General features: G+C 49.5%; 1 protein-coding gene across 2 annotated transcripts; it reads right to left on the bottom strand.

The window, feature by feature from the left end:
- Positions 1-8,148: 8,148 nt before the first annotated feature.
- TBX4 (T-box 4) lies at positions 8,149-39,163 on the bottom strand. 2 transcript variants are annotated; one of them, XM_012648412.1, is made up of 9 exons: positions 38,991-39,163; positions 34,936-35,121; positions 33,998-34,092; positions 25,773-25,892; positions 24,464-24,611; positions 13,722-13,874; positions 12,789-12,877; positions 12,443-12,672; positions 8,149-10,222 (listed from the first exon to the last, which is right to left on the bottom strand). In XM_012648412.1, the coding sequence occupies exons 2-9, from the start codon at positions 35,116-35,118 to the stop codon at positions 9,603-9,605; spliced, it is 1,638 nt and encodes a 545-aa protein (XP_012503866.1). In that variant the 5' UTR covers positions 35,119-35,121; positions 38,991-39,163; the 3' UTR covers positions 8,149-9,602. The 2 variants fall into 2 exon arrangements, with proteins under 2 accessions (XP_012503866.1, XP_012503867.1); XM_012648413.1 differs by lacking the exon at positions 38,991-39,163 and having other exon boundaries at positions 9,511-10,219; positions 34,936-35,157.
- Between the last annotated feature and the right edge of the window lie 28,205 nt (positions 39,164-67,368).

Here is a 67,368-nt window from a genome sequence, read left to right as displayed (position 1 = left end):
TGAGCCCAGGAGTTTGAGGTTGCTGTGAGCTAGGCTGACGCCACGGCACTCTAGCCCGGGCAACACAGTGAGACTCTGTCTCCAAAAAAAAAAAAACTTGAAAGCACAAACTACCAATGTATTGTTTATAAACTGATTGACAAATTATATTAAATATGTATGTACTACCCTAATAATATAGACATTAGATATTTTAAAAGGATGAGATTGCAATGAATAGAAAAAGAAGTTCTGATATCTCCTTCTCTTCCTTTACGGTGGAGAGTTCTGCTGTAGATTCAGACAGAGCCCCACTATAGCTACGAAATTCACCATCTGTGGACATTATTCGTGGAATCTCAGCCCTTTAGTGCTGCAGGGGGGAGGAGGAGCTGCGTGGAAGAAGGAAAGGGAGGTTCAGAAACAGGGCACGTCACACAGCCAGCATGTGACAGCTCTGGGACTTGGGCCGCACCTCCTGACCCCCTAGTCCCAAGCTCCTTTACCTGCTCTACACTGATACAAAGAGAAACCAAAAGTTCGTTTTCTTGGGCCAGAAAATTACATTTTGGTCTCCAGTGTGATGGGCTTGATGCCCGAGCCTGCCGTGCTGTGTCTGGAGTAAATTCACGTCCATCAGCTGCCCTGAGGAGACGGCCATTGGCTTTTCGGCCTGGGCCACAGAGGCGCGCGCGGCGCCGGGGAGGCAGGCTGCGCTGCGCTGCGCTGCATGTGGTGCTGTTAAAAGCAGCTCACATAGTTTCCATCATTCCTGACGGAGCCGTGTCATTTCACAGACCCGGCCCTTGCTACCGGCACCCTAGGTAGGAATTCTGGATGTTAAAGAAAAGTGACTCCCAAACAAGTCTCTTCCGGGTCATCCCAAGGAAGTCTGTTGTGACCAGGAGTTGGAAAGGCAGGGAGAGAACACCCGAGCTCTGCTACCCAAGCCAAGTGGGGCTTGGGGCCATCCTCAAAACATTTTATTTTTTCTTCCCAAAACATTTTAAACAGTTGTTTTAGAGACACCTGAATTATTTACTAACTCTACTAACGTGGGCCAAGCTGACTCATCTACATGGAGATGGGGAGACCTAATGCTAGGACAGTCCCCCCTTTGATAACCCCCCATCTCTGTGCAATGGAGGGCAACAGGTAGCCCAAGTTCACAGCCCAGCTGTGGTGGGTGGTTGGGGTGGGTGGGGGCGATTGTAAATTATCATCCTCTAGAAGGGTAACCCTCTGCCGTTTTGTATCCTTCAAGTCATAAAATTAGTTTTAAACGTGTTTGGTTTTTTTTGTTAATGAACTCAAAGTCACCTAAAATACATATCTGTTGGGTTCAGAACCCTCAGGGGAAAGGGAGCAAAGAGAGACAGGTGGCAGAATGCACAGGGCTGATAATGGTGATAGTGGCGGGCCGTAGCAGCATCTTAAAGAGCAGAGAGAGCTGGATTTGAAGCCAGTTCTGACCCTCAACCCATAGCCTTGAGCAAGTCTCTTCATCTCCTTGAACCTCAGTTTCCTCCTCTGTGAGGTAGTGGTGGTCACACCTCGCCTACCAAGTTGTTGGGAGGATTAAATATAATATATATTACAGTACCAAGCCCAACGTCTGATGGCTGATTAGTAACAAACTAAATATAAAATTTATTTTTCTTTTCTCATTTTACAGACAGGAAAACTAAAGTTCAGAGAGTTAAGATTCAACCTTCATTTTCTGAATCTGAACTCCAAGCAGTGCCCTCCCATCGAAGGAGGCAGGAAAGAGGGCGGGAACCAGCATTTGTTGAGCGCCTGTTTAGTGCTAGAACATCAGGGACCAAGAATGTGTCAGGCCCTTTCACATAGGTTATTTTAATCTCCACAATCCCAAGAAGCAGATGTCATTAAGCATTATTACCTGTGTTTCATCGACATAGACACAGAAGTGATATCTTTGCTTAAAGGCACAAACCGGAAGGTGTCAGGAACCCAGGATGTCTGCCTCAAGGTGCAGAGTCGGTGGCACTAACCTACAGGTGCTGGAGCACTACTTCAGCGAGCCGGCGTTCGCCCCAGAGGGGAAAAGAGAGCTCAGGAGTGTGAAATCCAGCACCTGTTCTTGATATAAGGATAGAAAAGAAGTGGCAGCAAGATGCGTCTTGGGCCATCGACTGTCGTGGCTGGAAGCTGGCTCAGAGAACACCGGGCCAGTCTCCGTCAGGTCTGAGCTGGAGGATCGTCTGCAGCATTGGCCAACCGACCCGCCAAGACCCCCTGGCAATGGGCTCCTTGTTTTTCATCAGCCCCAAATTCCAACCTGGGACTCTCATGCCTGGCCTGGAAAAGGGAGAGACACGCAAAGCTGCCTGGCGCCCTTGGAACAAGCAGTCTCAGACAGCTCTTCCCAAAAGAAGACAGTAGGACTGCTGAGAAGTGTCTGAAAGGAACCTCGCTTTGCCCAGTCATAAACTAGGAGTGGCACTTTCCACCTTCCAATTAGAGTGATGCTCTTTCAGTGCCACAAATTATGCACTAAATTTTATCTGGGGAAGTCTCTCAATCTCTTGGACCCAAAAGCCAAAGGTTTAAATCAGTGTATACTGAGGAACTGGCCTAGCTCGATAGCTCATCTGCAGGTAGGATGGCAAGTGGCTCACCTGCTGCTGCCCCATGGCCCGAATAGGCACCTGCCAGGGTTGGGAGAGAGGTCGGTTGTGAAGGGGTGAAGGATTCAGCACTGTCATTTGCTGACCGTGTGTCCTGTGCCAGGCCCTGCGCGAGGTGCTTTATATAGGAAGCCATGTTTGGGGCCTTCTTGGTCTTGGTTTGGTTTGGTTTGGTTGGTGGTTCTCTTCTTAAGAGAGAGACAAGGCCAAGACCAGTCCCATCTTGGCATAAGCTGAGTGGTCTCCCATAGGAGTGTTTGAAGGAGGAGACAACTTGGAATCTCTGAAGGAGGAAGAGGGGTTGGTGCCTGGGGATCGAATGCTGGAAACAGCCCTGATCCAGCAGTCCCGGCCCACCTGCCCCTAGGCGACAGTGGAATGAAGACCAGAGCTGTCAGTGCGAGCATCGCACTTTGGGTACAGGCTTGTCAGGGCAGGAGGGTGCTCGAGGTAGCCTGCAACCCTGCAGACGAGCTGTAGAACTGTCCTGCTTCCTCACTACACGTATGGTGGCAGCCAGAGCAGAGGACAGGTCACATGGAGGTGACAGCAGGGTTACCAGTGACGGCAGCACTCCCATCCTGAGCAGCCTGACGTCTGCTGCCTGGGCGGTGCCCTGGCTCCACATGTCTGAACAGCCATCACCCCATGAGCGACTCTAGTGCCCAGGAGAGCCGCTCACAGCAGCCCCAAACTCCACGGCCTCACCCAGCTCACACTAGGGAGTGGGCAGCCCAGACCCAAGGATTTGCCACCATGGCAGACACTGCTGGGCCTGATGGAGGAAAGGAAACATGCGCAGACATGAGAGATCTTCAGGAGGTAGAGTCGCATGATTTGGTGAGTGAGTGGGCTGGGCAGGTGGGAATAGCAGGCATCAGCACTGAAGCCCAGTTTTCTAGACGTCAGTGGGTGGTGCCAATTACCAAAGAGAGGATGTGAGGGAGGCCTGGAGGCAGGTTCTGTGCTCTGGTTTAAACAGGGTGAATTGGAGTCCTGACATCCCTAAGCAGAGATGTCCAGGAGACGCAGCCCAGACAGGGAGGTGAAATTAGACTTGAGGTTCATCAGTACGCGTTGGTGAGAGAGGCTGTGGGAACAGACGGCATCGCCTAGGGAGAGACCTAGTGAGAAGGGAGGATGCTTAAGTCCCACACCTTGAACAACAGCAGCGTTAAAGGCCTGGGCAAAAGAAGGGTGTCTGGGAAGGACAGCCAGCGAGTCAGGAGGACACAAACGGGGCAAGGTGGCCCAGGAGACAGTCTTTGTGCATTTGACCTGCCCTCAGCACTAGCCACTTCCTGCACTGACTGCCGTTAGCACAGTTTCTTTGTAGCCTTTCTTATGTTTTTTAATCTGTATTCTTTTTTTCTTTTTACTTCTACAATCACATTTTAGTTTTCTTTTTTCTTTAATGAAATCTTTTAATTATAGAAGTAATATATTTTCATTGTAACAAGTTAAAACAGAGACGTGTGAGGGACCCAACATAAACAGTTCCTTCCTTATTCATCTCTGGGCCCCTAACACACACACACCCCACCCCATACACACAGAAATATGCAAACACACACAGGTTTGTTTTTTGTTTTGTATTGCACACAAATGGGAGACAATATATCAGAAAATTTTTTCACATATTTCATGGAGATATATATTTCATTCTCTTGTTATTTAATGCTATTCTGTAGTTTAGCTACATCAATCTTTTTTTTTTTTTCTAAATGTTCTTGAGATCATGGCCTATATTGTGATCCTCTTTTTTCACTTAATTTTAAATGGATTCCCATGCCATTAAAGGCTCTTTGTAAACATAATTTCGGTGACTGCATTATATTCCAGAGTATAATTTACCAATTTACTTTCTACCAATTTGGGGCTATTAAAAATAATATCACAATGAACATTATAGAGCATGAAACTATGTCCACATTTCTGGTTATTTTCTTTAGGATATGAACACTTGGAATCTTTGTCCATGCTGCCAAATTGCTTTCTTCAGAAAAATTATAACAATCTGTACTCCCACCAGCAATGACTGAGAGAGGCTCCCAACGTCTTTTCTTGAATGTTTACTAAACTGTTAGACTTAGTGGTGCGTTCTTGCTTCAGCTGGCATTGTAGCTTATCCGTGGTGCTAGTTTTGTCCAGGTTAATAATCATCCATTTGCAATTCCTCTTCTAAGAATTATCTGAACCTGCACATTGCTCTAGTTTTCTAAAGTTAGCTTCCTCCCTCACCACCAGTCCGGCCCAGCCCTGAGCTCTCCTGCCCCGGATGTTTATTCGCCACCCTTGTCTCCACAGTGGTCCTTTCCCTCCTGGTCCTGCTCACAAGTCTTTCCCGTCCCCTCTGTCCCCTCCACAGCGGGTCTCTCTCATGGGTCCGCCTGTGGGTGCACCTTGCTCAGCATTCCCCAAGCGCCCGCGCCGTGGAACAGAGCTGCCAACCATGAGCCCAGAATGTCCAAGCAGGCTGTCGGGGTCTGTCACAGGACGGGGGTCCGTGCTGACAGGCCAGGAGACACAGCAGGGGCTCTGGCTGCCCTGACCCGGGCCCAGGGAGGGGTGAGATGCCACTGTCTGGGCCTAACCTGCTGGGACTTTGCATGACCCTCTCAGCTACCCGTTTTCCCGCCCTCCTCTTATCCTGACTCAGGCTTTAACTTTCACAAATGATACAATGTGCTGGTTTGGGGTTTCTGCAGGAGAATTTCTGTGCTCCTAGGGGCACGGGGCCTGTTTGCCCTCGTTAGAGAAGAGGGGCCCTGGATGCTCTGCAGACGCTGCCAGGCCACAGTAATACGCAGGGGCTGTTCGGGCTGCGGTGTGTAAACCTGGCTCTTCTTAGTGAGACTTCGCAGAAATCCCACTGGAGACTTCCCTGCCCCTGCCCTGTCTACTTTCCTTCATAATGATAAATGGCTGAAAAGAAAACTATCTAATCTCCAAACTGCTTGCTTTTTTCCTGCTCTTTCTTCAAGGAGAGAAGGAAGAACACGGTCACATAAAACAGAGTCCTTCATCGCCTGCTTCTCAGGAGACAGTTCTTTCTCTTTTCATCCCAGGCCTGTTTCTGATCTGTGATGGGCTCGCATTGAAAGCTCCAGCCCGGCCCTCTCTAATCAGCTGCGACAGCCGCTGCGGTCGCTTGGGTTGCCCATCGAAATTGAATTGATTACCCGGCCCCCTTGCCGTTTTGTTCGGCGCACAATTGCTTAATAGCTGTCACCTTGGCTTTGAGTCCCGGCCGGCTTCAGGCTGACTGGTTCCCATTACTCAGGATGGCCAGTGCAAGTTCATCACCTCTACAGGATGTCCCTGATTGATTCCGTATGCCTTGGAGACCTGCAATATATTTGCATAGGGGGGAGAAAGGGGTGGCTGGGAGACGGAATAGAGATCCCTTGGCTGCAGGAACTGCCAGGTTTCACTGCGGGGCTCGCCATATTTGAATCATTACCAGGACTTCTTGTCAGGAGTCTGGCCTCTGCTGACATAGCTGCTAATGAATTTGTAAATTTTTAAAAAATACAAAACAACCCAGCCTGTTCTAACCTTTGCTGTCGCCACCTGCCACGTGGGTGGGGGAGGCAAGCAGAAAGGGCGCTGTTCCGGCCTGAGCTTGTGCTGGCCTTTGAAATGACAGTCCCTCCCTCCCCACCCCTGCCCCTGCCCGCTGAGTGCTGAGCGGGAGAACCAGGCTGGGAGGGAGACATCTTTCAAGTGAAATCCCTTGCACTGGGAACTACTTCAATTAGACAGCAGGGGGAATGTTAACATGCCCTCCGGCCTTTTAAGTGGGTTTTAATTTTATGTTGTAAGATAAGACACTGCAAGGCCGGCTGCTGCTCCTCCAGCAGGCTCCATTAGTGGGGCGAGCCGAGGCCTCTTGACCCCCCGAGGCCCAGCCGAGGCTGGAAGTTGGTTTGGTTTTTTAACAATTTGTCAGTCTGACCCAGCTTCTCCTTTCCTCTCCCTTTTGTGATTCCAGGCTCTTCCATCTTGGAGGGCCGTGGGGCGGCTGGTGGAGCTGCTGAGAGGCCCAGCCTGGCTTCCCCACAGTGGCCGGGCCCTCGGCTGGGGAGCAGAGGCTGCCGGCCCACGGCCACGCAGCTGAACGTTAATCAGCTTTTGTCCCTTCCCAGGCAGGGCACAGCAGAAGCAGACCCTTTTCATGTGGCAGGTTTCTGGACCGATGATGTATGACCTGTTGGCGCTACTGAATGGTGCCCTTTGTTCCGGGATATCCCATGTGCACCCTTTTTATTGAGCTGTTGATTCAGAGGGGCAGGAAAGTTCCACAAATCCCACTACAGGCCTGGCTTTAGCCATGCCCAGATGGGGAAGCCAAGGGACCTCATGCTTCCCAGAAAGCGGGTAGGAAGCTGTGGGCTGCCTCAAGGCAAAAATACCCCTTAAGCAGCAGCTTGCTCTACCTCGGATTCAGCTGTGTGTCTGGAGAGAGCCTGGGAACGTACATAGCCCCAAGCCTGGGTTCTAGAAGGTGTGGAGTATCCCATATGTGTAGTCTTTGCCCAGAAGGAAAAGAACAGAGCAGGTGTGAGTTAGGAAGAGCCCCCCCCTTCCCCATCCCCTGAGCCAAGCCCAGTTAAGTTTTTCTCTGTGACCAGCAAGCCCGAGGTGGGAGCCAACAGCTAAGGGAGGAAGGAGCTGGCCTCCTGTTCTGCTGGAAGGCGGCCAGCCAGAGAGCAGCACTAGAGCCGCAAGGGCAGGGCTCTGGGGAAACAGGAGACAAGGCTGACTTTTTACCCAGCAGGAAATCTCATCTCAGCCCTGACAAGGACAACGATTCAAGGGCACTTCACTTGCCTTCTCTTCTGCTGGTTTCCCAGACCAGCCTGCAGTGGAGATGGCACATGAGGGTGAGTGGCTTTGGGGAGGGAGCCACGAGGGGTGGGGGCAAGTTGCAAGGTGTTGTGAGGAGGTACACCTGCCCCTCGTCCAATCTAGTGGGGCGAACCTGGGCTGGATGTCATCTCCTTTTTTTCCTCTCACCTCGTGGCCAAGCTTCAAGGATCTGGCAAAGGAGTGGGCAAGCGGGGGCCTTGCCCGGCCTTGAGTCACCCTCTCTGGGGTGACTGTGGTGATGAGCTCACACCTCTGACTGCTCCAGGAAGCCCCAGGCACTGACTTGAACCTGCTCTTCAGCTCCTTTTCTGAAGCAGCTGTACAGATCCCCCCAGGAATTTCCTACTTACGAGACCCTTTCCCCCAAATTGCCAGGTTAGGTGTTGACTTGCTGCCTGCCGCCCTTCTGGGATCTTTGTGGGCGCTGGAATCCAGACTCACATCCTGGGAGTCACAGGAGAGCGAAGGTACAGTTGCTCCATTGGTCCTAAATTACTTCACTCTGCGATCAGAGGCTTCATGGTGCAAATGCTCAGAGGCACTGAAGGCCTCACCTGGCACTTGAGAAAAAACACCAGCAATAGGGAGGCAGACACCATGGCTGAGCCGAGAAAGGACAAGTCAGGAATAAAGAGCATCCACACGCTTCACAGTTGTAAAATGGCTTTATGTTCCCATATGTAAAATAAAATGTCCATGCTATATAACACTTGACGTTCCATATCGCCTGTTAGTTAATGTGTTTTCTACAAAAGCTTTACCTGTGGAGTGTGTGTGTTTTCCTATATATATGTGTGTCATCTAAACCATTTTTAGTCTTTAACATCAAACATGTAATAAAAATTTAAATAGATGTCTTTCCAAATACCTCCAATGTTCATTTTTATTAAGTTTATTCATTTGTAAAAAGCAAAGCTGAATTTGACGTGTGGCCCGCATTTGTGAGATATATATATATATTTATTTATTTATTTATATAATATATAAATAGCTATTCGGCATGCAAAGAGTTTAGTGATTTCTCAAATTTGACTTAGAGTTCACACCAGCTACACCGATGGTCTGGTGACATTCAACAGTAAAGAGCAGGGCTAAGGACTGTGAGAGCACCTCACTGGAGAATTATCTTTGCTCCTCTGAGCTCACTGGCTGAATTCACACTCATCTTTCAATTCTCTTTATTTCCATTCGGCTTTCTTGCTCCAGGCAGAGGTGTGGATTTTCTGGGAGCAGAGCAGGCCCTGGAGATGCCTGCCATCGGCTCCAATGTGGTCTTCTGGGGATGCTGCCAGGGGAGATACGTTTTTATAATTGCCAGTCATAGGATGATGCAGATGGTGCCCGAGAGGCTGCATCTTGCGCACCAGAGTAACAGACTGCATGTTGGGGGCCTCGGGGGAAGGGCTTTGTACCTTATGACAAAATCTGAATGACAAAGATGCTATTGGTTACATTTTCCCTCCTCTTAAAAAATACTTTTAGCACATGATCCTTTCTGCAAGTCGGCCCTCAGCCCTCTGAGCTCCAGGAATCGATGTCTAGGCCACTAACTGAGCCAGCTCTACTCTCAAAGCACACTCTGGGGCTGAGCCGAACCCGCCTCTCAGGTACTCTCGCAGAAGCCAAAAGCGTGGGCCTCCTGCTACCAAAACGAGATTCTCAGCTCTCTTTGTAAACAGAAGGCCAGGAGCTCTAAGCTATGTGCAGAGCCCTCCCACCCCAGCAGTGAGACTCTCTCCTGTAGAAGGGACCTTACCCCCTTGGCCCCTGAGTAAATCAAAGATTATATTATAAAAACCTCTAAATACCTCATATGAACTCTCCACGCCCATCCCACCCATGGGCATCCCAAGAGATGTCAGGTAACAATGAACCCAGGTCCTGCAGCCAAAATCACTTCTCAGATAATTGTGGGTTTTTTTTCTTTCGTGGCCTCAGTTGTATGTCAGAAGATAGATGTTCTCCAAATGCAAACACACACGAGCTCGTACACACGCTCCCCCTCTGAAATACCTTCCTGTGTTTCTTGGTAGTGCAGGCCACCCACCGAGGTTGACACTGGAGCAACATGGTCCCGGGGCTGCCGAGGAGACGTGGAAGTCATCCGTCAGTCCAGTTCTCTACCGTCCCCATTCCTGAATGATACTGTAAGGAAGACTCTCGGGACAAGGAGAAGGTTTGAGAGTAGAGAAACTCGTTGGCAGCATTCAGGTGTGGAGAGGGCGGCTTCCTCTCACACACTGGGGGGAGGCCACGCTCTCTTGGGAATGAGGCGGCTGGCCCCCGCTCTCGGACCTGAGATTGTGAGAGCTGATTGTAGACACTGAAGTGGGTGTTTCCTGGTGGCTGGGAGCTCTGAGCAGAGAGGGTGGGCAGCCGAGGCATCATGGTGGTGGCAGTGAAGTGCGTGGGGAAGGGCTGGTAGGGCACAGTCTCCATGGTCTGGACGCTGTAGCTGGTGTACGGTGAGACTGAAGTCCACATGTTACAGCTCAGCGGAGGCGGGGGCAAGTCATCCACCCCAGACACCCCGGCAATCTCGGGCCCGGAACCTGAGTACATGCAGGCTTCTCTTGGGGTCACCTCACTGCAATAGGAGGGGCTCAGCATCTGTTGGTCGTAGGGAGGGGGAGAACGGAAATAGTGATCCTCCCCTACTGAAGAGGGAGCTTCCAGATAGGACCGCTTACAGGGTAAGTCCAGGTGGCGGGCACTGTCTGCTGAAAGACAAAGAAATATCAGGGAGAGCTATTTCCACTGGCCCAGGGCACCCTGCTGGATGCCAGGACAGCCTGCCCTTGTCACTGAGCACCCGCCCTTGCCTCATGTTACCATGGTACTCCCAGAGCCATTTTAATCAGCTACAGCTTTTATAAGGTGGCAGCAGCCAAAAAGCGGTCAGATTACGGACCCTACTCAAAGGCCACGGGGGACACCACATCGCTGGACACTGAGTGCGGTGCTCAGCCAGGCAGCACATGGCTTTGATCCTTTGCCAGCCTGACTCTTGCGATAGTAAGAGGCCTTGGTGTGCAGTGGCATTCTTGGGCTAGGCTGGCCACGGGAAGTGGAGGCTATTGCCAGGCCAGTCCAGGCTCAAAGGCCACATCTGTCTGAAGGAGCCAAAAAAGTAAGGCCATGAGGTTTCTGTCTCAATCCTCCGCTCCCAGGAAGGCTTAAGCAAGCCAAAGCTACTCACAGGCATGTTGCTGTTGCTCTTAGAAGAGGAAGTCACCCTACATGGGTTTTATTACACAGATTCTAACATAAAAGTGGCTGCAAAATTAAGACATGGAGCAAGTAGGCCAGGCGCGGTGGCTCACGCCTGTAATCCTAGCTCTCTGGGAGGCCGAGGCGGGCGGATCGTTCTGAGCTCGGGAGAGCGAGACCCCGTCTCTACCAAAAAATAGAAAGAAATTAATTGGACAGCTAAAAATATATATAGAAAAAATTAGCCAGCGCGTGCCTGTAGTCCTAGCTACTCGGGAGGCTGAGGCAGTAGGATCGCTTGAGCCCAGGAGTTTGAGGTTGCTGTGAGCTAGGATGACGCCACGGCACTCGCCCCAGGCAAGAGAGTGAGACTCTGTCTCAAAAAAAAAAAAAAAAAAGACATGGAGCAAGTGAAAAAGGTGACATAGTTTTCAGGCTGAGCTGATATGCTGGGGAAAGATGATATCAGATGCCATAAATCATGTGTGTGTGTCTTTCAACCTCCTCACCCATGAGGGCTTAACTGTCTCAAGTGATACAACCTCCCCTGGGCCAGGGCTGCTCCAGGCCTGAGGGCTTGGGGAGCAGCCCACTCAGCCAATTTAAGAACACTCACCCAAGGCTCATCTTGGCCTCCTGTTTGTCTAGGGATCCACTCTGGTAGCTGCGTGTGTACACACGGGGCTCCAGCAGCAGGGCTGACTGAGTTTGAAGACCTGTGTGCTCCTCCCCGAGAGGCACGTGCCCTGGTGGGGGATCCGTCCCTCTCCCTGACCGGTTCTTACTTGCCCCTCCCCTCCATCTTCTCTCCAAACCCCTCCTTTCTCCCTGTACCAAGTTCTTGGTCTTGGCAGGTGACCAGTCACTCTAGGTCAGGAGGGAGCAAACTTTTTTGGTCAAGGGCCAAATAGTAAATAGTTAAGACTTTGTGAGCCACACTATACTGTTGTCCCACGAAAGCAGCCACAGACAATATGTAAGTAAATGAGTATGGCTGTGTTCCAACAAAACTGTGTCTATGGAGGCAGACTAAGATTTGAATTTCATCAAATGTTCACATATCATGAAATAGTCTTTTGATTTTTTTCCAATGATTTTAAAATAGCAAAACCATTTTGTACAGGTGGCAGGCAGGATTTGGTCCAAGGGCCACAGTTTGTGGATCCCTGCTGTAGGCCATTGAGTTCTAGCAGGACTTGTGCAGGGGCCAGTTGGAGCTCGGCCTGGCTAGTCCCTGGAAGTGGGACTGAGAGAACATTCTGGATTGCAAGCAGAAGTCCCCAGACTCATTCCCAAGGGAATTCCAGTGGTCTGGTGAGGTCTTCTGGTGGAATAGCACTAATCATCCCAATTCTGGCCATGGAAAAAGCAAGACCTGGTATGATGAGGTAGAGAGCCCTGTACACAGGACTCTGGAAGTTGCTTTGATAAATGATAGCCCCAATCCAAAAACCTCTGCCTTGTGAAGCTTCAGTGTCCTCCTATGCCCTTTTAGGCAGAACCCAGTCTGGGGACAAGGCCACAAGCTGGCTGGGAGGTTTCCAAAGGCTGCATCAAAAGCGAGAACCATTATCCCTGCTCTGGAAAGGAGGGCCCGTTTCCAGCCATGGTCCCTAACCCTTGAGGCCCACTCTCCTAGGCCACACAAGCACCCAGATAAGTGTGTGTGTGGTGGGGAGGACCCCACCCCTCCTCTGACCCTCCAGGGCTGTAGACCAGGAGAGAGCTACCTCGTCTTTTCAGGCAGTGATAGAAGAGGCTTGAGTCCCTCTGGGTGGGGAAGGTGCTGAGGGGCAGGTCCTGCGGCTCAGCCAGCTGCGCGTGCGCCCCGTTCTCATGCTGGTAGTGCTGGAGCGCCTGGTGAGCGCCGAGCAGGGGGCCTACGTCCGGTGTGGCTGAGAGCTGGGGGGAGACGAGTCTCTGCCTCATGATGCTTTTGGAAATCACAGGGTATTCTTTGCTGAAGGGGCAGGGAGGACAGGCAAAGACAAGAGAGTAAAGATGCCTTGAGGGTTACGGAGTCCCCATGCCTGCACCCAGTCTGCCTACCCCACCCATAGGCCCAGGCAGCCCCACCTCTGCAGCCGGGCCACACGGAGGTCACTGTCATCACTGCCACGAAATCCCTTGGCAAAAGGGTTATTCTCAATTTTCAGCTGTGTGATCTGTCAGGAGAGGACACATGGTAGAGTCACTGGGAAGAGAGCTGACCTCGGGCCCTCCTCCCCCACCCCCGACATATCCAGAGCCGTGGCAGAGTCTGGAGACAGTGGCCTTGCCCTTCCATCTGGCTTGTCCCTGACTCTGATCTTTCTGCAGCTTTCCAGCCCAAGCACTGCCTGGCTGCAGTCCCCCATCAGTCTCTCTGGGGACCTGTAAGCTTTTCAGGGAGCTTCCTCTGTATGCTGCCCCTGTCTGTGCAACTGCCACATCCAGTTCTAAATGCAAATGTAACTCTTCTGCCTAAAATCCACCAGGGACCCTGCCTACATCACCAGTCCCAGTGGGTGTAACAAAAAGCAGCACACGGGCAAAGGCAGAGGAGAGCAGCCACTGGTGATGGGGGAGGGGGGGTGGGCAAGAAGCAGGAGGCAGGCTGGGACCTCCCAGGGCACAGCAACAGTGTCTGGGCTCCTCTGCCCACTTCCTGCCCCTCTGTCTGCAGGCCCAGAATCCTACCTTTGGATGCACCAGGAGAAAGATTGTAGAACAAAAGGGCCTAACACTCAAACCCCAAGGCAGGCTCCATGCTCCCTGTTTTTATAGTTGCCAACTTTGTCCGTTCCCCAGAACAGTGACCCTAATTACTTTGTGCTGCAGATGGACATGTCTAGTGTCCTTTTCTGCTCATCATTCAATTTTCTCACTGCTCTGAGGGACACTGCAGGTTCCTGATGCCCCTGCACTGGGCCTGCCTCAGCCTTGCTGCGTCTTGGGCTTCACTTCCTGCCTCTCTGCAGTGGCGGCAGGAATGCCGTGTGGTGTTAGTGGAGGGGGCTGTGGCTGTACCTTGTGATTCTGGTAGGAGGTCACAGAGATGAAGGAGGTCTCGGGAAACACGTGGGTACAGAAGGCTGTGTTTTTGGAGCCAAAAGCATTGTTCTCATCAGCCTTAACAATGTGTAGCCGTGGCTGATACTTGTGCATGGAGTTGAGGATGATCTGGAAGAGAAAGGTCTCATTCAGGTCCCCAGCCTCAAGCCCCAGGTCCTTGACCTTGTTCAGTCTCCTAAAAGCCAAGGATCCAGGGCCTGACTACCAGGACTGAACCCAGAAAGATCCTAAAGCTCCCAAGTGAAGAACCAGGGCCTTGAGCCCCAAACTCAGCCTCCCTGCTCCAATACTAATGCCTGGGGCCAGGCATTATGATATGACTGATTGTTTCACTGTGGTAATGGGGAACTCAGGCTAAGCCTCTAACAGCATAAAAGCCCTACCACATGTACTCACTGTTAAATTGGAACTTATCGATCAACACCCATGTGCACATATAGTAAAACTCAATGGTAAGTAAGTAAGGTGGGAGGAGGGGACAGGTAAATTCGCACGCTAACTGGGTGATGGGCACACATACAACTTTCACTCAAACTGCGCAAAAGCAAATCACATAACCAAAACGTTTATACCCCCATAATATTCTGAAATAAAAAATAAATAAAAGCTCTCAGTGAACTCAGCACAGTGTAGTAGGTGGAATTCTGAGTTGTCAGCAAAAGTCGAGGGTGTTGCCAATTCCCTGTGTGACCTCAGGCAAGTCACTTGACTTCTCTGAGCCTCAGTTTTCATATTTGTAAAATGGGATTGCAGCACATAACGTTCCTCCTTCAGGGGACTCCTCCAGGATGACCTCTTCCCACCCCCTCACATGTGACCTGCCTTCCCCAGACAAGCTGGCTGTGAGCCCTTGGCTGCCTCACCTCAAATTTGCAACAAAAGCAGCTTAACAGCCCAGGGCTCTGCAGGATGGGGGCGAGGGAAGAGGATGAGGAAATGCCCCACTCTAACTTTTATTCATTCATGCATTTCTCAGTGTTCGCAGAGGCCTGCTGAGGGGATGCTGGGGAGACCCAGATGCATCGCACCCTCAGGCCTGCCCAAGGCAGCTGCCAGGCTGGAGGGAAGTCCATTGTGGGCTAGAGTTCAAGGTGCCAAGACAGGAGACCAGCAAAGTTCCTAAAACAATACTAGAGAAGGCCAGAGGCCCCAGGCACCCAAGGGCCCTTGAGGTGCCACGGCTGGGGGAGGCAGGTCACCCCAGCTGGACAAAGCTTAGCAAAGAGCCCCCAGAGTCACTCACAGCAGTTGCTGCTCCAAACCTGCTCGGTTTGGCTGCGCCCCACGGTAGCAGCTGCATCATGTGCCCTTAAAGTGTATTTTTTATCGTTGACATTTGCCAGACACCCTCCCCATTGGAGGCAGGACCAGGAATTTGGGGCATTTTATCAGTCCTGTGGCTTTTGTTAACCCTTCGGTTTCTGTCCTGGCTGGGCCTCAGGTCCCATTCCCCTCAGAGGTCCTTTCTCTCTACCTGGGGGTGCCCCTTCTTTGGGCTGGCCCTCCCGGCTCCACCCTTCCAGGTTCCCAGGGACCAGACCTGGCACTGAAGCTTATAGTGAAAGGTTTAACCCTTTGGTGACCAAGAGAAAGGCCAGAGTCAGGCTCTCCCCTGAGTCTTAGTTTAGGAAGACTCTGCTCTCACCATGCCCTGGGGGACAGGGAGCCCACAGAGCAGGCTCAGCTGAGGAAGGGCGTGGGCCGGGAGCTGGGCTGTGGGCTCTGGCCTTCCCTGGGCTCCTCCATTTGGCCAGGCAGCTCCATCCAGCAAGAACCAGCCTTTCCGCCTCCTGCACTGGCCACTCCCTGTCACTCCCCCTCCCTCCCACCTTCAGTGACAAACCTTCCGACCTTCTTGGGGCAAGTACAGAACTTCCCAGACCCCAAACCACGTCCTATAGCTGGGGACCCACTGCCTAACTGGGGGTCTGCCAGATGAGAAACTCGAGAGAGACCAAAGAACACGAATCCTACCTTGGGATTCACAGTGTGTGTCCCTTTTCAGGAGATCCAGGAGCCTGGGAATATTCCATGGTGAGAGGGGTCTTAGAAAACACTCCATGGTCCCTTTATGTTACTCTGTCATCCTGCACTATTCACAAAGCTGCAGGAGCCCACAAAAGACCTAAGTTCCCCAAAGATCCAGTGATTTAATACCTGGGAGGTAGCTGAGATGATGTCTCCAGAAATGCCTGGATCGTACCTATGCACTTTGCACATACAGTTCCCTCCACCTCCTGATCTTCCTTTCTTATTCTCTCTCACCTTCTAGGCCTATCATCTCTTCCCGGAAGACCCAATGCTTCCTGGAAGCCTTCCCAGATACTAGGGCCTGCTCTGAACTGCCTGTTCTGAAACTTCCTCCTCGTACATTAGCCATTTGGCTTTTATGCTGCTTCCTAGTGGATTCCAGTTTCTTCTTGTCCCTGACCGGGACTCAAGTTAAACTATAATCTCCTCAGGAGAAAGGGCCATATCTTTTATTCCTTTAATACTTCCAGGCTCCTTTGCCCCAAAACAGGATTTATTAAGCACAGGGCCGGGTTACAGGAGTGGGAAGATCTGGGCTGTGACGACAAACTTTCTGTGGGAATGTAGGCAAGTCCCTTCCTCTTTGGTCTTTACTTTCCTACTAGAGACAAGATAATCTCCAAGGGATTTTTCAGGTCAAAAACTGTGATTGAACATGTGTGTGGACAGTCCTTCTGTGAGCTCCCAGCATGCAGGACCAACCCCTGGTCACTCGGGCTCTCCTAGGGTGGCAGCACAAAGGGAGGACAAAGACAGTGGACTAACAGAACCTGAGCCACAGCCATAGGCACCAATGCCCCAGGGAGGCTGTGCAGGACGCTGGGACAAAAGGCAGCACCCACCCTGCTCCTGTGACACCTGGGCAGTCCCCACAGTCCTGGTCTGGTAAAACAAAAGCCTCTCCGTTCCCTCCCCACACCCCTGGTTCAGGCCCCTGCTGTCTCTGGCTGGGTTGCTGGGACAGCTTCTCCCTGACTCCATCTACTTCTCCTGCTACACATCCTGTCGAGTCACTCCTCTGCTCAGAACCTTCTGAGACATCCAGGAGGATCGTACATTACTTGAGAGCCAGGCCTTTTCTATTTCCTCCTCTTGCCCCCATCCCCCCACCACCACTCCTTCCAGTATACAGGGCTCAATAAATGCCTTATATTCATAATGCCACCTCTGATTATTCCCTGTTACCCCTTGAGATAAAGGCCAAACTCCTTAGCCCGTCAAACAAAGTCCCTGATGACTGGTGTGGAGAGACTGCCGAACACACCTTCTAGGAGAGAGAACCAGACAGACTGGCAGGAGACCTAAGACAAAGGAAACTTCCAGAACTACAGGGGCAGGTAAGAGCCACGAGGGGAGTACAGTCACATCCACAGAGAAGTCAAAAAGGGTCCAGAACCCTCTATGATCTCTGTTCACCAGCTGCAAGCTCTTCTCCTTCCGGCCATTGGGGTCCTATCTGTATGTAAAGTGGGGCCTTCCAGTACATGGTCCCGAATACCCCTCCCAACTCTGACGGTCCAGAACCTGGACAGGTGTCTGGGAGAAAGTCCCACCCATTGAACCAATGCAAGTATAAATTTGAGCCTCAGTCCCATCAGCCGAGAGAATATGAAACCAACTCAGTGACTCACACACCTGGCTTTGCTGGGAAGTTCCTCAGGCACCACATTAAACTACTTTGTCAGAGTTTCACATTTATATTTGTTGCAGTGGATATTGGGCCAAATGGGCCAGCCACGTCAACAACCCTGCTACATGACTGGTTCCGTCATCATCATTGTTTTACAGAAATGGGATTCATTATGTTCTGGCCACAATTCAGAAGGCTGTTCTATTTTAACAACTGCAATAGCGCCAAACATCCATCTCCTCAAGAGATCACCATAGCGTGCTTGGCCAATGAGGCCCAGATTTATCTATGTTAGAATCACAGAACATTAGGGCATGGAGAGGCAGACCATTGAGATCATTCTGGTCCAACCTCCTAATTTTACAGATGAGGAACAGAAGGCTTGTAGTGGGAACGTGACTTGCCCAAGGACACACAGCTGCTTGGAGACAGAGTCTTGAGCAGAATCCAGATGGCCTTTCAGAGAGCACACACTGCTCTCAACAACAAGCTCAGTAACTAACAAGACGGTGTCAACCAAGCACTGCAAGGGACGTAGATCACCAGGCCCTACTGTCCATCGCAGAACACACATATCTGGATTGTGGCTAATGACCATTTTGTCATATTAAAATCAGATTTACCCTGCATCATAATTTTACTAAGACTTCCTTCTCTATCGTCCTCCTTACCCGCCCCCACCCTCTAGCTCTGCAAAGAGGTTAGGACAGAGACAGGATCCACAGCTCAAAAACAAAAGAAGAAAAGAAAGCTGAGACCTGCAGAGGTAAGTGGTCCAGGGAAAATTCAAACTGGAACCGAGTCAGGCAGCCCATTAGCCCACTCGAGAGGCCTTAACCAGATGGGTCTTAGGCCTCACTCCCAGGGAAGCAACCCTGGGGTGGTACCATAGGGTCCCAAAACCTCCTTGCCTTTTCTCACAGCAACAGCAATAATAGCTAGTGTTTTCTAAGCATATTCTATGTGCCAGGCCCTGTGCTAGGTATTTTGCATACATCATATATTTAATCTTTACAACATCCTTATAAAGTAGGCATTACTGTTGTCCTCAGTTTAATAGAGGGTCAGGGAGATGAAGGCATTTGCCCAACATCAGACAGCTAATTTGAGGCAGAGCCAGAATTGGTACTAATTTCCAAGCCTGAGCTCTTACCTTTACCTGGCTGGGGAGGGTGGTGCCTGTTCTGGAGTTCTGTGGAGCATCTGTATCTCCCAAGGCATGTGGCAAGGGCGTGGCACATTGTCAGGGCTCAGAAAATGTGACAGGAAAAGAGGGCGATGAATAGCTCTGGGTCCCCACTGGCAAGTTAACAGCATAAGCTTTCAGGGGGACATCGGCCCCTGGCAAAGGAAGTATCTTTGCTGTCTAATTGTTGCCCCCTAACTTTAGTGGGTCCACTCATCCACTTACCATCCACCAGCACCCACTGGTTTGCCAGACATGGTGCAAGGCACTAGGATGCATGTATGGTGCTTGAAAACCCTACTATCTTGTGAAGTTACACAGTCACCCCCAAATCAAGCAAAAACAAGTGGTGAGAGAATATAGTAGAAGAAAGATTGCATTTATAATAGTCACAAGCAAGGTGACATACCTAACAAGAAATGTGAAGGGCCTCATAAAGGAAACTTCCATACACTTAGAAGGACAAAAAAAAAAAAAAAAAAAGACTTCAGCAAAGAGAAAGGCATTCCTATCAATCCTCCCCAAGTAAATATATAATATAAAGCAATTCCAATAAGAATACAAGTTAAGTTTCTCTTTGAACACCACAAGCTGATTCTAAAGTTCATGTGAAGAAACAGACAAGACTCGCCAAGAAAACTCTGAAAAAGAAGATCCAGGCAGACCTGCCCCTGCCAAACATTAAAACCTATTGTTCAGTCTCAACAGTTAAGGGACTGGCACAGGAATAGGCACAAATTCATATGGGGATTTAGTGTGCAGAAATAAGGCATCCCAAACTATGGGAAGAAAGAAGACTATTCAATTACTGGTGTTGGGACAACTGGATAGCTCTCCAGGAAAAAAAAAAAAAAAAAGTTAGATTCACACCTCATATCAAATGCCAGGATAAATTCCAAAAGGATCAATGGTTTAAATGTAAAAATAAATCCATAAAATACTAGAAGAATATAGAAGAAAATCCCTTTACAAGGAGTGGATTTGGGCTTTCAATACCCCAAAACCCAGAATACACATAGAAAATGCTGATAAATTCATTCAAAAGCATCTGCGTGGGACTATCACAATAGGCAAAATCAAATGACAGAGGAGAAACTGGGAAAATACGTGCAAGTCATATCACAGGTAGGAGCTAAATCCTCCTGATTTACAAAAGCTAGAGATTGGTAAGATATCCAAAATCTGAGACAGAAATGAGCAAAGGATTAAGAACATCAGTGAGGAAACAAAAAAAGATGCCTAACCTCACTCATAATAAAGGAAATGCAAATGAAAACTAAAACTGATACCTACTTTTCACCTATCAAATTGATAAAAATCAAGACGTTTGCTCTCCCACCCTATTGGCAAGGCTGTAGCAATGGCGGGACTATGTATCAGCACGAGTCCTAGGAAGGGCAACTTGGCAATATTTTCAAAATGACAAATCCAAATCCCCTCTGAACAGGCCATTTATTGCACAGATATACTTGGCACAGTATAAAATGTACAGAAGGGAAAAAAATAGGAAAACACCTAATTCCCTCAATAAGGGCTGGCTATGTAATTTATGGAACAATTACGTGATAAAATTCTATGCAGCTATAAAAAACGGGGGATGGGGAAGCTCTCTATGAATGGAATAATCTCCAAGATATACTAAGTTTACAAAGCACAGTGCAAACAATGTTCGTATAGTATGCTACCTTTTGTGTATAAAAGAGGGGATTTGAGATTGTGTATTCTGCCTTACGTGCAAAAAGAAATGCTGAAATGAAATGAGTAACACTGGTTACCTGTGGTGGGGGCTGAGACAGAACCTGGGTGGATGAACAAGTAGAGGGAAATTTTGCATTATAGCCATTTTTATTTATTTGGTGATTTATTTTTAAAACCATGTGAATGCATTTCATATTCATAAATAAATTTTAAAAATGCAAATAAGTATAAAATTATAATTTTGACAAGCATTAGGATGAAAAGGTACATAGTGCTCTGAGAGCACAGAATGGGAACCCTGAGCTTTCTCCCTGAAGAAGCTGCCTGTGAGCCTGGACCCCGAAGCTCAGGAGTAACTAACTAGGTGCAGAGGGTGGGAAGATCATCCCAGGCCTGGGGGATAGAGGTGGGATTCAGGTTGTGGCACTGTTTGTGAAACCCAGCACATTGAGGGGACTGTGCACGTGCTACTTTGTGGCTGAGGAGCTACAGTGCAAACCCCAGGTCTGGGGCTAGCTAACTCAGTCTCCCCAACAGGACTCACTATGTCAGAAATTCTAAACTGGCCCTTCCTCCTCGGCAATCTGGGAGTCCTAGGATACAAAGGTAGTGAAAATGGCTACCCTCCTACTCTCTCTCACACACACACACACACACACACATGACCCACTGCAGCCATCTCCTCCCTGCCTCCTAATCAGGAGAAAAGACAGACCCATGTGCCAGCCATCTCTATGTCCTGCCACAGGATACAGGCCCTACCTACTCCAGTGAGGCCCTCCTCAACTTCCTGAAGCCCAAGTATTGCTACAAGCTTATTCGAAGAGGAGGAGAGGAAGAAAGGGAGCAGGAAACGGCCTCTCTTTCCATCATGTGGTTGGCCAGCTCACCACCCTGCTGGGGGTGAGCAGGGTGGCAAGCAGGACAGGGTGATGTGACAGGCAGCAGCTTTGGCAGCCAGCAGAGCAGCAGAGTGGAGCTCAATGTGGGCTTCTGGAGACAGCTCAGCCCGGCCCCAGCTCTCAGGATCCTCTCTGCCCCTGCGGCTGTTGTACCTCACTGGCCTTGAGCTCGCTCACATACCCCAGCTGTCACACCCCGAACCTATCCTCCAAGGTCTGGACTGGAAAACTCCCTGTGGGTTTTTGCCATGAGACCAGGAGAGCCCTCACAACAAAAACCCACAAGGAGTTTTCTAGTCAGACGCAGTCCTATCTGTAGGAGGTTCTGGCCATGTGGTCTGGGTGGGGGGAGTTCCTGTTACAGGGCCTCACCTGCCACATGGAACTGGCTTCCAGGCCCAAGCCCTCACCTGGACCCCTCTCCTGGGTCCTCAGACAATAGAGAAAAGCAGACTTCATGGAGGGAGGGAGTCTTGGATGATACAGAAACTAATAAAACACTGTTACCCCAAAATGCCTGCTCTACAGCCCCACAACCCAGGCTCTCTTCTCCTTGAGGCCTTTATGCACAGGCAGACACATAGCCTCTCAGACCCCCCATTCACCTCCTGGGATGAGGAAATGGGGTGATTCGGACTTGAGGATCTCCAAGCTAGAAGGACACTGAGCCCACCTGGCAGACCCCAAGATGATACCACAACCACTCTTAACTGGCTCTTAACTCACCATGCTGGTGGCAATCCCAGCTCACACCTGGGCCTGGACCCTTTCCCAAGGACAAAGCCCAGCCCCTTGGGCAGGGGTAGTGGGGGAAGGCTGCCAACGAGAGGCAGCTGCGAAAGCTGCTGGGCTACTGTGAGGATCCCCAGGAAAAGCCCTAAGTCCATTTGGCTGGAGAAAGTTCCTTGAGGCCTGGAAGCTTTTAGGGAAAACTGAAAATTTAGAAGCGAGTTGCGCAGAAGGAAGGGCTTGTTTGGGGCAAGTTCGCAGTACAAGATGGCTCTTTCCCAGGCTCCTGCACTGAGAAGCCAAGAAGGGTGACTTCTTCACCCTTCAGTGGGAGCTCACCACTCCCACTGGCGCAGGCCAAGGGGCAGAAAGTCAAAGTCCAAATGAGCTCCTTTGCCTGGATATGTCCCTCCACAGCCCTGGTCTGCATGACCAAAGGCTGCTCCCTCTTCAGTGATGCTTCACCAAATAGGTGAGGATATGGCAGCTAGAGCCCTGAGTATAGAAAGGAAAGTGGAGAAGCCAAGCAAGTGCCGGACCAGGGAGCAGAAGGCATAGGTCCAAGCACCTGCTCATACTCCCAGCCTGAGACAATCACCTGAGCCTTGCTGCCCCCACAGGGAGTGTTGTAGCCAATAAACTGCAAGTACTGGGTAGGGCTGAGGATGAAGGGGAAAGAAGGAAGACGCTCTGCATCCCATTCCTCTCAGGAGAAAGCTGAGCTCACATGGGCAGTATCCCTATTGCCAAGGAGAGCTGAGACAGGCAAGGCAAGTGTAGCCAGGGCCACTCTCAGCGTCACGAGCCCATCAAACAGCCTGACGGGCCCAGATTTAAGACTAGATGCAATGTTATCACAAAGCTTTCATAGACCCAGTTAGAGCCACCAAAGCAGTAAGCCAGGCTGGAAAAACCTATCCCTGGCCTGTGGAAGCCCTCTCTCTCTCTCCTGCTTCCTAAGGAAGGTGAAGCTCTTCCTCCCTTGATCCCTCCCCTTCCACTTCCTGCAGGGGTCAGGGAGGTGGATGAGTCCTCTGAGATGCCCCTGCAGCTGGGAACCATGATAGCAAACTGGCACATCCAGAATCCTCTCTACAGCTTTGATCCCTAAGTATTTCTGGCCACCCAAAGATGAAGCTCCTGCCAAGCTCTGCACTCACCGCCCGTGGGGTCTGCACGTGTGTGCAGCTGTGGACAGAGACCGTGCCTGTGGGCTAGGTTCCTGGCCTCCCAACACAGAGGTCCTCCCTCTCCTTTTGAGGCTGGTGCCACAGCCTGGCCATGCAGAGGTCAGGTAGGAGTTGACTGGGCGCAAAGTCTTGGCCAGGATGGTAGCCAGGGAAGACCCAGAAGGCCCCTCTGACTCTCCTGCTCTGAGAGGTCGGGACTTGGCTGACCCTTGCCACGGGGCATCTGCCTGCCCTGCATGGGAAATCCAGTATAGGCACTTGCAAGACAGATAAGTTAGGAATTGATTATGTTAATTAAGCATTTTCCTGGTTGTTTATAGATCACCAATGACTTAGAAGAGCACCGAACAGACTCTGAGAAATTAAAATGAGGAGCTGCTTACCAGTTACAAACTGATCAATCAGAAATGAAGCATTGCTGCCATTTTCCATAAGGAATTACACTTCACAGAATCCTGATTTACACACAGCTCCCCAGAAACAGAATTGGGCCATAAAAGAGGTACATACCCACACATGTCCACCCACGGCATCCACGCCTACTCTAGCAGCCCCTGCCCTGCACTTCCACAGTAACCAAGGGCAGCCTAGAGGGGTGGGGCTTGTACCCTGGCAGATAGTACCAGGTCCCCAGGCTTCTGTTTGCTGCACACTTGAGCTAAAAGTTTCCACATAAAAATCTCCTTTTTGTGGGACTGCCAGGGCCAGATGGGGAAAGAATGAGCTCGGGCAGCCTGGATGGGACGTCAGCAGCAGCATCCCTGGGGCTTCAGAATTTCTTTGGAGAGCCAGAGCCCAGGCCAGGCCAGGCCAGGCCGGAGCTAACACATGAGCCAGGGCAAGGCCCTCCTTTCCAGAGAGTGGGTGGCTGTCAGGCAAGACAGACAGTACTCGTCAAAGAGGAGCTTCAGAATTCATCAGTGACTCGTTCTCAAAAAGGTTTACTTGTCTTGTGTCATGCGTCAGCAAGGCCAGATTCGGGAAAACTGAATAGCTGAGAGATGTGGCCCATCGTCATCATCATATTTATTTAGAGCCTCCTATGTGCAAGGTGCTTCCTGAATATTTTCTCATTTAAGTCTCATAACCACAAAAGGTACATATGGTCATCTTCACTTGCTAGACAAGGAAACTATACCTCAAAAAAAACTAAGACACTTGCCCAGCCAGTTGGTGGCAGGGGAAGGATGCACAGCTGTCTGAGGACTCAGAGGCCTGTGCTGCTTCTACAAACTGGCCGGGCAAGTGCCAAAGCCTAGAGCTGGATCACTAGGGTATGCTCTCCCCACCCCCATCCCCGCCTTCCAAAGCCAGGCAGTCCCCAGTCTTACATGGCCAAAAGGGTCTAGGTGGTTGTTTGTCAGCTTCAGCTTCTGGAAGGAGACCAGCTGCCGCATCCAGTGGGCCCCCGTGGCAGGAGAATCCGGGTGGACATACAGCCTGCCTGGCATGGCCGGCTCAGCTTTCCCTGCCACCATCCTGCCAACAGAGCAGACAGAGCAGTTGAGCACCCTGGAGTCTGGTGAAACCATATCCCCTGTCCCCTGTGAGAGAAAACCCCCATTGACCAGAGGGAAAAATAGCTGCAGGTCCCACCACACCATCAGTTTAGGACTTCCAGGGCAGGAGGGAGGGACAGAGGAGAGAGTGCTGAGGAAGAGAGAGAACAGTTCTGAACCTCTTTTATTTTACTGCAGTAGAAAGGGAGGTTTCGGGGAAATGTGATCATTGATTTCAAGGACTGGGGCTAATCACAGACACTGTAGGGAGATTTAAGCTTCTGTATATGTGTTATATTAATGATTTTTAAATGCTATAAACTATACTATTTGGAGGGAATGTCTCAGAGGACCCAGACAAGTCTCAAATTGCCTGTCCCAAAAGCACTGGTAAGAAATTAATTGGTGGCTGTCCCCTCAGCCAGAGCTTGCTCTGAGTTCTAATGTAGCCCAGGGAGAGAGAATAGAAACATGGCACTTGTCAGGACCTTGCCACCAAATCCTGCCCCCTCAGCCCAATCTCTGCCCACTCCACTGCTCACCCACTACAAAGCCCAGCGTCCTGGCCAGCTGCTCTCTCTAATGCTGCTCTGATCTCTGCGGGCAGACGGGGTGCTAAGGAGTTGGCCTCATGACAAGTAGCCCAGCATTTATTTACCTGGCCCTGGTTTGGTTTGTGCCCCAACCTGCTGTCTCCTCCAGCCCCTTGGCAAAGGGTGCTATCACCCACCCCTGGGCAGCAGCCTCACTTAGTCTCGATGGTGGACACACAGCTTAAGAGGGAAGTGTGTGGAGAAACAGGAGAAAGCCCACCACAGACCAGGTAATAGCCCTAGCTATTAATGTCCCCCAAGACAACCATTCCCATGCTCCTCCCCAGTGAAGCACTGACAGAGCCTGAATCTGCCTCATGTTAGCAATTTGTCCATCACTTGGTGACAGCACATTCACCAAGTCCTGGTTGTCCATGACTATGGGGAGAGGATGGACCCTTGAAATCCACCAAACACCCAAACACTGCAGCTGATTTCCAGCCCCAGCACCCCTGAGGTGGGTATGTGGACATTCACTGAGGCTCTTCAGCCTGTGAAGAGCAGTTGAGGGAAGGTGGGTGATGTCACAAGGGTCCCAGGCCTCTTACCATTTGTTGTCACAGAACTTGTAGCGATGGTCATCTGCAGGGACGATGTCAATCAGCAGGATGTACTTGGTCTTAGGGTTCATGCCTGTGACTTTTACCTTGTAGCTGGGGAACATCCTCCTGACGGGAGCCAAGGGGTGAGGAGGAGCATGGACAGAGGACCGGGAGAGACAGCACAGTGAGCAAGGCGGCTAAGGCCTTTAACAGGCACTGCCCTTTGAGTGAGCAACCTTGGCCCTGGCGTAGCCATATAACTTGCATGACTCGTTTCCCCCTCTGCCCCTGCTGCACAAAGAGAGGGCTGCACTAGCTACAGCCATCAGTCTGTGCCTAGGAAGAATTTGTTTACATGGTTTGCCAAATTCACATCCCCTCTCCCCAACAATCCCCTAAGATTTGGGCCTAGTGGCTGTGGGCAGCTGAAGCACAGAGACCCTGGGCAGGATTGTGAGAGCTACAACCCCAACCTGGCTGCTTTAATTTCCCTCCTGTCCTTTGCCAGCCCAGACACAACTGAAGTTATGGTGTGCAACTATAGGGGGCCAGAGCAAATGACCTGAAAACCCCTGTCAGCTGCTTCCATAACGATGAGACGCCTCCCCTGGGTCATGTCTCTGTGGAAACCCTCAGGCCTTAAAACAACTCACAGGAAAACAGAAGACTGCTACTGAAAACGTTGCTAGGTCTGGATCCTTTTGGTGTGTTTAGCAGGGGTTTTTCTCCCTGTGGATGCCTCACCTGGGCCTATGCACCCTTACTGGGTATCAGGGAAGGTAGGTCCAGGAGCCTCGTGGATGAGAGACAGCACAGGTTCTGAAACCGCCCTGCCATGCTCCGCAGCCTGGCCCCACAACTGACAAGCTGTGAGTACTTGGGCAACTTGCTTGAATCTCTCTGTGCCTTGGTTTCCTTATCTCTAAAACAGGGATAATATTACTATCTCGTAGATGGCTATGTGGATTAAATGAGTTAATTTACGACTATTACTACTGACCCCTACTGCATTCCACCCTCCACGAATCAGACCTACTTCCGTAAAAATGGATTCACCAAAAAACAGAATGTTTTCCACTTCTTACAGCCCATGCGGAGGCTGTCCAGGACCCTGAGGCTCAGGGAACATTCTAGAGAAGGGCTTCCCCAGACCCCTCAGCACATACACACATACAACAGCATGTACACACGCCGGCTGGGGCACGGCTCCCTCCCCTGGTCAGCAGGTCTCTGACACTGCTGTGGGGGGATGAAGAGAACTTCCTCATAATCCTCAATACCCCCTGCCCCCACTCAGCTGATCTTCCACAAAGATGCTCCCCAGGAGAGGCAGGGTCAACCCTGACTGAAGACACTCAGGGAGATGGGAATTCGCCCCCTTGAGCTGTAGCACTGCCCAGCCAGTCCACTCCAGGAAAACCATCAGGTGGTCCTCTGCCTCTCACTAACTCGAGACAGTGCGGGACCCTCACAAGAAGCTGTCCTGGACACCTCAAACGGATGATTAGAGTCCCTACTTTGTCAACAGGGGCACCAGCTTACCTGGACGAGGCAGGGCTTCCAGAAGGGATCAAGGCCTCCACAAGCTGGCAGACCCTACAGTAAGCCCAGGCCAAGACCCTGGGGCTGAGGGTGCAATTCCACACTGGCCCAGCCCCCAGCTCAGCCCAGCCTGTGCCCCTCTCTTGCTGGAGGAGGCCAATGAGAGCACTGCAGGGTGGGGACGTGGGGTGTGTGCCTCGGGTGTGCCCAGGAGCACGCTGTGCGAGTGCGCATGTGTGGATGTGTGCGTGCCTGGAGGGAGGAGGGAAGTTCTAGCTGCAAGTCCAGGGACTTATAAACCGTGTGGAAGAATTTGTCTCAGATGTCAATTGAAAGCATTTTCAAATGTCCACCCCACCCCCTCTCCAGGAATGGGGGAAGTGAGGGGCTCAGGAACCCAATCCTCCCTCCTGCTTACCAGCCCCCCTGTCGGGCCTGGGGGCACAGCTGGAGCTGCACCACCCTTTCCTGGCCCTGCCTCTCTCCTGGTGGACTTATAGCTGAAGGGGGAGGGTGGCAGCTGCCTTACCTCCCCCGCCTCTGGGGAAAGGCCAAGAATCCTGTCCCCTCCAGACCACCATTTTCTAACTGCCACAGAAACAGCCACAAAATGGGGCAACCTTGGCCATGCTTGGGCTGGCGTGGCACCAGTGGCCCGCACTTAGCCTGTTTCTCCTGTAATCATTCCAGGTGGCAACAGCAGAGGGCACCCATGGCTTCTCTCCAGGGCCAGCAGCCACGCAGGGGGTGAGGAGCAAATGGCTCACTGCCACTTTGCCAGTCTTCATAGTCTAGGCTGAGAGGGGGTTGCAGGGCCTCTGACCCTCCCCTTATACGCCCTACTAGCTTCATCTCAGTAGCTCAGGAGGCCAGTCTAACATTGACTAAGTGCTTTCTAGAAGGCCATTGAGGAGTCCTGTGCTCTGCCTCCCAAGGCACAGAACCACTGTCTTGTGATCTGGCCCCTCACAGAAGCTGACCACAGACCAGATTCCTGACTGACAGCAGCCTCCGTTGCAGACAGTGGAGCAGGGAAGGGGAGTATCTCCTAGCCTGCCTCCCGTGCCCACCAGTTTCCCTCTTCCTAGGGCGGTAGCCCTCAGAAGCCAGGAGGGTAGGCGAGATGTCACATCTGAATGGGGAGTGCTGGAGTCCTCTGTTCTGGCTGCACTGGCCACTGGCCGGGCTCCGGAAGCTCCACTGCCTTCATGGAACCAGATGTCTAGGTCTCTGGGAGGGTCCAGTTCGGGGACTGCTTCTGGGCCATGCAAAGCAAACTCTGGGGGCCCCCAGGCACTATCATTTCCCCACCCAGGTGGCTCCAGAAGGATGAAGGATCCACCCAGGGCAGGGGCAGGGCTGAGTGTGAAGGTGAGGCACACCTCTGCCCAGGCTAAGGGGAGAAATCAAGTCCCTGTGGCCATCTGCCACCAGGTTCCTGAGGGGACTAACGTTCATGCCTAGAGGCCCAGCTTGGGGGTATTCACCAGCTCACGTGACTCAGGCGACAGAGGCCAGGCTGGGTTTCGGAGCCATGACTTCCTCTGGGCTCTACCTCTCTAATGAAACGTGAAGTGATGGAGTGAGAGATGAATTGTTTCTGTGATTTATGACATAAAAATGTACCTGAAAACCAACACCCTATGGGGGAAAGCAATGCCTGGGAAGGAGGGGGGAGCCAAGAAGGGGCTGCCTGTGTCCCACACAGGCCCTGCCACCAGCATGTGAAAACTCCACTCCCCGTGTCCCTGGCACCCTGGGTGCCTGCCTCCTACACGCTCGCTCCCTGCACTCTCTCCCTGCTCCCCGCTAGCCCTCTGGACCCACCCTCCCCCTGCCCCTCTGCACCCTCTCCGCAAGCCCCTATCCCTGCTCCTGCAGTTCCCCACACACCCCTGGGGTTCCCATTCCCCCAGATGCCTCCTCCCCAACTTGACTGAAAAGGGCTCTGCCGAGGGAATAAACAAGCAGCTTGCTCCACCATACCACGGAGAGAGGAGATGAAAGCCCGGGGTTTCTCCTCTGATCATGAAACAGGCTCTGAAAGGGTGCGGGGCTGGAGCCTTTATCTACTTCATACTCGGAAATGGTTTTAGAATGAACTGCTAAGATAAGCTTCCTTAGACTTTTCTCGGTTTTAGAGGCTTGTGGGTGCGGGGCAAGGGTTTCAGAGCATTTTGATTTTGGCAACAAACCCACAGAAGTGAACTCACGACTGAGAGGCTGAGACGGGGCAGGCAAGTTATAGCTGGGCTCAGAGAGCCGTGGAGCTCCCGGCCAAAGTGGCTGCCAAATTCAAGGAGCCGACTTACTCGTGGTACCACATCCCGGGCACAGGGACGGGATGGAGGCAGAGAACAGCAGACGTAGGGGGCTGCCAGAATCTCTCTGCCTGGCAGGGCCCCCAAACCTAACCCGATGGCAGCCCCGAATTCCCTGGGGGTCCTGGGGACTCCAGGAGCAGCTACATGTGCCTTAAGTGCAGGGGAAAACCAAATCGAAGTGCTGAGAAGTCCAGGGAGTGGTTTCAGGGGCAGGATGGTGGTGGCTGGGAGGGTACAAGAGGGATTCTGGGGGCTGATAATGTTTTTTTTTCTGGATGGAGGCTACATGGGTCTGTTCATTTCGTGCAAGTCTATAGAGCTGACACCTATGATTTGTGCACTCTTCTGCAGGAATGTTCCACTTTAACAAAAATTTACGCCAAAAATTATGTATGTGTATACACATATACACACACTTTGGAGCCCCGAATCTGAAAAGAATGGGCCACAGGAAAGAGCAGGGGGCCACTGAAAACCCCACCCGTCTTTCTATCTCTAATGTGCAGGGGTCTTCAGGAAGAATCCCGGGTGTGCTGGGAAGAGGCCCAGGGCCCAGCAAGCTGAGGTTAGGGGTGGGGGGTGCTGGTGCTGCCTTTACTGCAACCAAACCAAATGATTTCTGAGAGCAATGACAAAGCTACTAAAGTGATTTCTACTTTTGACACACATACGCATACACACAAAGTTTTCTAATTCACCCAAAGCATTTTTAAAAAATATTTTCCCTGATGGGAGGGGCAGGGGTGAGGGTGTGTGGAATGGATGCTGCTTTGGAAGGTCACTTGGTTCTTTTAGATTTTTTTTTTAAGGCACTTCCTTCTGATAGACTTTTGCTTTCAGAAAATACTTTAAAAAGAGATCAAAGCACTCTCTCTCTCCCGAACCCACTTTCCCAGTGTCTTCAACCCTTACTTCTCTTATCATCCACGCCACTGGGCTCTGACGCTCTGTATACAGAGCGAGGGCAATTGGCTTTGAAGCCCTGGATTAAACTGGGCCAAATCCTTGCCTCAGAATAACAAACAATACAGGTTCAACAGGAGTTCTCATCGGTAGTTCATTTTTCAAACGCAAATTCACTGTCACTAACACAAGCAACATTGAACTCAACAGGCTATGAAGTCTGATAGTGGAGATTTATCTGGTGGCAAAACCATGACCTAGGAGTAGGGCAGTTAGACAGTTAGGAAATTTTCGTTTTTAGTAGGTTTATATTTAAATTTTTGTGGAGCTCACTTTTATCTATGTTTGGGAGAAAATGCAGTTTCTCACATGTATCAAGGGACTTGATGAGGCCAAGAGAGGGGTCTGCTCTCCACAGTTATCAGCATGAACCCTCTGGCTGCAGGGGCCTGAAAAGACAGAGACTGGCTGGGGAGGGGTTTGGCCCCCAATTTATACCCGACATCAGGGATTCATGAGCATTCAGAAATTGGCGTCTCATGCTGTGGTTGGCATGTTGCTCAACTGTTTGCCAATTCAAAGTCACTATCCAATGAAGGGGATTCTTTTCTCCTTTACCTACAGACTTTCAAGGAAGCAAAGAACCAAGGCAGGAGGCTTGTGACCCAAGTACTCAAATTGGCTTGAGAACACACTGGCTACCCTTCTCCAGGGCCCGCTCCTGCCCAAGCAGACGGCAGTTACCATGTCCCTACCAGCCAGGACCACCAGGACACAGCAACAACCCACACTGAACAGAGCCCTATAAAAAAAAAAAAAGCAATCGAGGGAATTTCTCAAAGTTGGGGTTTTGTTTTGCGAGTAGGGTGCATCATCTGCTTGGCTTGTGTAGACCTGGCAGTTGCCTAACTTCCTTTCTCTGGGTTTGGTTTATGTTCTTTCAGTTCTCCAGCTCTAGCAGTCTAGGAATCCATGATTCAAGCAAGGTTCAGGAATAATGTCCAGACTGTTGAGAAATGGAAGTGCTCAGGAAGGGTTCCAGTAGAGACACACAGAGTTTGGGGAGCAGGGAGAGTCACTGGACAGGATGCTGAAGGGCCACAAGCCCAAGCAAAGTCAACTGCATCCAGAAGCCACCCTTGTGAGGGAAGTGGTGGGGGAGGGAGGGAGACACAGTGATCCGAGCAATAAAAGCGGTCTCTGGAAACGGTGGGCAGCTACTCAGGAGGAAATGGGGTCTGTGAGAACTGGGGGCTTTCGGGTTTGGGGGAGATGAGGCAAGTGACTTTCTTAAGGACTAGATCTGGTGCGAGGATAACTTTCTGCCAGAGAAATGAAAGGCTATCATGAATCCATAATTGGCCAACATCACCACAGCCATTTTAAAATTATTATCATCATTCCCTAAGGCCCATTCCTTAAGCTTCTACTGTATTCAGACACAAACACCTGCCTGAAGCTGGTCACCTCTTGAAGTGTGTGTGTATGTGTTGGGGAGGAGGAGAATGGAGGACCCACGCAGAGGCAGGAAACCCCACTAAGGAGAACCACAAAATGCCTTTTGTTTAAAATAGCAGAGGCCAGGCATGCCCAGAGAACATACTGGCCATTTATTTTCAATAGACAAGGCTATTTTTGCTGCCTAAAAATGGAAGTTCTGGATCTTTTTCTTCTTTCCTTCTCTCCATCCCAGCAGGCACAAGAAATAAGCTCCCCTTTCACACCTGTAATCCATTTGACAATTTACCGAGCCCCACCCAGTGACACGATGCCCTGGTTGAGTCTCACAGTAACTGGATAAGGCAGGCCAGCAGGCAGGTCTATAGTCACCATTTACCTGACACTACTGAGCTACAGGGAGGTTTAGTGACTTGCCCAGGTGCACTCAGCTGGGAAAAGGCAGGGCTTATGACACCTGGCCCCCACTGTCCTCAGTGACCACTCCCCTGCCACATCCTCTGCCAACCCCTCGATGCATCCTCCTTCCCCATCTCCATCCCCCAAATGCACCAAACTCAGGCTCTAGTCTACCTGCTTCTTCCTCTAAAGGCCCTGGGTATTGATGTAAGACCTGCCCAACTAAGACCTGAGGGTGGCTAAGTGCCCAGATCTCACTCTCAAAAAAATAATGAAAGTTTTACAAGACCTGCCAGTGAGCAGACACGGGAAGGACCACAGCACCCCTACACTACTCATAGCAACTCCCCTGGCTTTTTGTTTCCTTTGAATAGCCTGTCATTCCCTAAGCTGTTTGGTAAGTAGAGCCAAGTTCTCTAAAGAGAAGAAGAAAACGCTGAGTGGATGCCAGAGGTTTCTGTAATTACTATCAGCTAGCATTTCTTATGTGCTTACATGTGCCAGGAGCTATGCTAGGTGCTTTACATACAACTGCATGAAGCAGACCTGTTCTTTTATAGATGGAGTGAGGAGGGGGCAGAGACCCATAAGTACCTGGTCTGAGGGTTACACAGATGGAAGCAGCTGAGTTGGAACTGGACCCTCCCCTCCCCCACCCCTGGTCTGATCCAAATCCCTGGCCCTTGATGCTTCACCATCTTCTTCCTCTGAAAGCCCAATTACGGGCCACAGCCATGCAAAGGGACATTTTCAAACCTAACTTGTCCCTGGGGACCAAAATCAAGTGTGTGTATGTGGAGGAGGCAGAGTAGGTGGGGAGGTGGTTTCTAAACCTGAACTTTCCAGTCTCTCTGTCTATAGCAACCCCCCTTCACCTGGTAACTGCTCTTTGCCATTCCTGCCCCACCCCAGACATGCTGCCCCAGAGAATCTCTCAGTCATCCCCCGGCTGCGTCTTCCTCCTCTCCTCCCTGTTCTCTCCCACAGACACCAGCGCATTTTAAAGATGTTTCCACTTTATAAATCATCTCTCTCTGGCAGCCACCCCAGAGCTGCTCCCCGAACAAGACATACACACAGCCCAACGGTGGTGCCTTCCCGTGCCAAAGACCAGGCTGGAAACAGAAAAGCAGTACCCCTGGGGTGAGAGACTTGCGGTTTGAGCTACTCCTGAAAAAGTTATGAAAATTGAATAGTATGGTGCCCTACCCTTTCCCCATCTGCTGAGGGGCTTGCTTCTCTGGATCCCCAACTGGTGCAATCTGGAGAGAAACCCTGCTGGTCCTCAAAGGGAGGAGGACAAAGCAGCCCCCAGGGGGTCAAAAGTGCTGGAGTTGGGACTTTTAGCAATGTGATCCTTTGCATTTCATTTGCATAGCACTGCCCCTCCCCCAATCCTTCCCTCTCTTGCACCCTTGCTGGGGTAGCCCTAGGCAGGCTTCTGTTCCAGTCCCAGGCTGCAGTGAGATGTGGCCCTGAGAACCAAGTGGCAGAGGGGACTCCTACAGGCCCCCAGGTTGGGATCTAGAGGACTTCTAAGGGAGCCCCCTGAAGATCCTCATTGCTCCCACCCGCCATCCTCAGAAGTAAATCTCCAGCGCTGACCTGCCCGCCTTGGTGATGATCATCTCCGTGCCCGCCTCATGGAACTTCTTCCAGAGCTCCTTCTCATGCAGCCCCACCTTGATGTTCTCGATGGTCTGGGGATAGGAGGGAGGGGGACTCATGTGTGCCTGGCCCATGGCTCCATGTGGAGCCTGAGGAAAGAACGAAGACCTGAACAACTGCGCACCCGCAGCCAGCCTGGGAGCTCATAACTCAAGATTTTGTTTCACAAAATTATTTCGAATTATTGGTGAATTTAAAAAAAATTAATCAATGGCTGAAACTCCTCCTTCCGGGCTGCACCTACAGATGTGCCCGCAGAGGACACAAATATTAACTGACCCAGGTTAGACAACACTCCTGCACACACATAAACACGTCTGTCGCCAGCCACAGGCTTGCAGACAGACACAGACACAGGGAGAGGCGCGCACACACCCTGGGCCAGACGCCCACCGCAGACACGGCACACAGATCGACACAGGCCAGATTTCGTTCATGATGATCCTCTGGTTATCACGGTGAAGCCTGTCGGCGACCTCCCCACGGTGCTGGAGTACCCGCAGCGGCTCTCCTGCGCACCCCAGCAGGGTTGGCTCTTCCCGCCTGGTTCCAGGCTTTCGCCACCCCACCCTCCACCCGCTAACCCCTTCTGGGAATCGTGGGAGCCGCACGCACGCTTGGCCTGGGGCTCGCTCTGCTGCCCCAGGAGTCTCTCACGGGGACTGGTTCCAGAGTAGCCCTGAGGGCTCAAAGTGGAGAAGGGCCCGAAAGGCAGACAGTGAGCCCTGCCCAGTGGACAAGAGGCAGACAGTCCCAGACTCTGCCAGGTCCCCCCGAAAGCTAGTCCTGCCCACAAGTAGACGCAATGACGGACACCGGCGGTCCTGCAGACAGACCGACGCTCAACATTTCCCCGACGGCTGGCGCAGCCCTACCTGCTCAGCTGCAGTGGCGACGTCGGCGCCCGGGCCCCCCGGGGGGCTGCCGAGCGCGGCTCCGCTGAGGCCCGGAGCGGCCAGCGCGGGCTCGGGGGCGTTGGATGCGCTGGCCTCGCTGAGCGCCGGGCCCGGGGCCCGGAAGGCCTCCTCGCTCTCCGACAGGCCCTTATCCTGCAGCATCTCCTGCGGGCACAACACACGCGGAGTCACTCGCCCAGGTCCACACTCGCCAAAGGCCCCAAGGCCCTCTCCAGCCGAGCAGAGGCTTCGTGAGGGGTGGAGGCCTCCCTGGTGCACGTGGACCCCGCCCCCTCCCGAGATGGGGGAGGGAGCGTGCGAGGAGGGCAGGAACCTCGCCTCCACCCTCTGAGCTCTGTACCTGGGAGGGTCTGCGTGCGTTCAATGGTTCAATGTCTGCCTGACTCCGCTGTGGGCTGTGGGGATGAGTAGGTCTGGGGGAAGGTCCGCCCTCTCAGCGTTGCCCCAGCTGCACCCCGAGTCCCTCCCTCCTGCTGGGTTCCAGTGGAGCCTGAGGCCTGGGTCTTCTCTGCTGTCCCGGAATAACCGGGGTCCAGACCTCACTCTTGGCCCAGGGCAGCCAAGACACCCCCTGGGCATGCAGGAGAGCAGAGCCAGGCCAGGAGGGCAGGGCCCAGGCTCCTGAAACTCCACACCTGTTTGCAGTGAGGACCTAGGGCTGGGCGGCCCTTGAGGCTGCTACTCACCCATCTGCCCTCACCCACCCCTTCAGATGGCACTCAAGTAGAGACTTCCTGAACCAAAGGCTTTCGCTCTGACACATTCCCACTCCACAGATACCCTCTTCCCACACCGGCACAAATATCCTCAGACACAGCACCCGGAGCAGCCACGCTAGGGCCACTCCCATCCAGCCCCTGAACCTGGCCAGGAGCCTCCCCAGCCCTGCCCTCACATTCACACCGCTGGCTCCTCCACTCACACACTTTAGCTCCAAAGGGCTCTGTTTTGGGCCAAAGGACGCAGACCCTTCCCAGCTGAAGACCAGGCCAGCAGAGTGGGTCCAGTCCAAAGGAAGAGTGTAGCTCTGCCTCAGGGCACAGCTACATTTCCCCACGTGTCTGGGCCTATTCACCGGCCTACCCCTATGTCTGCTCCCTGCCCGCGCACAGCTGGTCCTGGGATAGCAGGATGAGAGCCCAGCCTGTGAGGAGCGTCCCTCAGCCTGTCCAGCGTCCCTCAGGGGTACAACCCTGCGTTATCTCTGCTTCCCCTTTCCACCTCCCGGCTCTTCCTCATGCTTCTGGATCTGGCCAAGTGCTGGTGAGCTTTCTGTCTGTCTGACTGCCTGTCTTGTGGCCTAATGTTCCACTTTTCTCCTACTACCTTCTTTCTGGTATCCCTGAGCATCCCAAGGCTCAGGCCCCCGGCCCACCCCGTTCACTGGCCTCCTCACGCGGGGTTTAGACTTCGGCTCCCAGGGTCTCACAAAGTAAACAAGCCAAGTGCAACGGAGGAGATAAAAAGGGGCCGGGACCAGTCTGGGTTGGGAAAAACCCATAAAGATAAGGCTGACAGCCCAGCGGTCTTGGGCCACAGCCTGCAGGGAGCAAGGCTCGCAGGGTATGGCCAGCGCCAGCACCCTCTTCAGGCCACGTGCGGTTCGGCCGAACCTCAGAAACCCAGGAGCCCCCAAACAAGGAACGCTGCCTAACTAGGGTAGTTGCCCGCTGGGCCAAGGCGCTGGTGCCGACTGTATCTGGGGCCCAGTTGGGTTGGGTACCAGCGATCGGCCGGTCCCCGGTGTTGGGGCCCGTGGAGCCAAAAGGAGGGGCCGTCTCGCGCGTTGCCCGCCTGACCACTGGGTCCTCTGCTGGGCACTCGTCACACCCACAGCGGTGCAACGGAACCCTCGGGCTCGCGCTCCTCTCGTAGTCCTGCCCCGCGCGGAGCTGGTCCGCGGCTCGTGTGCACTGACGCCGGTCCCGCAGCTCAGACTGGCGACCGGGCCTGCGCGGTGCTCTCCTTCCCCTCTTCGGGGTTTACCTCTTCCTTTTCTCTCGGCCACGCAGCTACATCCTGACCTCGCGACAGCTTACCCTCTCCGAAGCTCCTCGCCAATTTCCTTTTTTCCCGCCCGGCTGGCCCTGAGCGGCCGTTCCCGCGGTCCCCGGCTCACTCGGACGCCTGCAGGGCCGGGTCCCGCACTCAGCCGAGGCCGGCAGCCCGCGCTCGTCCGTCCTTCACGTCGACCCCTCCGCGGGCGCCGCACGCCGGCTCCTCGCCCCTTGCGATTGGGTCCATAGCTTTCAGCTGCCTCGTTTTCCAAGGAGGACAGCGTTTTTCTTTTCACTTTTAGGTTACTGGTGATATTTCTCTTGCACTGGGGGAATTGTTAATATTTCGTACTATTTTTAATATTTTAATTATTTCTACTATCAGAATAGTATTCTGGTCAGTTCAGTAACATTAAGAATATTTATCCGATCACATGAATTATTACTACTTTTTACGTGTAATACTATATGGTTTAAGTACTGGCTTGATTCGTTAAATTATTATTATTAAATATGTTGTTGCTTTCCTGTCACTGTTCCATCAGTCCAGGCCCTCCTATTACCAATATCTAGGTAATTATATATAATATTGCAATAGGTCATGTTAATCTATCGGTTATTTTTAATTTTTGCTCCCTATCTCTAAAATGTTTTTTGCCAGCCCTTCATTCTGTTTATACTTCGTCACACTGTGTTAATAGCTTGTTGTTTACCATAACTTAATATAATTGTTCTCCAAATTTATGTTAATTTTTTCACATCCTTATAATACTTCTTGTTATCTTACCATAATTTGTTTTGTTAGAATTGTTTATAATACTCCAGGTATTATTCTTCATCACATCGCAACAATATCTTGTTACTTTGTCATTATTTGTAATGTTACAGATCTTAATTTGCTAGTTATTTTTCATCACTTCATTACTTCTTGTTACTCTGTCATACTTTGTAATATTGCTGTAGCTCTTAATACTCTGATTATTTTTCATCACATTGGTACAATACTTCTTATTACTCAACCATTATTTATAATGTTGTAACTATTAATACCTTGGTCATAAATTGTCTTATTACTCCAGCAATTCTTGTTACTGTGTCCTTATTTATATTACTATTGCTCTTAAAATTTTAGTTAATATTTGTTTTAATAATTCAGTACAGTATCAATAATACATTCTATGATAGTATTCTGTCACTACTACTAATAGTATTTCCCTTAATGATAATTTGCATTGTTTACCTTTTTTCTTACAGTTTCCTACGGTTTCCTACAGCTTAGTAATTTGTTATGCTATTACTGTATGTTAAACTATTGCTGTTGATTTTAATACAATAGTTCTTACATTGTTCCTATATTTGCATTTTGTCTTCAATCCTTTTAAAATTATGATTACTATTTTCACTTGATTCTGAAAGTGACGATTATTTTATTAAGCCCAAGTGTTATATCAGTTATGCCGCTCAGCCCTGTTTCTTTGATAATTGCTCATGTTCTCATAATTTTTTATCTTCGATCGTTATTTACATATATGTTCCTTCCTTTAATTTTAACAAGTCTGTTGCATCAAAGACTCTGAAGTCCAGTATTATGATCACTCACATTTCTACATCGATTTTCGACACCCGTACCCAGGCCTTCTTCCTGGGCCTTTCACGTCCTGCAAACACCAATTTCAGGGCCACCGCTTTGCCTGTCACGACTTAACCTTGTTCCTTTGGTGCTGCTGCTGTCGTTTCTATGCTCTTGGTTTCCTGGACCCAATTCGTCGCATTATTCTGAGAGGACGGCTGGAGAGCCCCAATCCCTGGGTGTCGGCCGAGACAGCAGCCCGACCTAAGGCACTTACACGCAGCAGAGCCACCTTCCTTGCAACCTTGCCTGCCCCCGAGGTTCTTACCCCGGGTTGCGTTATTCATCTCTTTCCAGCTCATCATCCTCCTCGACCCAGCAGCCTAATCCTGGGCCCCCTTGGCCCCTGCCCCTCACATCGCCATCCCGCTGGAACCGACACTCACCCTAACTGCGCTGCGGCATGCGGAGGCGCCAGCTGCCCAAGGTCCACTGCAGGCTCGGGTCTGAGGAGCACGGGCGCGGGACAGCCGGGGCTCCGACTCCGCACCGCTGGGTCAGGGTCCCACTGCCCGCCGTGCCCTCGGGGCCGGACACATCCCGGCTCTGGAGCGGTCCCTTGATCTCCAAGGCTGCACTTTGGGGCCTCAGCTCCCTCCTCCTCCCTCCCTCCCTCCCTTCAGGGCCCCCCCCCACCCGCGCTGACGTCGCTGCTGTCAATCAGTCCAAGCCCGCTGCCCCCCAGGGAGGGAGGCTCCAGGGTCCCCAGGCTCCGCGGCCCCAGGACGCTGAGCCCCAAGCGAGCCGCCTGCTCCTCCACCGCGTGGCCCAGTGCCCTCCCCGCGGCCCTGGGGACCCGCAGGGCGGGTAGGGGCTAGGAGCCCCGCATGGTTTAGATTAGAGAGGCGGGAAGAGAGGACGAGCGGCTGGGCCGCGCCGCGCAGCTCTCAGCCGAGACTTGACAACCAGGACCGTTCGCCCGGCCCCGCGGTGCCCGCAGCCTGGGGCGCTCCGCGGCCTGGCCTTGCTCCTACCGGGGCCCACTTCCAGGCAATGGCCTCCACCGGCCCCCAGGCCGCGGACTCCCCGCCCGCACACACCCCTTCTCTGAGACCTACTCCCAGCCGTGCACACTATTTATTTGTGAGCCCATTTTCCGGGGTCGCAGGCGCACACGCGTCTCACCCGCCCACGCTCCGTTTAGCGACCGTGCCCACCACACGTCCTCACACCTACAGGTTCCAGGACGGTCCCGGCGACCGGGGAACAGGCCTTGTCTGGGCACGGACTCTCTGCTCACCCTCTCTTCCTTGTCCTGGCCCAAGCAGCAGCGGGTGCTGGCCACAGCCAGGCGCGCCTCAGAGATGGCTGCGGAGGTGACGGGTAAAGGCAGGCCCTGCACCGGCAGGGAGGAAGCCCAGAGGCCGGGCATGGAGTGGCGGAGGCGGCGGGGAGGTGCTGGGCCTGGTCTCAGCTCAGGCCTTGATGGAGCCCAGGCAGAGCTCGAAGGTGCCAGTCTTGGCATAGCCTCTTGTAGAAACTGGCCCTAGGCAGGACTCTGCCGCTGGCAGCTCCTTGAGATCCTGAAGTGCTGAAGAGGAAGCCCAAAGACTGCCCCAGTCTTGGAAGGGGAGACCGGGGAGCATCCCCCTCCTAGCCCGCCGGGCCTCAGCCTCGTGCCTCAGAAAGAGAGGCTCTCTGCCGCCTAGACCTGCCTGCCTAGTCTCTGACTCCCTCTGTCTCCACTTACCTCTATGTCTCTCTGTCTGTCTGTACCTCCCCACAGGACCCTGCAGCTCCACAGGCATGTGGACCTTTGTGGACCTCAGTCTATGCCTGAGTCTCAGCCTGTCACACACCCAGAATCCTGGGGCAAGGACAGGTTTGCCCACCCATCCTCAAAGGTCCCAGAATCCTCTGTCAATAAGGACTCCCAGATAGCCCCTCAGTTCTTAGCAAGGGCTACATCCCTCCCTCCAATGGTGTCCCCAACTTCTCCAATCAGCCTTTGTTCCTTTCCAGATTCTGACCTCAAAATCAGATTGAAGGCAACAGGACAGGAAAACTCCTTTCCTGGATGAATCTGTCCTTTTTCTAATGCTAGGAAATGGAAAGTCAGCATCAATGCCTCCCTCACCACCACCCCCTCCCCACCCCCAACTCAAAGGAGAAAGCAAAAGACCAATTTGGAAAAGCCAGCTGCTGCTGCTCTCAGGAGCCTGCAACCCAGCTCAAGAATCCCTATCACCCCCCGAAGCACCAGATCCCACGACCCCATCTTCCCTTCATGACTCTTCTCATGGAGTCCCAAACCAAGGAGGGAAGTAAGATCTAAGAGGAGTGGAGAAGCTTAATCCTTCCCCAATCCTGCCTTCTCCTGGAGTGGAGAAAGGGAAGGCCCCACTGTTTCAGGAGATGTCTGGGGAGTCATGTTTCCTGTGTTAGGGAGACCTGGATGACACGCCTCAGCTTCTGCTCCCAAGCTCCCTCCCATGCCTCTCCAGCAGCCTGTAGGGAAATCCCTTGCAAATAAATAGCATACACACCAACCAACCAACTACCCTGTGGAATGGTGAACAGGAAGGGCAGAATCACCAGGTACTATGGGAAGACCAGAGTTAGGTCAGACTCCGGAAAGAATTTGTTGACAGTCATTGGAGGAAGTTCATAATGAGACCATATAGTGTAGCTCTTTTAAAAAATTAGACTGGAGCCTTTCTATAAGTGAAAGCCTTTCTGGAGACTCATGGGAGACAGTCTAAATCAATATCAACTGGCCCAGGATGATGTGGAAAAGTGAGATACGGAAGGCACAGGCAAGGCTCTGACAATGAAAAGGAAGGGGCAAACCAGCCAGCAAGTGAGTAAGAGAGAGGTTATACACATGCATTCCCCATTACTACACTGGAATACCTCATCTCACTGATTCTAAGACACACATTTCTCACATTTTGACACCTCTGAAATCAGGATGCATCTTATAGTCAATGGTTTAATTAGCAGTGTCATAGTTTAATTAGCACTATTTTTTTTCTTACTGGTATATAAAATAATAGAGTAGCCTATAACTGATGAAGTATAGTATTTGCTAATAGCCTGTGGAGAAAAGAAAAAGATCAATTTTTTTCCCTCCACAACTGTTTTGAGGAGTTCAAAGTACAAAAACCCTCCTCAACCAGCTAACTAAATAATTGACTGTAACCAAGTATCTATCACTCTGATTTGAGTTGACTTAGGGAAAAGTGCTCAGGTTTGGTGTCAGGCTAACCTTGGTTTTGAAACCTGGCTCTGACTCTTGGTTCACCATTTTGCAACTGTGTGACCTTGGCCAGGTCCCTTAACACTCACATAAAATGGGATAATCACACCAATCTATCAGCTTATTATAAGGATTACCTAAGTTAATGCATGTAAATGCCTGGCATGTGGTAGGTGGTTGATCAAGGTTAGTTCCCAAGTATTTTTAAAATTTATCTTATTCTCCGCCCCCCTCCCTTTTCCAGAATGGTTGTGGTGGTTTATAACCAAAATTAGCTAATAAAAATACATATTAGGATCAAGGAAAAAGGAGAAAGCATATATGCTATCACTAAGTGCTGACAAAGTTGTTATAATGGAGAGTAAAATCTGGCTTACCAGCAGCAGGCAAAATAGTGGTTCTCCATTTCAGAAATGTGAAAATAGTAACTCTTTGGTGAACAGTGAAAAAGCAAACTTTGTCCTGGCCCTAAATTTTAAAATAGTTTCTCATGTAAATTTCTGTTATTTTATCTGTATAGTGGTTTACCATTTACAAAGTGGTATCACAGCCTCTGTCTCATTTGATGCTTTATTAACTCCATTTTGCCTCCATTTTATGGATTCATTCATCCAAAGAAATACATATCAAGTGCTTACTATGTGCCAGACACAAACAGGAGGAAAGGCCAGTTAACCATGCTATTAGTTAGCCAACTGATTGCCTAACTAGCTACTAACTACAAATTCATTAATGAATGACCTGTGAACTAACTAATTAATCACCTAAATAATCCATCCCAGGGGGAGTAGGGGCCACAGGATAAGCTGAGGAAGCCAGTCAGCACAGTCAGGTGGTGTGCCCAGAGCCTAGGGTGGGCAACTACATTTAAAAAAAAAAAACAAAAAAAACCCCTAGGTTTTGGAGCACTTGATAAATACCAATGCCAAGTCCCAACCCAGATCAACTGGGTCAGAATCTGAGAGTAGAGCCAAAACTGGGCATGGTGGCATGCCTTAGTCCCAGCTACTTGGGAGGTTGAGGCTGGAGGATCACTTGAGCCCAGGAGTTCCAGGCAAGGCTGGAAACCACTGCTCTATGCCAATCACAGAAATCCTGTTCCCCACTCTCCTCGTCTCCCTTGTAGCTAGGGATGGTCATGGGATCCAGTGTTGGCCAATGAGACCTAAGCAGAAGACTAGAGGGGAGGAAGGTTGTGGCAAATATTTTGTTTTCTTGATAAAGGGAAAGACACCGTCTTCCTTTCCCCTGTGGATGAGATCCATGGAGTTCCTCTAAAGACCTTTAGGCAAGAAGGATTAAAGTCAATATGCTAAGGATGTAAGAGCAAAAGGACAAAAAGAGCCTGGGTTCCTAGTGCATTACTGACCAGGTAAACCAGCACCAGCCTGCTTCTCGTAATGTGAGAGAAATAAACCCTGTTTCTTTTGATCATTGTTAGTCTGGATCTCTGTTACTTACAGCCAAATACACTCCTGAGACATACGTAAAGGTCCCAGCTCAGTGCTGAGTAACTCCTGCATAAGGAAAGATACATATTGGAGTGTCTATGTGTCCTTGTGTATATATACATGCCTTCCCATCCAAATCCAGGAAGCAAAACTTCTCCCCACTTCCTTCCCAGCTATGTTATTCTGTGAATGCTATCATCTTAGGCCTGGGATCCTTTTTAAGCCTCCATAAGGGAAAGGATGGATGAGGCAGCAGGGAATTTACCTGTCCCCTGCAGCTTTCTTTTTGTCACCCAGTAGCCCCAAATCATGGTTCCAGATTCCTCGGCTCACAGCCCATTGGGATTAGCGAGCTCAGGACAGCTGGGGTGAGGGCAGGAACTTGAGCTCGTTCTAGGAGGTTGGAGGGTTGAGCACAGGGGATTGGGTAGAGGTGGCAGCTGCTGCTGCTGCAGGTGCTTCCCTCACACCACAGATGCGGGTCTGCTCACCTGACCTCTCACCCTGGCCTCCCAGGCCTTCTCCCACCTGGGGGAATTAGGAAACTTCCAGTCAGAAGGAACTGAGGACTGGGCTGCCCTGATCCCTGACCTGGGTGAGGCAGGCTGCTCTGAGACCCTGTGGGACTAAGGGCAGAGACAGTGATTCACCAACGGCACAGGTGGAGCCCTCCTATAACGCTCACTGGAGACACCTCAGAGGTAAGGAATGAATTTTCAAATCTGGGATTTGCATAGCCTGAGCAATCTAGACCTTCTGATCAAGAGTCCTCATTTGTAAGTGGGTTCTCTGAAGAAAGTCAGCTTCCCCCTCCCCCCTATTACACTACATGCTCCTGAACTGCCACCTCCTTCTCTTTCCTCCAGTAAGACTTCTCTAAAATATATGCTTATTTTTTACTACCTGAGGAAGATTTATCTGCTAGGGTTGTGTCAGAAGAAACAAAATTCCTAAGTCAGAGAAATTATTTAATTATCCAATACCCTCTCTTTTTCCTTCTTCCTTTTCATTCTTCCTGAGCATGAATAATCCAAAACTGGCTTTAAATTTGACTCTTCACGGATATTTCGAAAAGAGGGCTAAAACCAATTAGAACTGAAGAATGGGCTATCAGTAAGTGAGCTATCAGAAAGCCCTTGAAATTTTAAGTTGAAAAACCTGAATTCAGTTCCTCAGCAGGCTGTTTACAGAAGGACCTAGAGCATGATCAGTTTTAAGGCTCTGTTTCCTCATCTAATGAATTTAGTAACAGCCATCTCATAGGGTGGTAGAAAGGATGAAGTGATGTCACATAGATAAAAATGCTTCCAGGCGCGGTGGCTCACGCCTGTAATCCTAGCACTCTGGGAGGCCGAGGCGGGTGGATCGTTTGAGCTTAGGAGTTCGAGACTAGCCTGAGCAAGAGTGAGACCCCATCTCTACTAAAAAATAGAAAGAAATTAGCTGGACAACTAAAACATATAGAAAAAATTAGCCGGGCATGGTGGCGCGTGCCTGTAGTCCCAGCTACTCGGGAGGCTGAGGCAGGAGGATCGCTTGAGCCCAGGAGTTTGAGGTTGCTGTGAGCTAGGCTGACCCCACGGCACTCTAGTCCGGGCAACAGAGCGGGACTCTGTCTCAAAAAAAAGAAAGTGCTTTGAGGACTCACAATAATAGCCAGCTTTTATTGAGCACCTACAATGTGCCCAGCAGGATTCTAAGAACTTTATGAGCATTATCTCATTTCAGCCTTACCACCTTATCAGGTGGGTACTATCATAAACCCAATTTTACAAATGAAGAAATAGAGGTCAGATAATTTGCCCAAGGTCATACAACCAGGAAACGAAATCAAACTTTGAAGCCAATTAATCTGCATCTTCAGTGCCTATGCTTTTAAAGGTTTTGTCTGTTAAACAGGGATAACAGTGAGAACATAATGCCTCACACACAGTAACACTCAAATACTAGTATCATTATTATAAATAGGACTTGCCCAAGATCTCACAGAAAGAAAAGAGGTCATTGGACCTATAGGACTCTACAACTCAAGATCATCTATTAGCTATTACTCTGTTTATGTTCTAAAAAATAAAATACCCACCCAGAGACCAAAGACTTAATCATCTTTCTCTCCAGATTTCCAAAAGAGCGACACCTCCAGCATCCCTCATGGTCTGAAGAACACCACTGACCCCCACCAAGCTAACCACTGGAAGAAAGTCAGCAGAACTCACGGGGGTGGGCTGTCCATTCACCAGGACACAGGGTTGAAGGCTCAAAAAGCACTGTACACACAGATGCTACTGAAAGCTTTTCATGTGCAAAGACGGTGTTGAGGCCCCTTTCCAGCTGAGGACATGGCATTGGCCAAAAGCAAATTCTTCACTAAATCAGACAGAAATGAAGATAAGGAAAAATGTGCTTTCATCTGGAATAAAATTCTCTATAACAGGCCACTGGAGAAAAAGCCTTCTGCTCCTGCTCCACACCCCATATACTTGGGCACAAGCCCACTGCCCCAGAAGTAATCCAGCTCTGGATGTGAAGGGAGACACTGTAAGGTTCGCACAGAGGACTCAGAAGACTATTCTCTCTCTTTCCTGGAATCTGACTTGTTATTATGCCAGCACCAAACACAAAGCCAAATGTCTCATGGTAACAACGCTGAATGTTTCCCAAATGAAACTCCAACTCCAACGTCTCGGTGCCTTTCACTCCCTCTCCATATCACAGAGCCCTTCTCTCAGCGTGTACCAAGCACAAGCCTCTTTTCCACTCAGTCCCAAGAAGCTGTGTCCTGGAGTTTCCTGGGTGCCTGCCATCCCATCCCACCAATGCCCCTCCTCTTACTGCTGCCCTCTCCCTCAAACATCCCCCAACAGCCTTGGGCCCACTCACCTAGAGCTGCTTTCTCTGCTTCAGTCATGGATTTTTCAATCCCCAACTCTAAGGGGCAGGCACAGTAGAAAAGGAAATTGAAGGAGGCTCGATGTAGGCATCAATGGGAAGATCTGGAAGAAATTGGAAAAGGGATCTTACTCACTGGTCAGTGACCAAAACCTTTCTCTAGCAGATTTCATGAAGGGAAGATGCTGAGCTGAAGGCCTAGGAGAGATTGTTTCTTGCCTGCAAGATCCATAAGCTCCCTCCTCTTAATGTTTGGGAAGTGCCTTCTGACATCTAGCTTCAAGCCCACTTGCTGCAGTTGGTTCTTTAAGGAGCCACAGGCACGCTGGGGCTCTGCTAACAGGTCAGACCTCCACAGTAAGAGTTTCCATTCTCTCATTTGGTACCGAAAGCTGGTGGGGGGGGGGAGAGGGGGCGATGCAGTTGTCCAAGGGGAGCTGTGCCCTGGAGCTGTGCCAACACTGGCATCAAACGGGGTGCAGACCCAAGTCTGTCCGTTTCTAGGAGGCAGGCTCAGGGCTGTGGCTCCTTTAGGAGATGCAACAGGCCCTAGAAGGGGAGGACAGGAAGGAGTTCCTAGGCCCGACCCCCACATGTCCTTACATTTTCTTAAGTTTCTCCTTTGAACATGTTCCTTTATTTATTGGGCCTCATTTAACCTCAGCCATGTCCTCCTGGGATCATTTATTTGGTAACTGTCACTCAGCCTGCTCTGGCATTAACCTCATAATCCTATTGATTTCCTCCAAGCTAGTTGGAGGTTTTCCCGTCTTCTCGCTGGGCCGGTTAAGGACTAAGTCTCGGTTCTGTTCATTACCGAGGAAGACGCCCCAGACTGGTAAGAGACCTGCTCAAAGGGCCGTCTGGAGGTTCCTCTTTCCCACTTTGGTCCTTTCCAGCCTGTGGGAGATAGATACGTGAGGCCACCTCAGCTGCTCAAGCGTGAGGTAAGGTGGCACGCACGCACCACCACCACCACCACCACCACCACCACCACCAGGAGCTCCCTGGGTGGCTACTGAGGCTGTCCTTCATCGCAAAGGGCCTGCGTTTCACCAATGACAGCGCCATCGGCCAGGAACCCCGCCCCCCTCCGCCATCTTGGATCCTGGAGCGCCAAGGGGCCCAATCACTGAGGGGGAATCGGATGAGGGTGGGGCCAAGACCCAGGCTGGTGCCCACGTGGCCACCGGGCCTGCGCCTTCCCGCCACCTGCAGCCAGCAGCCTGGCCCCTGTCGAGTTGCAGCTGCAGTTCCCAGACACCAGCCCAGTCCGTCGCCAGGGGATTAGTGTCCGTCTGTTGGTTGGGACAGCCTCAGTGGGGGTTGTCCCAACCCAGACAAGGGCCTCCACTTCGCCCTTTCCCAGGACCACCCCCCCAGAGTCCAGCATGGGCAGAGGGGATTGTTTTGGGGGGTCTGACTGCCTGGGGTGCTGATCTCTCCCAGAGCTGAGGTGTGGGGTGACCGGAGTCCCCCTCCCTGCCAAGCCTGAGCCACATGTGCTGGGAAGTTCATTTCCCCTTGTTTTGCAGAACGGGCTCCGGGATTGACCCCGGGAGTGACCCCAGTGTCAGGAGGCATTAATGATCTCCATACGGGCAATAAACAGGCAGACCGGCTGGCTTGGTGTGGAGGTACCCTGGAATGGGGCCGCCTTATTAGCCTCACATTCGCTCGTGGGTAGAGGCTTAATTAGGGAGGGCTCTCTCATCCATCTCCCCCTCCCCCAAGCATCCTTGAGCTCCATGGGAACTGAGGTCTTCTGACTGGTTCCTCTGTTCCTCATGGGCTTGCTCAAGAAGCACGCTCTTCAGACGTCAGCTCAGCCTTTTGCCCACCTCTAACAGGACTTCTGACGCAGTCCTGATAAAGTCTATCTTGTTTTTAAAAGCCTCCAGAGGCCAAGTGTACAAGCATTCCGAGTCAGCTCACTTTTTTGTCCGCCAGTCCCAGGAAGAAGAAGGTCTTCTTCTTTAATTTAAATCCCTCCTAATCGTTTGAATTTGAGCCCGTTGGGCCTTATTTTTTTTCCCAAAGAGCAAAGGGAGATAGCTGGTTACAACCCTTTATCCCCAGTCTTTAGCAACTGCCTAGATGTTTACAAAACACAATCCAATTTCTGACAACTTTCTCCAAATCCATTTGCGTCAGGGAGGTTATTCGTACTAAGTGTGCGCTTTAACCTCTTTGGGCTTCAGTTTCCTTATCTTTTCAGCTCATTTAAGAGTCACCAAATGCTGCATGCTAGGCACAGGGCTGAGCACCAAGGGAAAGCAGCTGAGGAAAACTCAGGTCCTACCTCAAGGGAGCACCTAGTCTAGTAGAAGAGTCAGGCTTACAAACGAATGCAGTAATAAAACATGTCCAGGGCTAGAATCTAAGTCTATACTGAGTGTGAAGGGAGTACAAAAGAGAGATTAACTAACTCATCCTGGCTTGTTAAGGTAGGTTCCATGAGAGATGACATCTGAGTCCATCTTTGAGAGATGAATATGAACGAGCTCTTTCAAAATAGAGAATGTGGGAAGGGCATCCCAGGAGAATGGAAGAACATGTACAAAGGCATAGAGAGGCATGTTTGAGGAGCAGTGGGACTGGAGTGGTGGAAAATGAAGCCTTGTGGCAAGGTAAGGCTTCAGAAGGGCCTTTTTAATCATATGAAGAACTGTATCTAAAGGCAATGGGGTGCCATAAAGGGTTTTGGAGGGGTACGGCCTGGACTGATCAGATTTGCATTTTAGAAGATGACTGGTGGTGAAGCGGGTAGATTTGTGGGTGGGAACTGGCAGCAAGGAGTTATGAGGGGAGGGAAATGATTAGAAAGATATTTAGGAGAAGTGGAGTATGGAAGCGGCAGGAGTTCAGGATGTTTCTGGGCAGGAGTATGATGCATAGTTGTGATTTTGTACATCCGGAGTTCACTCCCCTTTTTCAGGTTCAGAACCCTGGTTTAGTTTTAGGAGAAAGAATCATTCTCTGGAGGCTTTTAAAAACAAGATAGAGTTTATCAGGACTGAGTTACAGTTTGGTGGGACTGTAGTGAAAGGATTCTGTGTTCCCCTAGCCAAGACCATGCAACCCTAGTTAGTCCATTCAGATACTTCTTCCCAGAAGTCTAATCTTGAGCATAATGGCAGAAAGAATGAAGGAACAGAAGTTGCATCCTCCTCTTTGGGCCTTAGCTTCCTTATCTGTATAGTTTCTTCAAGATTCAACAAACACTCCATGGTAGGTAGCATTTTTCTACTATATTCTCCAGTCTTCATGCCCCAAGGAAGCCATTCATTTGCACCCACTGCTTAGCTCTCCAGAGCTGCTCTGGCCTTCATTATTTCTGAGCCTGGCTCCTCAGCTTTTCCTTCCAAAAAATCCCCTCTCTGCTAAAGCCAACCAAGTTCATTTCGATAGCTTTGACAACAGAACCCTGTCTGGTCATGATAACATTAAGTGAAAGAAGAGGCAGTGGGTATGGGCAGAGATAAGTTTAATTTTAGTGATGATAAGACTAAAGTCGGAAATACAGAGTCTGGAGATCACAATTTGGGACACATAAGTACACGGTGGGGCTTCATACTGGTCGTTGACGAGGCCACTGAGGGAGAATTCATAGAAAGAGAAAAGGAGACCAAGAATAGAATCCAGAGGGTGTGGAAAAGAAGAAAGGAAATAAGCAAAGAGACCTAAGAAGAATCAATTAAAAGACTGGCCAAGAGACAATGCAGTCCTGGCAGAAAAAGAACTTTTTAGAAGCAAGGGAGAGGTCAGCAGTGTAAAATACTGGCAAGAGTGTGAAGGAGGATTAGGGGAGGAGGCAGTTAGAGTCACTGGGGACATTAGGAAGAGCAGGTTGAGGGGGAGAAGATTATAACCCATCTCCTTCCCAGACTGTTGGAGGATCAAATGAGCTGGCTACCGTGAATTGGGAGAAGCCATCAAGTAGGAGAGGCTCACATTCTGATTTCTGTGAGCTTCTGGAAAAGCCGTAACGCTGGCCTACTGTCCCATCTTTCCCTCACATGGGCATTGATTGAAACTTGCCATAAAGTCCCCACACACTACTGGCATCCTCACCTGCGCAGAAGGCCTCTCTTGGGGAGCTCTGTCTCAGATTCACTCAAGAGCCTGAAGGCCCAGAAGAAAGGCTGAAGACAACCCTGCCATCAGCCTGGATTCCTGCAGTGGATGGCCCCTGATAGCCCCCCTCCTTCTCTGTTGTCACTAACATCCCAACTCATCATCTGACATTAAAGCCCTCCAAGATTTAACACCAAACCTGCTTCCACTCCAGTGCCATGGCTCCTCCACAGGAACTAAAGTCCCCTTCACACAGCTCCCTCACAATGGCCTTTACAGTCCTTTTAATGCACCTTTATTCACACAACACCCCTTTGATTTCTCTTCTTTGATTTCCCGTCTACACATACACTTCACATGAAGCATTTTCACATACCTGAGCTCATAACAACAGATGTAGGTGGTACATTATGCCCATTTTACAAATAAGGAAACTAAGACTTAGGGAAGTTAAGGGACTTACCCAAAGCTGTTCCACTGGGAGGGGGCCTCTTCAGACTTCTGCAGTCCAATGGCTTCCAAATGCCACGCCCAGAATCATGACACTTAGTATAATTGTTTCCTCCTTGTCAGCATGGGGCAGGCTGTTGATCACATACACTTTGGCCCAGAGGGATCTGGGGGCAGTATGATGCAGTGGTTAAAAGCTTGGCCACTGGACCCATACATCTTGAGTATTACCTTGGGCATCCTACTTAGCTTTTCAGGCCCTCAGTTTATCTGTAAAATGAGGAAAATAATACTCATTTACTTCATGAGGTCATTAAATATTTGGGAAACATTTAGAACGCTGTATAGTAAATAGGTTTACTTGAAAGCAAGTCAGCAAACCTAGTGATTTAGGCAAAATGGACTTGATTAAAAAAGATTAGACCCAATCACTGATTGTCTATGGTATTGTCACTTCTTTAGAGGAAAATGTTCTCATTGGAGAGAATCTGGCAATTATAGCAAGGTGCAAAAGAAACAATAGAGTTTACTGCTGTCAACATTTTGCTAGAATGATGTCAGCAATATGGTGGAATAGGAAATAGATTCTAGCTTTCATACCTTCACAGATGGGTACGAAACAGGATAGACAGGAATACTTCTGTAGGAACCCAAGAGTCCCATGGAGAGACTCTAGCACTCTGTTCAAATAAAAAATCTGGGAATAGATGCACTGAAGAACGTAAGAAGAATGGTTTCACTTTACCCACATCACCCCTCCCTCAAGGCAACATAGCTCCATGCCAAAGCCCACAATTTCTTTCATGGGGAATAGTAAAAGTGGAGTGAGTGTCCAGTGTCCCCAGCCTCACAGGTCATTGCCCAAGAGGCTCATATCTGCCTCCCCCACCCAGATCACTGAGGGGATCACATGATTAAATAGTCAGAGGGGGATCGAGGAACAACCATACAGATCTCAAAAACCAGCTGCAGGACGGGCGCGGTGCCTCACGCCTGTAATCCTAGCTCTCTGGGAGGCCGAGGCGGGCGGATTGTTTGAGCTCAGGAGTTCGAAACCAGCCTGAGCAAGAGCGAGACCCCGTCTCTACTAAAAAATAGAAAGAAATTAATTGGACAACTAAAAATATATAGAAAAAATTAGCCAGGCATGGTGGCGCATGCCTGTAGTCCCAGCTACTCGGGAGGCTGAGGCAGGAGGATGGCTTGAGCCTAGGAGTTTGAGGTTGCTGTGAGCTAGGATGACTCCACAGCACTCTAGCCGGGGCAACACAGTGGGACTCTGTCTCAAAAAAAAAAAAAAACCAGCTGCAGATCCTAATAACTGGCTCAAGACTTCACCAAGAGGTTTGCCTACAAACCCCATGGGATGTCTCACCTTTAGCACCCTCCAATTGGATGACTTGCACCCCTAGCACTCTGCATGTGCTCCTGAGATGGTGCATGTGAGACTCCTCAGATGGCATTTGTGCATTCCTAAGACAGTGCACATGAGCCTCCACAGAGAGTGAGTGCAAGCCAACACAAAGGGGCACATGCAGATCCCCACAGACAGTACACGGATATCAGCAGCTGGCTTGACTTGCAGGATTGGGAGAAGGTGCACAACCTTGAACACTTCAAGGCACTTCCTTGGGGAAAATAAACAGAAGGCCCTTAGCACCCAAACTGACTTTACAAGATCAAGAAAAGGCACACAATCCTAAGATTTACCCACCAAGAGAGAACAAGAGAAATGGAGCAGGTGCATTCATAGAAAAAGCCTAAGAGACCTCTAAAATCTCTAGCTGGGTTGTGTCTTTCTCTTCCAAAGCCAATTAGTAAAGACTGCAGGAGGAGACTGCTTCTTTAGTTAAGAAGACAGCAATGCAAGACTTCAAGGAATATAAGGAATCAAGAAAATATGATACTACCAAAGGAACAAAATAAAGTTTCAGTGGATGATCCCCAAGAAATGGAGACCTATGAATCACCTGACAAAGAATTCAAAATAAGTGCCTTAAAGAAGCTCACCGAGCTATAGGAGAACACAGACAACTAAACAAAATCAGGAAAATAATACATGAGCAAGATGAGAAGTTCAACAAAAAGATAAAAATCATAAAAAGAACCAAACAGAGATTCTGGACCTGAAAAATACAATGACCGACCTTAAAAATTTAATAAAGAGCTTCAACAGCAGGCTTGATCAAGGAGAAGAAAGAACCAAACTCAAAGACAGATCATTTGAAATTATCCAATCAGAGAAGCAAAAAGAAAAAATAATGAAAAAGTGAAGAAATCCTGTGTGACTTATGTGACACCATGAAACAAAACAACATATGCACTATGGAAGTCCTAGAAGGAACAAAGAAAAAGAAGGGGTCAGAAAACTTATTAAAAGAAATAATGATAGAAAATTACCCAAATATGGGGAAGGAAATGAATATCAAGGTCTGTGATGATTAAAGAACCCCAAATATGCTGAACATCAAGATATCATCATCTAGACACATTATAATCAAATTGTCAAAGTCAAAGACAGAGAATTTTGAAAGCAGCAAGAGAAAGGTGACTTACCACATACAAGGGAACCTCCATAAGACTATCAGCAGATTTCACAGCAGAAACCTTGCAGGCCAGGAGAGAGTGAGATGATATATTCAAAGTGCTGAAAGAAAAAAACCCTGCCAACCAATAAAACTTTACCTGGCAAAGTAAAGCATTTTTCCAGGGGGAGGGGGAAAAGGGGAGATGTTAGTCAAGTGGTACAAAGTTTCAGTTCTGCAAGATGAATAAGGTCTGGAGATTTAATGTATAGCATGATGACTGTAGCTAACAATACTATACTGTATATACTTGAAATTTGTTAAGAGGGTAGATCCTAAGTTTTCTCACCACCCCCCCATATGAAAGGTAACTATGTGAGATGATGGATATGTTAATTAGCTTTTTGCAATGATTATTTCATAATGTATAGGTATATCAAATCATCACATTGTATACCTTAAATATATACAATAAAAAATATAAAATGATACTCTAAAAATAAATAAATACTTTTTAAAAGAACACATGGTTAGAAAAAAGGCATACATTAATTCTATTGAGAACGTGGCTTTTTTTATCATTCACATCATCAGAAATAATTGAAGTTCTTATGCTCTAAAAATATTTGCCAGATTCTCTTCTTCCTCTCTTTAGCTTTAAAAAATATTTTTTAAATTATGAAATAGAACAGATCTAGAAAAGAAAAATCGGCCATTGAATTTTCAGATGAGGGTCTGAAGAGTTGATTAACCATTGAGAACCCTTTGTGTTGCATTGGTGTCCAGTTTTTATAATGTTTCAGGGTTTTCTTTTTTAATCCCTAATTAATGTTTAGTCCATTCCTTGCACTCTTGCCCATTTGTAAGAGCAAAAGTTGAAACAACCTAAATGTCAAATAATTTATAGGTTACTTAAATCGATTATAGCCATTTACCAAACTGTATGTATGGAGTGATCCAAGTTTTATAGAAAGTTAATTATACCTCAGGAGGAATCCACTGCAAGGTGGGACTGGTAGTTCTGCCAGCGTAGGATGGGTGGCAGAACTTGGGTGGGTGTTCTTTCTTGCCCTTCTTTGGCTTATGTTTTTCTTTGGCTCATTTGTAAATTTTTCTATAATGAGTACATATTGCTATTTTAATAAGAAAAATAAAAATAGGAACAATAATGATAAATAATAGCTAACATTAAACACTTACCATATACTAGTGTGCTAAATACTTGACATAAATTCCCCTGCTGAATGAAGCAACATAATGTAGACATTATCTACTTTTTAAAATAAAGTTTTAATTTTAGATTTATGAAAAAGTTGCAAAGATAGTACAAAGACTTCTCATATACCTCATACCCAGTTTCTCACATTTTCTTAACACCTGACAATATTAATAACATGATGTAGTTTTCACAACTGAAGTCCATACTTCTTTCAGAATGACTTAGGTTTTACCTAATGTTCTTTCTCTGTTCCAGAATCCCATCCAGGAGACCACATTACATTTAGTTGCCATGCCTCCTTAGGCTCCTCTTGGCTGTGACAGTTTCTGAGACTTTCCTTGTTTTTGATGACCTTGACAGTTTTTTTTTTTTAATTTCAGAATATTACAGGGATACAAATGTTTTGGTTACATGAATTGCTTTTTTACAGTTTGAATCAAAGTTGTCAATGTGTCCATCAACCTTGACAGTTTTAAGGGGTGCTGATCAGGTATTTTGTGGAATGTCCCTCAATCAGGTTTGTTTGACATTTTTCTTATGATTACACTGGGGTTATGTTAGGCAGGGACCAAATCTGCAGGTGGCAGATGCAGGCCAGTAGGATGGTTCCTAGGGGCAGAGAAGCTGGGGCAGGGGTGGGGTGGGGGACAATTAGGGGAAGGGATTGCAGGAAAACACAGAACACCTGACAATCATGTATATCAATCAACTGGTAACATCCCATGCCACCTGCAGGCCCTCCCACAAACCAGGCCAATAAAAGGAAACCACCTGGGAGTCCTTAATGTCTTTCTCCACTCGTGGAGACTGACTCGTTCCTCTCTGGAACGTACTCTCACTTTGTATAGCCCCCTTCTTTTCTGCAATAAAAGCTGGTTGTGTGGAGTTGCCTCCTGTCTGTGGTTACTCCATTGCACTGGCCCTGCTTGTGAATTTTCCAAACAAGGAGCCAAAGAAACAGGACAACAGTCTGCCAAGAGGCCACACCTGACGGGTTATAGGTTTTTGGGAGGAAGGCCATAGAAGTGAAGTGTCATTCTCATCATTTCAAAGGTACATGATATGAAGATGACTTATCACTAATGATGTTGACCTTGATCACCTGGCAGAGGTAGTGTTTGCCAGGTTTACACTATGAGGTTATTCTTCCCCCCAACTTCCATACTGTGGTAAGTGGAAGGAAATTGCTCTGGGCAGCCCACACTTCCTGATTGCGGAGTTAAAATCTACCTCCTTGAGGATGGAGTGTCTACATAAATATTGGGAATCCTCACAGATTTGCCTATTCTCTCCCATTAATTTATTTACTCAATCATTTATTTATATCAGCATAACCACATGGATATTATTGTATATTTTGAGTTATGATCTAATACTGTGTTATTTATTTTGTTGCTTAAATTGTTCCATTGTGGCCCTCAGGAGCTCTTTCAGCAGGCTCCTGTGTCCCTTTGGCATCATCATCATTATGCACCTTTTACAGGTGAAAAAACTGAAGTGGAGAGAAGTTGAATAACAGCCCCAGGGTCACACTGCTAGTAAACGGAGGTCTCTTTCTAACTTCTGAGCAGTGAATGTGACCACTATAATGCACTGCCTCCTCTAAAAAAAAAAAAAAAAAATCACACACACACACACCTATGTGTATATGGGTGTGGTTTTGGGACTTAAGAGTTTGAAACTTTTCTAATTTATCTTAATCTGCAACCTTGGGATGTGGTTTTCTTTTCCTGCCCCTGTGTGTGTACATCTAGTTTGTTCCCACAAATCTTTGTTGGATATTTCACTCATTCCAATAAATGTTTTATTGTTGGACATTTCCGTTATTCCAAATGTTTGCTAATTTATGCAACACAGAGATGAAATAATTAGCTACAAAAGAATTAGAAATTAAAAAGTCGATTTTAAACACCTTGAAAAGATGGGCAGAAATGCTTAAAGACATCTAAAGGTTGCAAAACCACCTCGCAAGGAACTGAAAATGTGCATACTTTCTAAACAGCAGCTGTGGGTATTAGTTTTCATCACTTCACAAGGCCAAGCTGCTCACCAGCCTGCCCTTGGCCAAGTACAGGAGACACTTGCTCCAGCCGTCGCTCCCTGTGCTAACCTCCCCGGATACGGCCTGGGTGCTCCTCCAGACCCGTGTGCACCCCCCGCTCCCTCTGAGAGCTCCGGAAGAAAGCAGCACCCTCAAATGTAAGGCTTCACCTGCCACCCAGCATCACTGTGCCGGCCACTCCGTTTCTGTGCCCCAATGGCAGGTCACTGTACCTAGAGAGTGAGTGCTCCCACGGCTACACACTCCATTCTCTGGACCCAGATCTACCCTCCCCCGACCCACCAGCGCACCCGGGAAGCTCCCGTGTCAGCACACACAACGGTGCTCCCCCTCCTCGTCTCCCCTCACCCTCAAAACCACCCTGCGAGGTGGGCGAGCAACCTGTGTCCAAGGCACAGAGGAGGAAACTGAGGCACAGAGGTTAAAACGACCAACTTAGAAGCAGAAGCAGAACGAGAACCCAGGCTTCTCTCTCTAGTGCTCCTTCCCGCCTTCCTGCTGCGTAGGGTCTCTGCTCTCGTTTCCTCCATGGGAGACACTGACTCAACACCTTGCCCGCTTCTCCCCAGACTTGGGGTGGTAGCCGGGGAGGGCTGTTTCCTGTTTTTCCCAGAATGGACTCACAGTCAGGAGCTTCTCCTGAAGGGGGAAAGATTTAACTAGTCTGGGCAACGGGTGCTGGCAGCCAGAGCGCGAGGCAACGGGCAGAATGGAGGAGTTGATGGACTCTTGCTGGCCAGAGGCAGGCGGAGACGAGTGACCATTCTCACGCCCGTCTCGTTCAAAGTCTTCAGCTTAGCTTTGCACAGCGGTTCCCACCTACATCTGAGTGGCGATCCAGCCAAGCACTTTCTGACTCAGCAGGTCAGGGATGGAGCCCAGATGTTTTAAATACTTTGAATAAGCACCTCAGGTGAGTTTGGGAAGGCTGAGGAGGTGAATCCATGTTCCTTGCCCTCGGTGTATTCTTTTCATGCGGCCCCCTCTCTCTTCGGGCACTTGGCAAGCTCCGCCACAGCCCCGGCCTCCTGAGGGCACAACTGCATCATCGACCTCCCGGGGCCAACCGCAGGCCTGCGCCCATTGGTGCTCAAGGCATATTTGTTGACAAAAAAGGACATCAAATAGACCTCTCTGCATGCAAGATGCATATCCTTTTATTCTTTAAGACCTTATTTTTTTTTTTTTGAGCAGTTTTGGGCTGACAGCAAAATTGAGAGGGAGGTACAGACATTTCCCAAATGCCCCCTGCCCCTACTTGTTCGTTATAAACATCCCCCACCAGAGGGGTACACTTGTTCCATTCATATCCCAATTTTATTGAAGCAGAGGCTGGAGTATTTAGGATTAATGGCATCACAAAAGTTTTTTCTTTTTAATCAACTTTATAGCAGTATACTTTACATACAATAAATTGTACCCAATTAAAGTGTCAGTTGGATGAGTTCTGCCATGAGTTTAGCCACGACCACCACAATCAAGATACGGAATACTTCCATGATCCCAAGAGTCTCCCCGTCCCCAGCTCCCAGCAACCTCTGGTCTTCTTCCTGTCCCTGTAGAGTAACTTGCAGGTTGTAGAATTACATGTGAACAGAATCATATAGTATGTATTCCTTTATGTTTGGCTTCTTCCATTCGGCATAACGATTTTGCAATTCATCCATACTGCTGGGTAGATCAGTCCTTCCATTGCTGGGTGGTATTCCAGTTTGTGGGTACACCACATTCACCTGTTGATGAGCATTTGGCTTGTTCCCAGGTTTTGGCTGTTATGAATAAAGCCTCTGTAAACACTCAGGTGCAAGTCTTTGTGTGGACGTATGTTTTCCCTTCTCACAGAATTTCCTAGCACTGAGATACAGGTGGCCAGAAGTGGGGACATCGGGAAAACTCCTCCCTCATCCAAGTAAGTCAATAAAAATTTATGACAACTGTGATGTGCCAGGTCTGTGCTACAGGCTCAGAAAGCAGGAATAAAGAGGGCTCTGGGCTGGGCACGGTGGGCTCCCACCTGTAATCCTAGCACTCAGGGAGGCTCAGGTGGGAGGATCACTTCAGTTCAGGAGTTCCAGACCAGCCTGAGCAAGAGCAACACCCCATCTCTACTAAAAAATAGAAAACTTAGCTGGGCATCTTGGCTCGGCCTGTAGTCCTGGCTATCCCAGAGGCTGAGGCAGGAGGATCACTTGAGCCCAGGAGTTTGAGGTTGCAGTGAGCTATGACGATGCCACTGCACTCTAGTCGGAGTGACAGAGTGAGACTTTCTCTCAAAAAAATAAAGAGTGCTCTCATGACTTTGCAGTGCTGCAGTCAGCACCACAGCAGAGGTACCTTCTGTAGAGGGTCCGGCCCAGCCAGGGGGCCGAGAGGGTGTCACAAATCTTCAGGCCACGCTCCACAAAGAAGGCCTCATTTTGAATGCAGTTGTGTGAGGGAAAGATTTTAATGGCTAAAGAAAAAGGCTTTTAAACTAAATTATCATATTTGTTTCTACTTAAAATCAAGATAAATTTCCCTGAGAGATGGGAGCTTCCACTGGGAAGAGAGAAACGTGAGCCTGTGGATAGAACTTTCCAGGGAGAGGGAGCCCAAGCAACCCTCCGGTCAAATGGAAGGAAAGTGCATTCGTTTCCTAAGGCTGCCAAAACAAATTATCACAAACTCCATGGCTTAAATCAACAGAAATTTCTTCTCTCACAGTTCCGCAGACCGGTTTGCAATCAAGGTGCCAGTAGAGCCACACTCCTGCAGACCCCAGGGGAGAGTCCTTCCTTCCCTTCCAGCTTCTGGTGGCGCCTGGAGGTCTTCAGCTTGTGGCAGCATCACTCCAATCTCTGCCCCCCCGTCTTCCCATGGCCTTCTCCCCTGTGTGTCTGCTTCTATGTCCTTTCTCCTATGAGGACACGAATCATTAGGTTTTGGCCCATCCTAAACCAGGGTGATGTTATCTTGAGGTCCTTAACTAATTGCATCTGCAAAGACCCTATTTCCAAATAAGGTCACATTCACATGTACCAAGGGTTAGGACTTGGATATATCTTTTAGGGAAGACACAGTTCAACCTACTACAGAAGATGAACTACCATGACTATGAAAAAACTCTGGCCCAGAAGTTCATAGTGATAAAAGCCAATATTGTTAAGGGTTTCCTGTGTGCCAGGATCTGTCCTGAACCCTAGACGTAGATCATCCCATTTAATGCTCTCAGCAGTTCAGAGGGAGGTATGATCATTAGTTCCAATTTGACGAAGTAGGAAACTGTGTCACCAGGGGCTTCATTAACGTGTCCAAGTTTACGCAACAAATAAGCAGGCCAACTCCAGAACCACCGCGTCATTTGACCTGCGGCAGGCGTTGAAGAGAAGTACATTCCAGTGTAGGCTTTACTCCAAATGTTCTTGGAAACCTTGGACATCTTTCTCCTTTCGGGGTCTGGAGTTGGGGGTGGGGGGTGTAAGAGGTGAGAGGGAACTCTCAGAGCCCAGGCCTGGGGGTACCCATTGAGGCAGAAGGACTGGAGTGCCAGGCGGGGCCCAAAATAGAATCTTGGGGACAGAAGCTGAGCAATACTTCGGTTTTGAAAGATGAGTCTCAAGAGTAGGGCAGCAATCCTGGAACTCAAGGAGCTGCAGGGCTGAGGGTGCTCGGGGTGAGGCCAGCCTGCCACTGTATCTGTCTAGGGCAGAGGTTTGCCCTGCCTGGGAGCTAGGCTGGGCCAGGTGCCCACCTTCTGGTATCTAGGAATGTGCCCTAGAAAGTAAACGTCTGACAGCACCACAAGTGAGCAACCCAGGCCAGTCGCGCCTCCCTCCTCCCACCTGGAGGGTTTATTCTCTTCTCTCCATTCTTTCTTAGTCAATCAATCTACTTTCTTCAGATAAGTAATTCTGAAACCTACCCATTACCCAGATCATCCCAAGAAAAGCTGAGGCCAGTGGCTAAGCAACCCCTTCCCCAGTGTGTAGATGGATTATTCAGCAATGGTGTGTGAGCAGTCTAGAAAAGCAGCCAGCACGGATTCATTAGTTCAATATTGGATCACATAAGAGCCAATATTTACTGATCACTTTTGTACTAGGCACCAAGCTGAGTGGTTTGTGCACTGTTGTTTTAATCCACAGCTACCCAGTGAGGTGGGGTTATTATCTCTATTTCAAAGAAATTAAGGCTCAAACAAGTTAAGGTCTGACTCCAAAGTATCCACTCTTATGCCCATACATTGACGGTTCTGTAAGTGTGGTTCCTGGACCAGAGGCCTCAGCATCACCTGGGAACTTACTAGAAATGTAGTGCCCAGTCCTCACCCAGGCCTACTGAATCTGAAACTCTCTGGGCAGAGCCCAGTGGTCACCCTCTAGGTGGTTCTGATGCACGCTCAAGTTTAAAAACCACTGTCCTGCACTCTCCTACCCACTCAAAGAGCAAGGCAGGCCAAAGTAACTTCATTCTCTTTTGTAATAGGAAGTCCAGGCTGATAGACGAAAGAAATACCATCTACCCGGAGTTCAGTAAGGCTTTCATCAAGTTCTCATGAAATCTTTGTGGACAATGTAGGAAAATGTGGAGAAGACCAGTGAGAAGGGACACAGGAGACACCAAGACAATTCCAGGGGCATAAATAGGGCCCATGACAGTTGGACAGCCAAACTCTGAGAGTGTCAATTAACATGTCAATGTAAATCTTGCAGGAGGTCTCTACTGAGTTGCTCTTCTATGGTGTGGAAGAGGGCATGGTATCAGCTCAGTAGGTATAGAAGCAAACGTGCAGGATAACAGAATGGGGACCCAAAATGATGTGACTGATGGGAAACAGATGTAAATATGGCCCCCACATGTGGTGGTGCAGGCTTGTCACTGCCCAGGTGCATCTGTCAGGGTTGAGGGACTAAGTGGGGCAAAAATCCAGCCTGCACTCCACTCATTTCCACCCAGAAGAACGGGAGCCTTTTTTTAAAGTTCACATTGGAGATATTTTATGGATTTGCAACAGTGCTGACCCACCGCTTTTTAAAAGTTAGGGTAAAATATATATAACATAGAATTTGCCATTTTATCCATTTTTAAGAGTCCAGTTCAGTGGCGTAAGTACATTCACATTGTGTATCCATCACCACTATCGATTTCCAAAACCTCGTCACCCCAAACAGAAACTCTATATCCACTAAGCAATAACTCCCCATTTCCCTCTCCTCCCAGCCCCTGGTAACCCCTCATCTACTTTCTGTTTCTATGAATTTGCCTGTTGTGGATATAGCAGCTAAGTGGAATCATACAATGTTTGTCCCTTTGTGTCTAGCTTATTTCACTTAGCATAGCATTTTCAAATTATACCCGTATTGTAGCATGCATTAAAACTTCATTCCTTTTTATGGCTAAATAGTATTTCATTGTTTGTATATACCACATTTTGTTTGTCCATTCATCTGTTGATGGACACTTGGGTTATATCCACCTTTTATCTATTATGAATAATGCTGCAATGAACATTGGTATACAAGCGTCTGGTTGAGTCCCCATTTACAATTCTTTTAGATACATGCCTAGGAGCAGAATTGCTGGACACTATGGTTAATTCTATGTTTACCTTTTTGAGGAACCACCCAACTTTTTTCCACAGCAGCTGCACCATTTTTACATTCCCAACAAAATTTATAAGAGTTCCAATTTCTCTGCATCCTTGCCAACACTTGTTTGGGGTTTGGGGTTTTTGTTTGTTTTTTTTTTTAATTCTAGCCATCCGAGTGGGTGTGAACTGGTATTGCATTGTGGCTTTGATTTGCATTTCCCTAATGACTAATGATCTTGAGCATCTTTTCCTGTTCTTACTGGTAACTAGTATATCTTCTTTTGAAAAATGTCTATTCAACATCCTTTGCCCATTTTGATATTGGGTTATTTGTCTTTTTGTTGCTGAGTTGTAAAAGTTCTTTATATATTTTTTATATTAGACCCTTATCAGGTAAGTGATTTGCAAATATTTTTTTCCATTCTGTGGGTTGTCTTTTCACTTTCTTGATAGTGTCTTTGATGCACAAAAGTATTTAATTTTGTGAAGTTCAACTTACCTATTTTTTCTTTTGTCACCTATACTTTCAGAGTCATATTTAAGAAACCGTTGCCAAATTCAAAGCCATGAAGCTTTCCCCCTATGATTGCTTCTAAGAGTTTTATAGCTTTAGCTCCTAAGTTTAGGCCTTTGATCCATTTGGGGTTAATTTTCATATATTGCATAAAGTAAGGGTTCAACTTCACTCCTTTGCATGTGGATATCCAGTTTTTCCACACCATTTGTTGAAAAGACTGTCTTTCCCCCATTGAACGGTGTTGGCACACTTGCCAAAAATCAAACTTGTTTGGATTATTAATTCAGTATGGCAACTGGATTCAATGACTGCAGAAACCCTTCCAACCACAGAGAAGAACTGATAAAGGATCTTTGCCAAGAGTGTGGCCAACTGTGCCTCCCAAGCCATCCTCTCCGTAACAGCTGCTGGAAGGGGTGCTGGGAATGATATGGCTGTCAACAGGAATCTACTTCATCAAGTGATAATTTAACTCAAGACTTTAAAGGGAGGCTGGATGAAGTTCTAGGAAGAGCTGACAGACCTGGGTTTGAATCCCAATTGTGTCTCTAGCTCTACAGCCCCAGCAAGTTACCTTATCTCTCCCAGCTGCAGTTTACTAATCTGTACAATGGGAAAGTTATGCTGACTATAGCGGGCCATATGCAATCTGTCTGCCCCTTCCCTGCTCTGGCAGCATTACTCCTCACAGCTCTGTCCCACTCCCTTGCTGCAGGGGTGTGCACATGAGATGGCCTTGCCAATTATGGTTGCCTTTCTCCTGTCCCCTGAGTAGACATAGGACCCTCAGGGGAGCAAATCAGTCCCCCCAGGTAGTTTGCTGTATGTACAGAGAGTGGGCCTCTTTCTTCTCCTGGATTGAGGGCTTAAGGCCTAGGTGCGTTGGACATCTTTCCTGCTATGTTGGGAGAATGTGCCTAAGACCTGAGCCAATGCGGAGGGAAGTCAGCTGGAGCTAACGAGAGACAGTCCAGACTTATTTGACTCCCTGGATCCAGCTATGCCTAAAGTCCACTCCTGCTTTTGTCAGTTATGTGGAATAATAAATTCCCTTTTTGGCTTAAGCTAATTTCGGTTGGGCTTCTGTCAGGAAGAACTAAAAGAGCCCTGATCAGTACATCTTTCTGCAGGACAGCTGTGTGGATTGAAAGAAACCATATTGAGAGAGACCAGCAAACCTGGTTTTCCGTGTAACCATAACTGACAATAGTGGTGGATGGGAATGGGTTGTTTGCGTGGGTGTATGAGGGATGTGGGCATATAATCCAGGGGAGCAATCAGAGCGTTTCCTGGGATTGTTCTAAAGAGAACAGCAGAGCCATTTCCTTTCCTCTTGAGCCACTAAGCTGCATTTTTTTTTTTTTTTGGTGCTGTGACTCGGATTCAACCCGAGGTTGCTGCAGGCACAAGGCAGAGTACTAACCACTCTATGATCATGGCCACTAAGCTGGATTTCTGTACAACCCACAGCTGGCTGCCGCCAAGCTCCCTGCCACATGAAGAATCCCATCTGCGGTGGGAGAGAATGACACTAACACAGAGAGAAGAAACGAGAGAGAAGCAGAGAGTGAGGGAGCCTGGACTTGTGTCTCTGTCTACCCTCCACCCCTGCATTCTGACGGCCAGCTGCCCCGTCCCCAGCACTTCCCAGGTCCCATGTGAGCCAATCAACTGCCCTTTTTCTTCACCTTGAGCTGAGTTTCTGTCCTTGCGACTGGAGGATTCCTGATTAATGTGTCCAGAGGCCGGCTGAGGTGAAACCATAAAAGACCCACTGGGTTGGCTGGACAGCTGGGACGGTGTGTCCCTCATTCCTGGCATGGGGAAAGGCCAACATCCTTTCCTGACAAGCAGTTCTCACATCTGGGTGTCTGAAGCAGACTGAGACCTGGCAGGGGACAAACAGGGCTGATGCAGGGCACTGACACACTTGAACACCCCCTCCAATTGCTACCCTTCAAATCTTTTCACTAAGCCATTGCACTGTCAACAAACAGTGTCCTATCTGGTAGGTGGACCTGTCGTAATGATCACACAGCTATCAAACTTGTCTGCCCCACCCCTTCCTAGTTTAAGGGAAGAGGCCCAGATCCCCTTCTCTGCTCATCTGGTGAGGATGAGTGTGTGAGAGGTTTGGGCTGAGCCTCCACAGCAGACTTGACAGGGGGGGAAAATCCGCAGGCTGGGGGCCTCGGTGACACTCACTCTACCTCCATGTGGACTCGGTGACACTTGGTCCACCTCCATGTGGACTCACCACGTTCCACCCTGTGTTCCCAGCACAGTGCCCTCTGTTTCCTCATTCAGGTGTTAGTCAGCAAGGATTTACTGAGCACCTACTATGTGCCAGGCACCGTTCTCGAAGCAGTGATAAAACAATGAACAAAACAAAGCTCACATCCTAGCAAGGGGAAACAATAAAAAAATAAGTAAAATAGTCATAACATGGCAGATATTAACAACAAAAACAAAACAGAGGATAGGAGGAAGGGAATGGTGGGGGTGAAAATGGGTTCCTATGTTACATCGGAAGCCAAGTATGGCCTCTCTAAGAAAGGAGTAGGGGACCAAGGAGCAGCATCCTTGGCATGTTCAAGAAATGGCAAAGGAGTGCCAACAGGAAGGTAAAATGGTACAGCCGCTTTGCAATTTTGGTAGTGCCTCAAAAAGACAGAGTTACCATTTGACCCAGAGTTCCACTCCTAGGCATATATGCAAGAGAAATAAAAACAAATGTTCTCACAAAGACTTGTACATGAATGTTCATAGCAGCATTATTCATAACAGACAAAAAGTAGAAACAACTAACGATGGGTAAATAAAATGTGGTATATCCATATAATGGAATGTTATTCGGGCATAACAGGGACTACAGGACTGATCCACGCTGCAACACGGATAAGCCTTGGAAACATCAAGCTAAGTTAAAGAAGCCAGACACAAAAAGCACACATTGTATGAGTCCGTTTATATAAAATGTCCAGAATAGGCAAATCCATAGAGACAGAAAGTAGATTCATGGTTGTCAAGGGCTGGGGGCAGGGGCAGTGACTGCTAATGGGTCAGGGTTTCCTTTGGGGGTGACAAAAACATTCTAGAATTAGACAGTGGTGATGGTTGCACAACCTTGTGAATACACTAAAAACCACTGAATTGTACACTTTTAAAAAGTGAATTTTATGGTATGCAAATAATATGTCAATTTTTAAAGAGAAAGAAAGACAAAACAGCAAGGCGTCCAGAGCCTCTGAGAGATCAAGGAGGTGTACCCAGCACATAACAGTGTAGTGGTTGCTCAGTACGTGTTTGTTGAAGTAAAGTGACAGCAAGCATGGTTAACCCCTTCGTGGCCTCTGCCTCTGGACCCTGGGGAAGACACCTCTGGCTCCCTAAAGAGTGAGAACGAGGAAGAGCAGTGCCCACTGGCCATGGAAAGTTCTGGTGTCTGAACAGGTGGGGACTTTCACTCCAATCCCTCCTACTTCATGAGAAAGACCAGTGAGCTGTGGGAGAAGGGGACACCTAAACCAAGAAAAAGACTGGTGACCTGATAGGAACAATCCCAAGCTCCCTGTTCCCCTTCCCTGGGCCAACCTGTCACTTTTTCCCTGATGTAGAACCTGCCCTGGGCCAGGGCCTGATGGAGGCAGAGGAGGCATTGCCTTTGTGAGAAGGGGGAAGGGACTTCTGAGCCTCCAAAACGGTATCACTGGGACCCAGGCCAGAGTTGGGTCCCCACCACCCTGATGGAAACAGCAAGCATGGCACCTGGAAAGGGAACGTGTTAATTAAGTCAGATGGGACCCCTGCCCAGCAAGGCCTTAAGAGAGCCCTGGGACAGGTGAGTTTCCACCAGTGACACGAGGGCGAGGAAGGTTGGAACACAAGGCACTGTCTGGGGGACAGGTGCCTGGGGAGTCCTGGGAATTCAGGAGGTCAGTGTGCAGGGCTGGGGAGGGGTCAGTGTGTCCTGAGGAGGCCTCCCACTGAGAAGCGAAGCCACTTACCCAAGGTGACCCAGCTGGGGTAGCTGAGCCAGTCTGACCCCACCATCTAAGCTTTTTCTATTTTGTCCCTCCTGAAAACTAAGCTGGGGAAGGAACTGAAAACTGTCCCGAGCAGGGAGCACAAGTACCCACCTGGGCTCCCAGGCCCATCACAGCTTTTGACTCCACTGGTTGGTTAACCCTGCAGCGCTGGCTGAGGAGGAAATGGCCATGGTCGGACAGGGAAGGCACAGGGTGGTGACAGGACCTCCAGAGAGGGCATGACCATGACCATGACGGGGTTCAAGAGAGGCTGGACTAGCCCTGGGCCCTGCCCCCACCAGTGTGGCCAGGTAGGCTGTGGGTTTGGGACTTGGGGCTCCAAGGAGGCCCTCTAAGGAGCCAGTTCCTTTCCTCCCCCTCCCAGCCGGGGCCCTCAGGGTCTCCCAGCCACCTCTACCCTCCTGGACCTGCCCTCAGGGCCTTCCTCACAGAGCTGCTAACCCTGAGTGGAGCTCACAACTTTTCCTAAGCTGGGGATGGTGCCACCTGCTCCACACAACTCCAATATCTGCCCCTGGGCCCTTGAAATGCTCCCTCAGGGGCATTTCAGGTCACTTCTTCCAAGAAGTCTTCCTCATCTTCTGGCAACATTCTTGTTGTATATGCATTGAGCATCCCCTCTATGCTAGGAGACTGTCCCCAGCCCAGATCTCTGACCCAATGGGCCAGTGCCCGCAGACAGGAATACACCAGGACTTTGGGAGCCTAGAATAGGAAGGAGGAGCGGCTGGATGGGGCATGATGGAGAGGACATTTG

Source organism: Propithecus coquereli, unplaced genomic scaffold, assembly GCF_000956105.1.
Source record: "Propithecus coquereli isolate 6110/MARCELLA unplaced genomic scaffold, Pcoq_1.0 Scaffold285, whole genome shotgun sequence".
Taxonomy (NCBI): domain Eukaryota; kingdom Metazoa; phylum Chordata; class Mammalia; order Primates; family Indriidae; genus Propithecus; species Propithecus coquereli.
The sequence above is the reverse complement of the archived record's forward strand: the minus strand, read 5'-3'. Positions and strand labels throughout refer to the sequence as shown.

Excerpts from the sequence above, each read along its gene's own strand:
- TBX4 (XM_012648412.1), bottom strand. The coding sequence starts at position 35,118 with ATGCTGCAGGATAAGGGCCTGTCGGAGAGCGAGGAGGCCTTCCGGGCC. Across the intron at positions 25,893-33,997 it reads ATCATCACCAAGGCGGGCAG|GAGGATGTTCCCCAGCTACA; the intron begins GTCAGCGCTGGA and ends GGCTCCCGTCAG. Across the intron at positions 10,223-12,442 it reads TCACTGCCTGAAAAGACGAG|CAGACAGTGCCCGCCACCTG; the intron begins GTAGCTCTCTCC and ends TTTGTCTTTCAG.